General features: G+C 46.6%; 1 protein-coding gene across 1 annotated transcript; it reads right to left on the bottom strand.

Annotated features, from left to right (window-relative positions):
* Positions 1 to 41182: 41182 nt before the first annotated feature.
* LOC143767586 (uncharacterized) lies at positions 41183 to 55228 on the bottom strand. Its single transcript, XM_077255996.1, has 5 exons — positions 54916 to 55228; positions 45509 to 45558; positions 43894 to 43996; positions 41911 to 42016; positions 41183 to 41392 (listed from the first exon to the last, which is right to left on the bottom strand). Exons 1-5 carry the CDS (start codon positions 55226 to 55228, stop codon positions 41284 to 41286), a joined length of 681 nt encoding a protein of 226 aa, XP_077112111.1. The 3' UTR covers positions 41183 to 41283.
* Between the last annotated feature and the right edge of the window lie 16861 nt (positions 55229 to 72089).

The following is a 72089-nucleotide window of genomic DNA, read 5'->3' as shown; positions in this document are numbered from 1 at the left end:
TGCATCTGTGCAAGGTGGCTCATAAACGTATTCTCCTCGCACATGTGGAACTGAAAACACGTCTAAAATGTGTCCTCTGTGTGACCATTTAACCGTCCCGGTGGTGTGACTTTCCTTTGTAATGACACGCTGCAACCCCCTTGGTAGCGCTGCCCGTCTTCTGGCATCATTGTTTGGCTGCCTGCGCCTCTGCGGCCGCCCTGACCCACACAACGCCCCTCGTTGTCTTATTTATTGGGACTGCGAGGGTGTGATTGATGGGCATGATCAGTGCATCAGTTCGCCTGTCCCTCATCTCCTTCCGCCTTCTGCGGACTGTGCGGCTTCATGGCCGTGGCATGCGATAAGGGATCAGATGACGCCGCACAGTCTGAAGCGGGTGTAAGGACCCGAGTGTGAGAGGCGAACATATGTGCTGCGCCAGGCCCTGAATCCCAGCCCCGCAGTGTTTTAACAATGTTAAGACACTGCGGGGCTGGGGTTCATGGTCATCGCGAACCGCACCGGCCGACATTAAATGATGCCAGAACATGGGCAGCGCTAACAGCGCTAGGCCAGGGGATAACACGACAGCGCAGACTCCTGTACAGCAAATAACAACGCTCAGGAGGCTGCACCCAGCACCAAGGTGGGATTCTTGACATCTGTGCTGCGTCTCATTACAAAGGGAACTCGCGCCTCCAACACAGTTTGACTGTATAAAGGGCTAAATGTTATACGTGTTTCATTCAGCGTGTGCAAGGAGCGAAATTAAAAGAGCAACCTTTGACTTGTGCAGCACTACTGCTGCATAAGCTGTGGCTCTTCTACTTTGTAACCCCTGAGGGGGGGTTAAAGGTTACCTTTGAAATTGGTTCAATTAGGCTTCGGCCTACACTCTGCTCCCCCTGCAGAGCCCTGGGCTCCAACACCGCCAGTTGGGGCCCGGTACTGCTAGCTGCACAGAGAAAAACACCAGCCAATGTGTCAGTGGGGTTCAGCACCGCCAGCTGTTCCCCTGCTGTGCAGCCGGCATCGTGTCCTGCAAAAGCCACGCAGACACTTGCTCTTGTACCTTCTGCTCCCCATCCTGGTTCCAGTACCGTCAGCTGGTTCCGGGCAGAGCCTTTGGCTTAGGTGCCTCCCTCTGGGTATCCGAGTTCCACCAACGTCAGGTGGTCCTTGGTAGTGCTTTCAGGCACGGGTACCTCCTGCTTAGTAACCGGGTTCCAGTAACGTCAGCTGGTCCTCGGTAGTTCCATTGGCTCTTGGACCTTCGGCTACCCATCCGGGTTCCAGCACCGTCAGCTGGTTCTCGGCAGTGTCTTTTGCTCTTGTACCTTCTGCTCCCCATCCTGGTTCCAGTACCGTCAGCTGGTTCCGGGCAGAGCCTTTGGCTTAGGTGCCTCCCTCTGGGTATCCGAGTTCCACCAACGTCAGGTGGTCCTTGGTAGTGCTTTCAGGCACGGGTACCTCCTGCTTAGTAACCGGGTTCCAGTAACGTCAGCTGGTCCTCGGTAGTTCCATTGGCTCTTGGACCTTCGGGTAGCCATCCGAGTTCCAGTTCCATCAGCTGGTTCTCGGCATTTTCTCAGCCTTCTTGTACCTTCTGCTACATTTCCAAGTTCAAGAGACTAAACACGATGACCCGGAAGACCACCCCTAAGATGACGACGACACCAGAGACGACAACCACCGTGATGACGACGACCCTGGAGACGATGACCCTGAAGACCACCGTGATGACGACGACCCCGGAGACGACGACCCTGAAGACCACCCCGATGACGACGACCCCGGAGACGACGACCCTGGAGACGACGACGACCTGGAAGACCGAGAAGCAGAAGAACAAGAGGCTGCAGAACAAAGAGCAGAAGAACATTAAGCATAACACTAAATATCAGAGCAAAAAATATTATCTAAATTATAAGCAGAAGAAGACTAAGCAGTGTATGGGGGTGAGTCCGTTCCTCCTCGTGGTGCCCCTGGATAAAGCCTGATGCTGCAGGCCAAACTGAACGCGGACAAATGTAACTCTTTTGTGACAGGCAGAACGGAAGGTGTAATCTTCAAACTTTTATAGATTACAACTACGGGAATGCCTGTCACAAATAAGAATATGATGAAGAAGTAGAATATGATGAAGATAATAGTAAAATAAAAAGAATATGAACAATGTAACCCAAAAAATAATAGGTAGAAGATGAAGTAGAAGATGAATAAGGTGAAGAAGTTGATGTCAAAGAAGCTGATGATGAGGATAATGAAGAAGAAAGCGTGGGAGAAGTAAAAAAGAAGGTGAAGGGCGTTGAAGTAGTGAAACATCAATATCTGACATAAAAAAAAAAAAAAATAACATAGTCAAATTCTTTCTAACGCCGAACGTCATAAAAAAAAAAAAAAAAAATCCTGCTATTCTATTACATTGGGCTAAACCTCTGTGCCTTTAATGTCTCCGCCACGTCCCCCAATACATCCTACATTATTCTTAGTTGTTTTCCTTCATGTAGAATGAACCTACAACTTTATAAAGGGTTTATTTTAATTCCGATATTTTCGTCCCATTGACTTGCATTGGGATCGGGTATCGGTATCGGATTGGATCCGATATTTTGACGGTATCGGCCGATACTTTCCGATACCGATACTTTCCGATATCGGAAAGTATCGCTCAACACTAGTTATTGTCTTGTTACAACAGGTGGCTAAAACTGCTGGTTCCAGTGAGTAGCGTGTCCTGCAAAAAGAAATCAGAGCCCTGGTGCAGAGACAACAGGTAGAATTGTCTGGTGGAGAAATTGGCCGCGTCACAGTGAGTGATCAGATCCCCATTGCAATACCCCCGAGGAGTGAAATGTTAATATAGTGTCGGGCAGCAATAGGCCTCAGATGTAAAGACTATCAGGCCCTGGTAGAACCTGTCTATTCAGATAGTAGGCTGTTGTGAATTAAACTTTTTGGCTCCCTCTTGTGGTCACTAGCGACATGACACTTTGATTTTCTTTCCCCAGCTTGGTACCCACCTGGTTCGTTAGTCCAGGGGTGTTGCTATTTAAACTCCCTGGATTCTCAGTCTGGTGCCTGGCATCGTTGTAATCAGTTCCTTTCTGTTTGCTCCTGTCTGCTGGTCCTGGTTCTTTGCAAAATAAGCTAAGTCCTGCTTCCTTATTTTTTGGTTATTTGCATTGCTCTTATTTTTGTCCAGCTTGTACTAAATGTGATTCCTGATATTGCTGGAAGCTCTAGGGGGCTGATATTCCCCCCCCCCCCGTGCCGTTAGACGGTTCGGGGGTTCTTGAATATTCAGCGTGGAAATTTTGATAGTGTTTTTGCTGACCGTATAAGTCATCTTCCTATATTCTGCTATTAGTCAGTGGGCCTCTCTTTGCTAAAACCTAGTTCATTCTTACGTTTGTCCTTTCTTCTTACCTCACCGTTATTATTTGTTGGGGGCTTGTATCCAACTTTTGGGGTCTTTTCTCTGGAGGCAAGAAAGGTCTATTGTTTCCCTTCTAGGGTTAGTTAGTTCTCCGGCTGGCGCGAGACGTCTAGAACCAACGTAGGTACGTTCCCCGGCTACTGCTATTTGTTGTGCTAGGATCAGGTATACGGTTAGCCTAGTTACCACTGCCCTATGAGCTGGTTTTTTGTGTGTGCAGACTTGGTAATAACCTCTGAGACCCTCTGCCATTGGGGTCATAACAGTATGCCAGGCAAAAAGTAATACTTAATGCATTGCAGAAGTGGGATTATAAGAAAGGAAATTCAGAGTTTTTTTTTTTTTTTTTCTTTCTTCCTCCCCTTTATCTCTGAGTGGCTTGAGCTTGCTGCAGACATGAATGTCCAGACTTTGATTACTAGTGTGGATCAGCTTGCTGCTCGTGTGCAGGGCATTCAAGATTTTGTTACTTGTAGTCCTATGTCAGAACCTAAAATACCTATTCCTGAACTGTTCTCTGGAGACCGATTTAAGTTTAGGAATTTCAGGAATAATTGTAAATTGTTTCTATCTCTGAGACCTCGTTCGTTTGGAGACTCAGCTCAGCAAGTAAAAATTGTTATCTCTCTCTTGCGGGGCGACCCTCAGGATTGGGCCTTCTCGTTAGCGCCAGGAGATCCGGCATTGGCAAATATTGATTTGTTTTTTCTGGCGCTCGGGTTGCTTTACGAGGAGCCCAATCTTGAAATTCAGGCAGAAAAAGCTTTGCTGGCTATCTCTCAGGGCCAGGATGAAGCTGAAGTGTATTGCCAAAAATTTCGGAAATGGTCCGTGCTTACTCAGGTGAATGAGTGTGCTCTGGCCGCAAATTTCAGAAATGGCCTTTCTGAAGCCATTAAGAATGTGATGGTGGGTTTCTCCATTCCTACAAGTCTGAATGATTCCATGGCGCTGGCTATTCAAATTGACCGGCGTTTGCGGGAGCGCAAAGCCGCTAATCCTCTGGTGGTGTTGTCTGAACAAACACCTGATTTAATGCAATGTGGTAGAATTCAGACTAGAAATGAACGGAAAAATCATAGACGTCAGAATGGGTTGTGTTTTTACTGTGGTGATCCTACACATGTTATATCAGCATGCTCTAAACGCTTAACAAAGGTGGTTAGTCCTGTCGCCATTGGTAATTTGCAACCTAAATTTATTTTGTCTGTGACTTTAATTTGCTCATTGTCTTCCTACCCTGTTATGGCGTTTGTGGATTCAGGTGCTGCCCTGAGTCTTATGGATTTTTCATTTGCCAAACGCTGTGGTTTTGTTCTTGAGCCGTTGGTAAATCCTATCCCTCTTAGAGGTATTGATGCTACGCCATTGGCGGAAAATAAGCCGCAGTTTTGGACACAGGTAACCATGTGCATGACTCCTGAACATCGGGAGGTGATTCGTTTTCTGGTTCTGCATAAAATGCATGATTTGATCGTTTTGGGTCTGCCATGGTTACAGACCCATAATCCAGTTTTGGATTGGAAGGCAATGTCTGTGTCAAGTTGGGGCTGTCAGGGAATTCATGGCGATTCCCCGCCGGTGTCTATTGCTTCCTCTACTCCTTCGGAAGTTCCTGAGTATTTGTCTGATTATCAGGATGTATTCAGCGAGTCCAGGTCCAGTGCTCTTCCTCCTCATAGGGACTGTGACTGCGCTATAGATTTGATTCCGGGTAGTAAATTTCCTAAGGGAAGATTATTTAATCTGTCTGTACCTGAGCATACCGCAATGCGTTCGTATATCAAGGAGTCTCTGGAGAAGGGGCATATTCGTCCATCCTCTTCCCCTCTTGGTGCGGGATTCTTTTTTGTGGCCAAGAAGGACGGATCTTTGAGACCTTGTATAGACTATCGGCTTCTGAATAAAATCACTGTTAAATTTCAGTATCCTTTGCCTTTGTTGTCGGACTTGTTTGCCCGGATTAAGGGTGCCAAGTGGTTCACCAAGATAGATCTTCGTGGTGCGTACAACCTTGTGCGCATTAAGCAGGGAGATGAATGGAAAACTGCATTTAATACGCCCGAAGGTCATTTTGAGTACTTGGTGATGCCTTTTGGGCTCTCTAATGCCCCTTCAGTGTTTCAGTCCTTTATGCATGATATTTTCCGGAAGTACCTGGATAAATTTATGATCGTTTATCTGGATGATATTCTGTTTTTTTCTGATGATTGGGACTCCCATGTAAAGCAGGTCAGGATGGTGTTTCAGGTTTTGCGTGAGAATGCTTTGTTTGTCAAGGGCTCAAAGTGTCTCTTTGGAGTGCAGAAGGTTCCCTTTTTGGGTTTTATTTTCTCCCCTTCTGCGGTGGAGATGGACCCAGTCAAGGTCCGAGCTATTCATGATTGGACTCAACCCACGTCAGTTAAGAGTCTTCAGAAGTTCTTGGGTTTTGCTAACTTCTACCGTCGTTTTATCGCTAACTTTTCTAGCATTGTTAAACCTTTGACGGATATGACCAAGAAAGGTTCTGATGTTGCTAACTGGGCTCCTGCAGCCGTGGAAGCTTTCCAAGAGCTGAAGCGCCGGTTTACTTCGGCGCCTGTTTTGTGTCAGCCTGATGTCTCACTTCCCTTCCAGGTTGAAGTGGATGCTTCTGAGATCGGTGCAGGGGCCGTTTTGTCGCAGAGAGACCCTGGTTGCTCTATAATGAGACCATGTGCTTTTTTTTCTAGGAAGTTTTCGCCTGCTGAGCGGAACTATGATGTTGGCAATCGGGAGTTGTTGGCCATGAAGTGGGCATTTGAGGAGTGGCGTCATTGGCTCGAGGGTGCTAAGCATCGTGTGGTGGTCTTGACTGATCACAAAAATCTGATGTATCTCGAGTCTGCTAAACGCCTGAATCCTAGACAGGCCCGTTGGTCATTGTTTTTCTCCCGTTTTGACTTTGTGGTCTCGTACCTACCGGGTTCAAAGAATGTGAAGGCTGATGCTCTTTCTAGGAGCTTTGTGCCTGACTCTCCTGGAGTCTCAGAGCCAGCTGGTATTCTTAAAGAGGGAGTTATCTTGTCGGCCATTTCTCCGGATTTGCGACGTGTGTTGCAGAGATTTCAGGCTGGTAGACCTGACTCTTGTCCACCTGACAGACTGTTTGTTCCTGATAAATGGACCAGCAGAGTCATTTCCGAGGTTCATTCCTCGGTGTTGGCAGGGCATCCGGGGATTTTTGGCACCAGAGATTTGGTGGCTAGGTCCTTTTGGTGGCCTTCCTTGTCACGGGATGTGCGGTCGTTTGTGCAGTCCTGTGGGATTTGTGCTCGAGCTAAGCCTTGCTGTTCTCGTGCCAGCGGGTTGCTCTTGCCCTTGCCTGTCCCGAAGAGGCCTTGGACGCACATTTCCATGGATTTCATTTCAGATCTTCCTGTGTCTCAGGGCATTTCTGTCATCTGGGTGGTATGTGATCGTTTTTCCAAGATGGTCCATTTGGTGTCCTTGCCTAAGCTGCCTTCCTCTTCCGATCTGGTTCCTTTATTCTTTCAGAATGTGGTTCGTTTGCACGGCATTCCTGAGAATATCGTGTCTGACAGAGGATCCCAGTTTGTTTCCAGGTTCTGGCGATCCTTTTGTGCTAAGATGGGCATTGATTTGTCGTTTTCATCTGCCTTTCATCCTCAGACTAATGGCCAAACTGAGCGAACAAATCAGACTCTAGAGGCTTATTTGAGGTGTTTTGTTTCTGCAGATCAGGATGATTGGGTGACCTTCTTGCCATTGGCTGAGTTTGCCCTTAATAATCGGGCTAGTTCCGCTACTTTGGTTTCGCCATTTTTCTGCAACTCTGGTTTTCATCCTCGTTTTTCCTCGGGACATGTTGAGCCCTCTGACTGTCCTGGGGTAGATTCTGTGGTGGATAGGTTGCAGCGGATTTGGAATCATGTGGTGGACAACTTAAAGTTGTCACAGGAGAAGGCTCAGCGTTTTGCCAACCGCCGCCGCGGTGTGGGTCCCCGACTTCGCGTTGGGGATTTGGTGTGGCTGTCTTCTCGGTTTGTTCCTATGAAGGTCTCCTCTCCTAAATTTAAGCCTCGCTTCATCGGTCCTTATAAGATTTTGGAAATCCTTAATCCAGTGTCCTTTCGCTTGGATCTTCCGGTGTCGTTTGCCATTCACAACGTGTTCCATAGGTCTTTGTTGCGGCGGTACGTTGTGCCGGTGGTTCCTTCTGTTGAGCCTCCTGCTCCGGTGTTGGTTGAGGGCGAGTTGGAGTACGTGGTGGAGAAGATCTTGGATTCTCGTCTCTCCAGACGGAGGCTTCAGTATCTGGTCAAGTGGAAGGGCTATGGTCAGGAGGATAATTCCTGGGTGGTCGCCTCTGATGTTCATGCGGCCGATTTGGTTCGTGCCTTTCACGCTGCTCATCCTGATCGCCCTGGTGGTCTTGGTGAGGGTTCGGTGACCCCTCCTTAAGGGGGGGGTACTGTTGTGAATTAAACTTTTTGGCTCCCTCTTGTGGTCACTAGCGACATGACACTTTGATTTTCTTTCCCCAGCTTGGTACCCACCTGGTTCGTTAGTCCAGGGGTGTTGCTATTTAAACTCCCTGGATTCTCAGTCTGGTGCCTGGCATCGTTGTAATCAGTTCCTTTCTGTTTGCTCCTGTCTGCTGGTCCTGGTTCTTTGCAAAATAAGCTAAGTCCTGCTTCCTTATTTTTTGGTTATTTGCATTGCTCTTATTTTTGTCCAGCTTGTACTAAATGTGATTCCTGATATTGCTGGAAGCTCTAGGGGGCTGATATTCCCCCCCCCCCCCCCCCGTGCCGTTAGACGGTTCGGGGGTTCTTGAATATTCAGCGTGGAAATTTTGATAGTGTTTTTGCTGACCGTATAAGTCATCTTCCTATATTCTGCTATTAGTCAGTGGGCCTCTCTTTGCTAAAACCTAGTTCATTCTTACGTTTGTCCTTTCTTCTTACCTCACCGTTATTATTTGTTGGGGGCTTGTATCCAACTTTTGGGGTCTTTTCTCTGGAGGCAAGAAAGGTCTATTGTTTCCCTTCTAGGGTTAGTTAGTTCTCCGGCTGGCGCGAGACGTCTAGAACCAACGTAGGTACGTTCCCCGGCTACTGCTATTTGTTGTGCTAGGATCAGGTATACGGTTAGCCTAGTTACCACTGCCCTATGAGCTGGTTTTTTGTGTGTGCAGACTTGGTAATAACCTCTGAGACCCTCTGCCATTGGGGTCATAACAGTAGGCCCACAATCCTGACAGCCAGAGGGGTGGTTGATATCCGCAAGGGGAAGGTACCAGTATGTGTTCTTAACTGTGGAGAGAAAGAGGTCCACTTACCCAGATATGCCACACTTGCCAAACTGTTTACTGTTGATAATAATGTAATACAGGCGACAGAACCCTTGGTCCCGTCAGACCAGGCGGAGGACAATGGCTCTGCAGGACAGTTGGAGGATTGGTGCCAGAAGTTACACATGGGCACAGATTCTTGTTGTGAATTCTGCTTTTGGGCTCCCTCCGTTGGTTGTAGGTGGTAATGCAGTTGCCCCTGAGTTGCAGTCCTGGTCAGGTGTATCTGCTGATTGCAGTTCTGACTGGGGTATTTAGGCGTGCAGGATTCATTAGTCCTTGCCAGTTGTCAATTGTTGTTCAGACCGAGCGAACTAATCAGACTTTGGAGACTTATTTGAGATGCTTTGTGTCTGCCGATCAGGATGATTGGGTGGCCTTTTTGCCACTGGCCGAGTTTGCCCTTAATAATCAGGCTAGTTCGGCTACTTTGGTGTCGCCTTTTTTTGTAATTTTGGTTTTCATCCTCGTTTTTCTTCTGGGCAGGTTGAGCCTTCTAACTGTCCTGGTGTGGATTCTGCGGTTGACAGGTTGCAGCAGATTTGGGCTCATGTGGTGGACAATTTGGTGTTGTCTCAGGAGGAGGCTCAACGTTTTGCTAACCGTCGTCGGTGTGTTGGTTCCCGGCTTCGGGTTGGGGATTTGGTTTGGGTCTCTTCCCCTAAGTTTAAGCCTCGGTTTATTGGTCCTAAAGGATTTCTGAGATTATTAATCCGGTGTCTTTTCGATTGGCGCTTCCGGCCTCTTTTGCTATCCATAATGTCTTCCATAGATCTTTATTGCGGAAATATGTGGTGCCCGTTGTTCCCTCTGTTGATCCTCCGGCCCCTGTTTTGGTTGATGGGGAGTTGGAGTATGTGGTTGAGAAGATTTTGGATTCTCGTTTTTCGAGGCGGAGGCTTCAGTACCTTGTCAAATGGAAGGGTTATGGCCAGGAGGATAATTCTTGGGTTTTTGCTTCTGATGTCCATGCTGCTGATTTGGTTCATGCTTTTCATCTGGCTCGTCCTGATCGGCCTGGGGGCTCTGGTGAGGGTTCGGTGACCCCTCCTCAAGGGGGGGGTACTGTTGTGAATTCTGCTTTTGGGCTCCCTCCGGTGGTTGTAGGTGGTAATGCAGTTGCCCCTGAGTTGCAGTCCTGGTCAGGTGTATCTGCTGATTGCCGTTCTGACTGGGGTATTTAGGCGTGCAGGATTCATTAGTCCTTGCCAGTTGTCAATTGTTATTGGGAGGTGTAGGACCTCTGCCTGGTTCCTCCTGCCTTTCTGCCAAATCAGCAAAGATAAGTGTCTGTTTTTTTTTTCCCCTGTGGCACACATGTTGTGTGCTTCATAATTCAGTGCTATTCTTTGTGTTTTCTTGTCCAGCTTAGATTGTGTCAGTATTTTCTCAGTCTTGCTGGATTCTCTGGAGTGGCAGATATACATTTCATGTCTTTAGTTAGATTGTGGAACTTTTTGTATTATCTGCTGTGGATATTTTTGGAAGGGTTTTAATACTGACCGCCTAGTAATCTGTCCTATCCTTTCCTATTTAGCTAGAGTGGCCTCTTTTGCTAAATCCTGTTTTCTACCTGCGTGTGTCTATTCTTCTCCTACTCACAGTCATTATTCGTGGGGGGCTGCCTATTCTTTGGGGGTCTGCTCTGAGGCAAGGTAGCATTCCTAATTCCATCTATAGGGGTATTTAGTCCTCCGGCTGTGTCGAGGTGTCTAGGGTATGTTAGGCACACCCCACGGCTACTTCTAGTTGCGGTGTTAGTTCAGGATTTGCGGTCAGTACAGGTTCCACCGAGAAAGTTTCATGCGGCTCCAAGGTCACCAGATCATAACAGATTCTACCCCATCATACCAGAAACATGGGGCTTAACAGGTGGTCCATGAGTATGAAACACCCACTAGATTTTGGGCAGGTAAAAGCGGTTCAACATCATATCCCCACGGGAGGTCATCCGCCCATTAAGGAGAGGTACCGGCCCGTATCTCCTGCTCACTACCAGTGTGCCAAAAGTATGTTAAGAGAGATGAAGGAGGCTGGGGTAATCAGAGATAGTTGTAGCCCCTGGGCCGCTCCACTACTCCTCGTCAGGAAAAAGGATGGCACAATGAGAATGTGTGTTGATTACAGGCAGATAAACCGCATAACACACAAGGATGCATACCCGTTGCCCAGAATCGAAGAGTCATTGGCTGCTTTAAAATCTGCTAACTACTTTTCCACCTTGGATCTCACCAGTAGGTACTGGCAGGTTCCCGTGGCAGAGGCGGATAAGGAAAAGACATCCTTCACAACACCGATGGGTCTCTCTGAATTCAACTACATGCCGTTCGGACTGTACAACTCACCAGAAACATTTCAGAGGATGATGGAGCGCTGTCTCGGGCACAAGAATTTCGAAACCGTCTTGTTGTACCTGGACAATGTCATCGTCTTCTCCAAGACTTATGAGGACCACCTGAAGCACCTGGCTGAGGTGTTTGAAGCTTTGTCCAACTTTGGCCTGAAGGTAAAACCCTCTAAGTGTCACCTGTTGAAATCCAAAGTGCTACCCTGGGCCATGTGATAAGTGCTGAAGGAGTGGCACCAGACCCTGATAAGGTCACTGTGATCAGGAACTGGCCGAAGCTCAGCAACATCCATGAAGTCCGGCAGTTCCTAGGGTTGGTAGGCTCCTACAGAAGATTTATTAAAGACTTCACTAAGATAGCCGCATCACTACAAGACCTGTTAGTGAGCCAATCTAAGAAAACCAAGGGTAAGAATACCCCGTTTGACTGGAACAACAGGCTGGGGTGATCCTTAACTCTGTTGAAGTTGGCTTTCATGGGAGATGAGGTACTGGCCTACCCTGAATATGACCAAACGATTGTGCTGTACACAGATGCCAGCAACGTGGGACTGGGACCCGTGTTGTCCCAGGTACAGAAAGGCAAAGAAAGAGTAATTGCCTACACCAGCAGGAAACTTAGTCTCACGAAAGGAACCTCGAGAACTACAGTTCCTTTAAGCAGGAGTTCCTCGCTATCATCTGGGTGGTAACAGAGAGGTTCAAGCACTACCTGGCCTCAGCAAGATTCACAGATTTCATGGACAACAATCCGCTGACACACCTGGAGACGGCAAAACTAGGTGCCTTGGAGCAGCGATGGATGGCCCGGTTGTCCAACTATGAATTCACCATCAAGTACCGGGCAGGGCACAAAAGTGCCAGTGCCGACGCATTGTCCAGAATGCCCAACTTACCAGAGATGGGAGAAGAAACGGAAACACTCGAAGAGAGAGAGTTACCAGCTTTCCATCGCCCTGGGGTGACTCAGTATTCCCATTATGTGAGGAACAGGCGTAATGACAAGCAAGAAGCTACCTCATCATGTATGGGCGGAGACGCAGGATAGTGACCCAGCAGTCCATCTGGTAAAAGAGCTGCTGACGCAAGCCGATTCACAACCTGGTTCTGATGCTCCACAAGAGACTCAACAGCTGTGGAAAGAGAAAGGTAAATTGTTTATGTATGATGGTAAGCTATGTCGGAGGAATATTGACCCACGCACTCACAAGCTGGTCTGGCAGGTGGTGGTCCCAAGACAAGATGCACCAATATTTCTGGAAGCGTACCACGATGGAGCCGGACACTTCGGATGGAAGAAGTTAGAGATCCTACATCGTGGAAGGTTCCACTGGATTGGCATGAGAAAAGCCATTGAAAAGTGGTGCCGAGAGTGTGGCCCATGCAACCTGCGCCAAAAAGACCGTGACAGCCAAAGGCTCCCCTACAGCCCATAGTCACCAAACAGCCACTTGAACTGGTGGCCTTAGACCACGTGAAGCTAGCTCCAAGCTGGTCAGGCTATGTCTATGCTCTGACCATTGTGGACCATTACTCCAGATTCCTGGTATTCGTGCCTGTCAAGGACCAGACAGCGAAGTCTGCAGCCAAAGGATTCCAGCAACACTTTTGCCGACCACACGGATACCCAAAGAAGGTACTTACCAACCGAGGCCCAGCCTTTGAAGCAGAAGTGTTTCAATAGTTCTGCAACCTGTACGGATGTAAGAAGATCAGAACAACGCCGTATCATACACAAACCAACGGTATGTGTGAAAAGATGAACCAAGTGGTAATCGACCTGTTAAAGACCCTGCCTTTGCACGAAAGAAACTCATGGCCAGAGAAGTTGCCAGACTTATAATACAAAAAAAACCTTAATTGTATCATAACGATAATGTGATAACCAGGGTCGGTGTCACCACCTGGAGCAAGTGCCGGGGCCCTGAGCAAATGGAGGGGCCCACTCGCCATCGGGGACACCTGCACGCCATGAGGCCTGTGAGCCAGAGGAGCCTGGTGCCAGCACCCATGAGTTGGCCCCCAGCTTGCTCAGGTTCCTCCACAGCTCCGGTGTCTTCCGCGTTTTCTGACACGGTGACGACTTAAGGCAGAGGGCGCGACAATGTCACTACTGTGCACCCTCTGCTCTGAGCTGTCACAGTGCAGAGGGATGGAAGACAGTGACGCTGAAGAGTCCGGACCTGCAGCCAACAAGGAGAGGTATTCAATTATTTTTTTTGTATAGAGCATTATATGGGGCCCATTCTGTATGGAGCATAATATGGGGCTCATTATACTGTATGGGGGAAAATATCAGGCCTATTATTCTGTATGGAGGATTATATGGGGCCCATTCTGTTTGGAGCATTATATGGGGCCCATTATTCTTTATGGAGCAATATAAGGGCCCATTATTCCGTATAGAGCAATATATGTGGTCCATCCTGTAAGGAGCAATATATGGGTCCCATTCTGTATGGAGCATTATATTGGGCCCATTCTGTATGGAGCATTATATTGGGCTCATTGTTCTGTATGGAGCATTATATGGGGCCCATTATACTCTATGGAGCATTATATGAGGCCCATTATACTGTATTGAGCATTGTATGGGGTCCCTTATTCTTTATGGAGCATTGTATGCTGACCATTATTCTGTATGGACATTATATGATATAAGGCCCACTATTCTGTATGGACCATTATATAAGTCACATTATTCTGTATGAATCAATATATGGGGCCCACTTTTCTGTATGAAGCAATATATGAGGTTCATTATACTGTATGCAGTTTATAACGCAGAGCTGTGAAAATAAATAATAAATAATAAATATTTTTTAGCCCCCAGTTTTGTATGTTCCCAAGGGTAACAGGAGAAATTAGACCCCAAAAGTTGTTGTCCAATTTGTCCTGAGTACGCTGATACCCCATATGTGGGGGGAACCACCTTTTGGGCGCATGGCAGAGATCAGAAGGGAAGGAGTGCCGTTTGGAATGCAGACTTAGATGGATTGGTCTGCAGGTGTCATTTTGCATTTGCAGAGCTCCTGATGTACCAAAACAGTAGAAACCCCCCACAAGTGACCCCGTATTGGAAACTAGACCCCCCAAGGAACTTATATAGATGTGTTGTGAGGACTTTGAACCCCCAAGTGTTTCACTACAGTTTATAACGCAGATCCGTGAAAATAAAAAATCATTTTTTTCCCACAAAAATCATTTTTAGCCCCCAAATTTTTATTTTCCAAAGGGTAACAAGAGCAAGTGGACCCCAAAAGTTGTTGTCCAATTTTTCCTGAGTACACTGATACCCCATATGTTGGGGTAAATTCCTGTTTGGGGGCATGGGAGAGCTCGAAAGGGAAGGAGCACTGTTTTACTTTTTCAACGCAGAATTGGCTGGAATTGAGATCGGACGCCATGTCGCGTTTGGAGTGCCCCTGATGTGCCTAAACAGTGGAAACCCCCCAATTCTAACTGAAACCCTAACCCAAACACACTTCTAAACCTAATCCCAACCCTAACCATAACCCTAACCACACACCTAACCTGAACACACCCCTAATCCTAATCCCAACCACACCCCTAACCCCAACACATCCCTAGCCCTAATCTCAACCCTAACCACACCCCTAACTCCAACACACCCCTCACCCTAATCCCAACCATAACTCTAACCACACCTATAACCCTGACACACCCCTAACCCTAATCCCAACTGTAAATGTAATCCAAACCCTAACTTTAACCCCAACCCTAACCCTAACTTTAGCCCCAACCTTAACCCTAATGGGAAAATGGAAATAAATAATTTTTTTTTATTTTATTATTTTCCCCTAACTAAGGCTGGTTTCACACTTGCGTTTTGATCTGCAGCGTTTTAGCGCTAAAAAACGCATGCGTTTTTTTCTATACTTAACATTAAAAAACGCATGCGTTTTTTATCGTGCGTTTTGACGCGTTTTCTGCAACGCATGCGTTTTTTGACGCATGCGTTTAGTTGCAGAAATGCAACCTGTAGTAATTTTTAGCGGCGTTTTTTTGCCGCAAAAAACACATGCGTTTATTCGCGGCAAAAAATGTATTGCTGTCTATGTAAACGCATGCATTTTTAAGTACATGCGTTTGCTTGCGTTAAAAACGCATGCGTTTTTATAGAAAAACACAAGAAAACACAAGAAAAAACAAGAAAACCCTAACCCTAACCCTAACCCTAACCCTAAACACAAGAAAAAACAAGAAAACCCTAACCCTAAGGTTAGGATTCCTAGTAACCCTAGGGATCCTAACCCTAACCCTAAACACAAGAAAAAACAAGAAAACCCTAACCCTAACCCTAGGGTTACTAGGGATCCTAACCCTAACCCTAAAGTTAGGATCCCTAGTAACCCTAGGGATCCTAACCCTAACCCTAACCCTAGGAATCCTAACCCTAACCCTTAGGGTTAGGGTTAGGATCCTAACCCTTAGGGTTAGGGTTAGGGTTAGGATCCCTAGGGTTAGGGTTAGGGTTAGAGTTAGGGTTACGGTTAGGGTTAGAGTTAGGGTTAGGGTTAGGGTTAGAGTTAGGGTTAGGGTTAGGGTTAGGATCCCTAGGGTTAGGGTTAGAGTTAGCGTTAGGGTTAGGTTCCCTATGGTTACTAGGGATCCTAACCATAACCCTAACCCTAGGGATCCTAACCCTAACCCTTAGGGTTAGGGTTAGGATCCTAACCCTTAGGGTTAGGGTTAGGGTTAGGATCCCTAGGGTTAGGGTTAGGGTTAGAGTTAGGGTTAGGGTTAGAGTTAGGGTTAGGGTTAGGATCCCTAGGGTTAGGGTTAGGGTTAGGATCCATAGGGTTACTAGGGATCCTAACCATAACCCTAACCCTAACCCTAGGGATCCTAACCCTAACCCTTAGGGTTAGGGTTAGGATCCTAACCCTTAGGGTTAGGGTTAGGGTTAAAATCCCTAGGGTTAGGGTTAGAGTTAGGGTTAGGGTTAGGGATAGAGTTAGGGTTAAGGTTAGGGTTAGAGTTAGGGTTAGGGTTAGGGTTAGGATCCCTAGGGTTAGGGTTAGGGTTAGGATCCCTAGGGTTACTAGGGATCCTAACCATAACCCTAACCCTAGGGATCCTAACCCTAACCCTAACCCTAGCTATTTCAGTTTATAGTGGGTTTCCTAGTTGATTTTGATGATTGCAGCTGTCACACACTTCTCAGCATGCGTTTAAAAAACGCAAACGCCGGAAAAAACGCATGTAAATGCGGCAAAACGCCGCGTTTTTTTTCTGCATGCAACAACGCATGCGTCTAAAAAACACGGCGTTTTGCCGCGTTTACATGCGTTTTTTCACCACATGCGTTTTTTTTAAAAACGCTGCAGATCAAAACGCAAGTGTGAAACCAGCCTAAGGGGGTGATGAAGGGGGGGGTTAATTTACTATTTATGGCGGGGGTTTTTAGCGGATTTTTATGATTGGCAGCTGTCACACACTAAAAGACGCTTTTTATTGCAAAAAATAGTTTTTGCATCTCCACATTTTGAGAGCTATAACTTTTCCATATTTTGGTCCACAGAGTCATGTGAGGTCTTGTTTTTTGCGGAACGAGTTGATATTTTTATTGGTACCATTTTTGGGCACGTGACATTTTTCATCGCTTTTTATTCTGATTTTTGTGAGGCAGAATGACCAAAAACCAGATATTCATGAATTTCTTTTGGGGGAGGGGCGTTTATACCATTCCACGTTTGGTAAAATTGATAAAGCAGTTTTATTCTATGGGTCAGTACGATTACAGCGATACCTCATTTATATCATTTTTTATGTTTTGGCGTTTTTATACAATAAAAGCTATTTTATATAAAAAATAATTATTTTTGCATCGCTTTATTCTGAGGACTATAACTTTTTTATTTTTTCGCTTATGATGCTGAATAGTGGCTGGGTTTTTTTGGCACAAGATGACGTTTTCAGCGGTACCATGTTTATTTATATCCGTCTTTTTGATCGCGTGTTATTCCACTTTTTGTTCGGTGGTATGATAATAAAGCGTTGTTTTTTGCCTCTTTTTTTTTCTTTTTTTTTACGTTGTTCACTGAAGCGGTTAACTAGTGGGACAGTTTTATAGGTGGGGTCGTTAAAGGACGCGGCGATACTAAATATGTGTACTTTTATTTATTTATTTTTTTTATTTAGATAAAGAAATGTATTTATTGGAAAATATATATTTTTTTCTTTATTTAGAATTTTTTTTTTTTTACACATGTAAATATTTTTTTTTTTACTTTTTTACTTTGTCCCAGGGTGGGACATGGTTGTATAGTGTCAGATCGCTGATCTGACACTTTACAAAGCACTGTGTCAGATCAGCGATCTGACAGGCAGCGCTGCAGGCTTGCCAGCGCCTGAGAGCAGGCAAGAGGCATATGCTGAATGCCTCTTGCTTTAAATGATTTGGGGTTACATTTATAGAACATCTTATAATGCTGAGATATTGCTTTTAGATTATTCAAATCAGTTGCAGTTTCAGCTGCCAATATATCGCGTACATGTGTGATTTCTGAACTGCCGCGATGTTAGGCCAATATAAGCTTTTGGGTAGCCACATACAGCAGAATAAATTGCTTGCGTAGTTGTACAGATAATATGTTATCTAATATAATACATTTTTGTGCCATTCACTATATCAAAGGAGGATGCCGGTTGGATGTTTTTACAGGCAATGCAATTGCCACAGGGAAAACATCCCTGGGGGGGTCCACGTGAGTTAAATGGGTTTCTGATAATTGGAACATAGTGGCTGTGCACCAGGATGTCACCCAGGTTTCTACTTCTACGAAATGTCATGAGTAGTGTTGAGCGATACCTTCCGATATCGGAAAGTATCGGTATCGGAAAGTATCGGCCGATACCGTCAAAGTATCGGATCTAATCCGATACCGATACCCGATCCCAATGCAAGTCAATGGGACGAAAATATCCGAATTAAAATAAACCCTTTCTTTCCTTGTAGGTTCATTCTACATGAAGGAAAACAACTAAGAATAATGTAGGATGTATTGGGGAGGTGGCGGAGACATTAAAGGCACAGAGGTTTAGCCCAAACAAATAGAATAGCAGGTTTTTTTGGTTTTTTTTATGACAGTCGGCGTTAGAAAGATTTTGACTATTTTTTTTCTTTATTTTGTCAGATATTGATGTTTCACTACTTCCACGTCCTTCACCTTCTTTTTTACTTCTCCCACACTTTCTTCTTCATTATCCTCATCATCAGCTTCTTTGACATCAACTATCTTCACCTTATTCATCTTCTTCTACCTCTAATTTTTTTTTTTTACATTGTTCATATTCTATTTATTTAACTATTATCTTTTTCATATTCAACTTCTTCATCATATTCTTATTTGTGACAGGCATTCCCGTAGTTGTTATCTATAAAAGTTTGAAGATTACACCTTCCGTTCTGCCTGTCACAAAAGAGTTACATTTGTCCGCGTTCAGTTTGGCCTGCAGCATCAGGCTTTATCCAGGGGCACCACGAGGAGGAACGGACTCACCCCCATACACTGCTTAGTCTTCTTCTGCTTATAATTTAGATAATATCTTTTGCTCTGATATTTAGTCTTATGCTTAATGTTCTTCTGCTCTTTGTTCTGCAGCCTCTTGTTCTTCTGCTTCTCGGTCTCCCATGTCGTCGTCGTCTCCAGGGTCGTCGTCTCCGGGGTCGTCGTCATCGGGGTCGTCGTCATCGGGGTCGTCTTCAGGGTCATCGTCTCCAGGGTCGTCGTCATCTCGGTGGTTGTCGTCTCTGGTGTCGTCATCATCTTAGGGGTGGTCTTCCGGGTCATCGTCTTTAGGGTCTTGAACTTGGAAATGTAGCAGAAGGTACAAGAAGGCTGAGAAAATGCCGAGAAACAGCTGATGGATCTGGAACTCGGATGGCTACCCGAAGGTCCAAGAGCCAATGGAACTACCGTGGACCAGCTGACGTTACTGGAACCCGGTTACTAAGCAGGAGGTACCCGTGCCTGAAAGCACTACCAAGGACCACCTGACGTTGGTGGAACTCGGATACCCAGAGGGAGGCACCTAAGCCAAAGGCTCTGCCCGGAACCAGCTGATGGTACTGGAACCAGGATGGGGAGCAGAAGGTATAAGAGCAAAAGACACTGCCGAGAACCAGCTGACGGTACTGGAACCCGGATGGGTAGCCGAAGGTCCAAGAGCCAATGGAACTACCGAGGACCAGCTGACGTTACTGGAACCCGGTTACTAAGCAGGAGGTACCCGTGCCTGAAAGCACTACCAAGGACCACCTGACGTTGGTGGAACTCGGATACCCAGAGGGAGGCACCTAAGCCAAAGGCTCTGCCCGGAACCAGCTGATGGTACTGGAACCAGGATGGGGAGCAGAAGGTACAAGAGCAAAAGACACTGCCGAGAACCAGCTGACGGTACTGGAACCCGGATGGGTAGCCGAAGGTCCAAGAGCCAATGGAACTACCGAGGACCAGCTGACGTTACTGGAACCCGGTTACTAAGCAGGAGGTATCCGTGCCTGAAAGCACTACCAAGGACCACCTGACGTTGGTGGAACTCGGATACCCAGAGGGAGGCACCTAAGCCAAAGGCTCTGCCCGGAACCAGCTGACGGTACTGGAACCAGGATGGGGACCTATTCAAGCTTGTCTTCCTAGAGCCCCAACTGGCGGTGTTAGAGCCCAGGGTCAGCAGAAGGAGGAGCAGGGGGAGGGGAGTGTAGGCCGAAGCCTGCACTGGCGGCAGCCTTGGGTCTGTTGTGCCTGCGTGGCGGTCGCAGGACACGTTGCCGGCTACACAGCAGGGGAACAGCTGGCGGTGCTGAACCCCACTGACACATTGGCGAGGTGTTTGGCTTTGTGCAGCCAGCACTTCCGGACAGCAACTAGCATTGTTGGAGCCCGGGCTCTGCCGGTGGAGCAGAGTGTAGGCCGAAGCCTAATTGAACTGATTTCAAAGGTAACCTTTAACCCCCCCTCAGGGGTTACAAACTAGAAGAGCCACAGCTTATGCAGCAGTAGTGCCGCACAAGTCAAAGGTTGCTCTTTTAATTTTTCTCCTTGCACACGCTGAATGAAACACGTATAACATTTAGCCCTTTATACAGTCAAACTGTGTTGGAGGCGCGAGTTCCCTTCGTAATGAGACGCAGCACAGATGTCAAGAATCCCACCTTGGTGCTGGGTGCAGCCTCCTGAGCGTTGTTATTTGCTGTACAGGAGTCTGCGCTGTCGTGTTATCCCCTGGCCTAGCGCTGTTAGCGCTGCCCATCTTCTGACATCATGTAATGTCGGCCGGTGCGGTTCGCGATGACCATGAATCCCAACCCCGCAGTGTCTTAACATTGTTAAAACACTGCGGGTCTGGGATTCATGGCCTGGCGCAGCACATATGTTCGCCTCTCACACTCGGGTCCTTACACCCGCTTCAGACTGTGCGGCGTCAGCTGATCCCTTATCGCATGCCACGGCCATGAAGCCGCACAGTCTGAAGAAGGCGGAAGGAGATGAGTGACAACAGGCGAAGATATGCACTGCTCATGCCCATCAATCACACCCTCGCAGTCCCAATAAATAAGACACCGAGGGGCGTTGTGTGGGTCAGGGCGGCTGCAGAGGCGCAGGCAGCCAAACAATGATGCCAGAAGACGGGCAGCGCTACCAAGGGGGTTGCAGCGTGTCATTACAAAGGAAAGTCACACCACCGGGACGGTTAAATGGTCACACAGAGGACACATTTTAGACGTGTTTTCAGTTCCACATGTGCGAGGAGAATACGTTTATGAGCCACCTTGCACACATGCAGCATTACCGCTGTACGAGGTGGCTGTAAAACGTACAAACGCCTGGGGGAGGGGGGACAGGTTCCCTTCAATTTCAGTTCTTGTGTCTGCGTGGCTTTTGCAGGACACGTTGCCGGCTACACAGCAGGGGAACAGCTGGCGGTGCTGGACCCCACTGACACATTGGCTGGTGTTTTTCTCTGTGCAGCTAGCAGTACCGGGCCCCAACTGGCGGTGTTAGAGCCCAGGGTCAGCAGGAGGAGGAGCAGGAGGAGGAGCAGGGGGAGGGGAGTGTAGGCCGAAGCCTGCACTGGCGGCAGCTTTGGGTCTGTTGTGCCTGCGTGGCGGTCGCAGGACACGTTGCCGGCTACACAGCAGGGGAACAGCTGGCGGTGCTGAACCCCACTAACACTTTGGCTGGTGTTTTTCTCTGTGCAGCTAGCAGTACCGGGCCCCAACTGGCGGTGTTGGAGCCCGGGCTCTGCAGGGGGAGCAGAGTGTAGGCCGAAGCCTAATTGAACCAATTTTAAAGTAAACCTTTAACCCCCCCTCAGGGGTTACAAACTAGAAGAGCCACAGCTTATGCAGCAGTAGTGCCGCACAAGTCAAAGGTTGCTCTTTTAATTTTTCTCCTTGCACACGCTGAATGAAACACGTATAACATTTAGCCCTTTATACAGTCAAACTGTGTTGGAGGCGCGAGTTCCCTTCGTAATGAGACGCAGCACAGATGTCAAGAATCCCACCTTGGTGCTGGGTGCAGCCTCCTGAGCGTTGTTATTTGCTGTACAGGAGTCTGCGCTGTCGTGTTATCCCCTGGCCTAGCGCTGTTAGCGCTGCCCATCTTCTGACATCATGTAATGTCAGCCGGTGCGGTTCGCGATGACCATGAATCCCAGCCCCGCAGTGTCTTAACATTGTTAAAACACTGCGGGTCTGGGATTCATGGCCTGGCGCAGCACATATGTTCGCCTCTCACACTCGGGTCCTTACACCTGCTTCAGACTGTGCGGCGTCAGCTGATCCCTTATCGCATGTCACGGCCATGAAGCCGCACAGTCTGAAGAAGGCGGAAGGAGATGAGTGACAACAGGCGAAGATATGCACTGCTCATGCCCATCAATCACACCCTCGCAGTCCCAATAAATAAGACACCGAGGGGCGTTGTGTGGGTCAGGGCGGCCGCAGAGGCGCAGGCAGCCAAACAATGATGCCAGAAGACCGGCAGCGCTACCAAGGGGGTTGCAGCGTGTCATTACAAAGGAAAGTCACACCACCGGGACGGTTAAATGGTCACACAGAGGACACATTTTAGACGTGTTTTCAGTTCCACATGTGCGAGGAGAATACGTTTCCGAGCCACCTTGCACACATGCAGTATTACTGCTGTACAAGGTGGCTGTAAAACATAGAAACACCTGGGGGAGGGGGGACAGGTTCCCTTCAATTTCAGTTCTTGTGTCTGCGTGGCTTTTGCAGGACACGATGCCGGCTACACAGCAGGGGAACAGCTGGCGGTGCTGGACCCCACTGACACATTGGCTGGTGTTTTTCTCTGTGCAGCTAGCAGTACCGGGCCCCAACTGGCGGTGTTAGAGCCCAGGGTCAGCAGGAGGAGGAGATGGAGCAGAGTGTAGGCCGAAGCCTGCACTGGCGGCAGCTTTGGGTCTGTTGTGCCTGCGTGGCTGTTGCAGGACACGTTGCCGGCTGCACAGCAGGGGAACAGCTGGCGGTGCTGAACCCCACTGACACATTGGCTGGTGTTTTTCTCTGTGCAGCTAGCAGTACCGGGCCCCAACTGGCGGTGTTGGAGCCCGGGCTCTGCAGGGGGAGCAGAGTGTAGGCCGAAGCCTAAGGCCATGTTCACATGCTGCGGGTTCCTCTGCGGGTTAATCCCGCAGCGGAATTGAAAATCTGCAGGGCAAAACCGCTGTGGTTATCCCTGCAGATTTATCGCGGTTTGTTCCGCGGTTTCCACTGCGGGATTACTGCTGTACTATTGATGCTGCATATGCAGCAATATGCAGCATCAATAGTAATGTAAAAAATAATAAAAATTGTCCTTATACTCACCCTCTGACGTCGCGATCTCCCCGGCGCTGCAAGCGGCTGTGCCGACAAGGACCTTCGTGACGTCACGGTCATGTGACCGCGGCGTCATCACGGTCATGTGACCGCGACGTCACCACAGGTCCTGTTCGGCACAGCAACTGAGACCGGACGGCCGCGGGCAGCGCTGAGAGGTGAGTATAGCCTCATTTTTTATTTTAATTCTTTTTTTTACACTATTTTATGGTTCCCAGGGCCTGGAGGAGAGTCTCCTCTCCTCCACCCCGGGTACCACCCGCACATTATCCGCTTACTTCCCGCAACGTGGGCACAGCCCCATGCGGGAAGTAAGCGGTTCAATGCATTTCTATGGGTGCAGAATCGCAGCGATTCTGCACAAAGAAGTGACATGCTGCGGGTTGTAAACCGCTGCGTTTCTGCGCGGTTTTTCCCGCAGCATGTGCACTGCGGTTTGCGGTTTCCATAGGGTTTACATGTTAATGTAAACGCTATGGAAACTGCTGCGGACCCGCAGCATCAAAATCGCGGCGGTTCCGCGGTAAAAACCGCAGCGTGTGAACATGGCCTAATTGAACCAATTTCAAAGGTAACCTTTAACCCCCCCTCAGGTGTTGCAAAGTAGAAGAGCCTCAGCTTATGCAGCAGTAATGCTGCACAAGTCAAAGGTTGCTCTATTAATTTTGCTCCTTGCACACGCTGAAAGGAACACGTATAACATTTAGGCCCTTACACAGTCAAACTGATTTTGAGGCGTGAGTTCCCTTCGTAAAGAGACGCAGTACAGCTGGCAAAAATGCCACCTTGGTGCTTGGCGCGGCCTCCTGAGCATCTTTATTTGCTGCACAGGAGTCTGCGCTGTCGTGTTATCCCTTGGCCTTGCGCTGTTAGCGCTGCCCATCCTCTGACATCATGTAATGTCGGCCGTTGCGGTTTGCGATGACCATGAATCCCAGCCCCGCAGTGTCTTAACATTGTTAAAACACTGCGGGTCTGGGATTCATGGCCTGGCGCAGCACATATGTTCGCCTCTCACACTCGGGTCCTTACACCCGCTTCAGACTGTGCGGCGTCAGCTGATCCCTTATCACATGCCACGGCCATGAAGCCGCACAGTCTGAAGAAAGCGGAAGGAGATGAGTGACAACAGGCGAAGATATGCACTGCTCATGCCCATCAATCACACCCTCGCAGTCCCAATAAATAAGACACCGAGGGGCGTTGTGTGGGTCAGGGCGGCCGCAGAGGCGCAGGCAGCCAAACAATGATGCCAGAAGACGGGCAGCGCTACCAAGGGGGTTGCAGCGTGTCATTACAAAGGAAAGTCACACCACCGGGACGGTTAAATGGTCACACAGAGGACACATTTTAGACGTGTTTTCAGTTCCACATGTGCGAGGAGAATACGTTTCCGAGCCACCTTGCACACATGCAGTATTACTGCTGTACAAGGTGGCTGTAAAACATAGAAACACCTGGGGGAGGGGGGACAGGTTCCCTTCAATTTCAGTTCTTGTGTCTGCGTGGCTTTTGCAGGACACGATGCCGGCTACACAGCAGGGGAACAGCTGGCGGTGCTGGACCCCACTGACACATTGGCTGGTGTTTTTCTCTGTGCAGCTAGCAGTACCGGGCCCCAACTGGCGGTGTTAGAGCCCAGGGTCAGCAAGAGGAGGAGATGGAGCAGAGTGTAGGCCGAAGCCTGCACTGGCGGCAGCTTTGGGTCTGTTGTGCCTGCGTGGCTGTTGCAGGACACGTTGCCGGCTGCACAGCAGGGGAACAGCTGGCGGTGCTGAACCCCACTGACACATTGGCTGGTGTTTTTCTCTGTGCAGCTAGCAGTACCGGGCCCCAACTGGCGGTGTTGGAGCCCGGGCTCTGCAGGGGGAGCAGAGTGTAGGCCGAAGCCTAATTGAACCAATTTCAAAGGTAACCTTTAACCCCCCCTCAGGTGTTACAAAGTAGAAGAGCCTCAGCTTATGCAGCAGTAATGCTGCACAAGTCAAAGGTTGCTCTATTAATTTTGCTCCTTGCACACGCTGAAAGGAACACGTATAACATTTAGGCCCTTACACAGTCAAACTGATTTTGAGGCGTGAGTTCCCTTCGTAAAGAGACGCAGTACAGCTGGCAAAAATGCCACCTTGGTGCTTGGCGCGGCCTCCTGAGCATCTTTATTTGCTGCACAGGAGTCTGCGCTGTCGTGTTATCCCTTGGCCTTGCGCTGTTAGCGCTGCCCATCCTCTGACATCATGTAATGTCGGCCATTGCGGTTTGCGATGACCATGAATCCCAGCCCCGCAGTGTCTTAACATTGTTAAAACACTGCGGGGCTGGGATTCATGGCCTGGTGCAGTACATATGTTCGCCTCTCGCTTGGGTTCTTACACCTGCTTCAGACTATGCGGCGTCAGCTGATCCCTTATCGCATGCCACGGCCATGAAGCCGCACAGTCCGAAGAAGGCGGAAGGAGATGAGGGACAGGCGAAGAAATGCACCGATCAAGCCCATCAATCACACCCTCGCAGTCCCAATAAATAAGACACCGAGGGGCGTTGTGTGGGGCAAGGCGGCGGCAGAGGCGCAGCCAGCCAAACAATGAGGCCAGAAGACGGGCAGCGCTACCAAGGAGCTTGTTGCGTGTCAATACAAAGGAAAATCACACCTGAGGGACGTTTTAATGGTCTCAGAGGACTCATTTTAGACGTGTTCAGTTCCCCATGGGCAAGGAGAATAAGTTTCCGAGCCACCTTGCACACATGCAGTATTACTGCTGTACAAGGTGGCTGTAAAACATAGAAACACCTGGGGGAGGGGGGACAGGTTCCCTTCAATTTCAGTTCTTGTGTCTGCGTGGCTTTTGCAGGACACGATGCCGGCTACACAGCAGGGGAACAGCTGGCGGTGCTGGACCCCACTGACACATTGGCTGGTGTTTTTCTCTGTGCAGCTAGCAGTACCGGGCCCCAACTGGCGGTGTTAGAGCCCAGGGTCAGCAGGAGGAGGAGATGGAGCAGAGTGTAGGCCGAAGCCTGCACTGGCGGCAGCTTTGGGTCTGTTGTGCCTGCGTGGCGGTCGCAGGACACGTTGCCGGCTGCACAGCAGGGGAACAGCTGGCGGTGCTGAACCCCACTGACACATTGGCTGGTGTTTTTCTCTGTGCAGCTAGCAGTACCGGGCCCCAACTGGCGGTGTTGGAGCCCGGGCTCTGCAGGGGGAGCAGAGTGTAGGCCGAAGCCTAATTGAACCAATTTCAAAGGTAACCTTTAACCCCCCCTCAGGTGTTACAAAGTAGAAGAGCCACAGCTTATGCAGCAGTAATGCTGCACAAGTCAAAGGTTGCTCTATTAATTTTGCTCCTTGCACACGCTGAAAGGAACACGTATAACATTTAGGCCCTTACACAGTCAAACTGATTTTGAGGCGTGAGTTCCCTTCGTAAAGAGACGCAGTACAGCTGGCAAAAATGCCACCTTGGTGCTTGGCGCGGCCTCCTGAGCATCGTTATTTGTTGCACAGGAGTCTGCGCTGTCGTGTTATCCCTTGGCCTTGCGCTGTTAGCGCTGCCCATCCTCTGACATCATGTAATGTCGGCCGTTGCGGTTTGCGATGACCATGAATCCCAGCCCCGCAGTGTCTTAACATTGTTAAAACACTGCGGGGCTGGGATTCATGGCCTGGTGCAGTACATATGTTCGCCTCTCGCTTGGGTTCTTACACCCGCTTCAGACTATGCGGCGTCAGCTGATCCCTTATCGCATGCCACGGCCATGAAGCCGCACAGTCCGAAGAAGGCGGAAGGAGATGAGGGACAGGCGAAGAAATGCACCGTTCATGCCCATCAATCACACCCTTGCAGTCCAAATAAATAAGACACCGAGGGGCGTTGTGTGGGGCAAGGCGGCCGCAGAGGCGCAGGCAGCCAAACAATGATGCCAGAAGACGGGCAGCGCTACCAAGGAGCTTGTTGCGTGTCAATACAAAGGAAAATCACACCTGAGGGACGTTTTAATGGTCGCAGAGGACTCATTTTAGACGTGTTCAGTTCAACATGGGCAAGGAGAATAAGTTTCTGAGCCACCTTGCACACATGCAGCATTACGGTCGTACAAGGTGGCTGTAAAACATAGAAACACCTGGGGGAGGGGGGACAGGTTTCCTTCAATTCCAGTTCTTGTGTCTGCGTGGCTGTTGCAGGACACGTTGCTGGCTGCACAGCAGGGGAACAGCTGGCGGTGCTGAACCCCACTGACACATTGGCTGGTGTTTTTCTCTGTGCAGCTAGCACATCTGGGCCCCAACTGGCGGTGTTGGAGCCCAGGGTCAGCAGTAGGAGGAGAGGGAGCAGAGTGTAGGCCGAAGCCTGCACTGGAGCAAGTTGAAAGGGAAACTTTAACCCCCCCCCCCCCAGGCGTTTGTAGCTGAAAGAGCCATCGTGTACAGCACTAATGCTGGAAAAGGTAAACTTAGCTCTTTTAATTATGGTCCTTGCACATGCTGAACCTAACACTTATGAAAAGTGTCCCCTCCTACCGTGATACCGTCCGGTAGGTGGAACTTTCCTTTGTGATGTGACGCAGCACAGCCGTCATTCTTACCCCCTTGGCACCGTGCGCCGCCTCCTCAGCGTTGTTTGAATCAGTCCCGGAGCCTGCGCTGTTAGGTTAGCCCTTGGCCATGCACACATTTTGCGCTGCCCGTCTTCTGACATCATTTGGTGTCAGGCTGGCTGCGCCTGTGCGGCCGCGCTGGCCGAGATCCCGCCTCGTACTGTCTTCTGATTTAATCCCACTGGGGGCCTGAGATCCGTGGCCATGCGCAGTGCATATCCTCGCCTCTCACTCCCCTCCCTACGGCTTCTTCAGACTGTGCGGTGTCACGGCCGTGGCATGCTATTAGGGACCAGCTGATACCGCACAGTTTGAAGAAGCCGTAGGGAGATGAGTGAGAGGTGGAGGTTCAGATATGCACTGCGCATGTCCATGGATCTCAGGCCCCCAGTGGGATGAAATCAGAAGACAGTACGAGGCGGGATCTAGGCCAGCGCGGCCGCACAGGCGCAGCCAGCCTGACAACAAATGATGTCAGAAGACGGGCAGCGCAAAATGTGTGCATGGCCAAGGGCTAACCTAACAGCGCAGGCTCCGGGACTGATTCAAACAACGCTGAGGAGGCGGCGCACGGCGCCAAGGGGGTAAGAATGACGGCTGTGCTGCGTCACATAACAAAGGAAAGTTCCACATACCGGACGGTATCACGGTAGGAGGGGACACTTTTCATAAGTGTTAGGTTCAGCATGTGCAAGGAGCACCACGAAAAGAGGCACTTTTTCCCTTTGCATCATTACTGCTGCACAAGGTGGCTCCTTCAGTAACAAACGCCTGGGGGGGGGGACAGGTTCCCTTAAATTTAACTTGTTGTGCCTGCGTGGCGGTTGCAGTACACGTTGCCGTATACACAGCAGGGGAACAGCTGACGTTACTGAACCCCACTAACACATTGGCGAGGTGTTTGGCTCTGTGCGGACAGCACTTCTGGACGGCAACTAGCGGTGTTGGAGCCCAGGGACAGGTGGAGGAGGAGGAGGTTGGAGGAGGTTGGAGGAGGTAGGAGGGATTGCCACACACACAGCAGGGGAACAGCTGACGTTACTGAACCCCAATAACAGAGGAGGGACTGTTGACTGTGCGTACAGCACTTCTGGACGGCAACTGGCGGTGTTGGAGCCCAGGGACAGGTGGAGGAGGAGGAGGTTGGAGGAGGTAGGAGGAGGTAGGAGGGATTGCCACACACACAGCAGGGGAACAGCTGACGTTACTGAACCCCAATAACAGAGGAGGGACTGTCGGGACTGCGCGTACAGCACTACCAGGCAACAACTAGCGGTGTTGGAGCCCAGGGACAGGTGGAGGAGGAGGAGGTGGAGGAAGTAGGAGGGATTGCCACACACACAGCAGGGGAACAGCTGACGTTACTGAACCCCAATAACAGAGGAGGGACTGTCGGGACTGCGCGTACAGCACTACCAGGCAACAACTAGCGGTGTTGGAGCCCAGGGACAGGTGGAGGAGGAGGAGGTGGAGGAGGTAGGAGGGATTGCCACACACACAGCAGGGGAACAGCTGACGTTACTGAACCCCAATAACAGAGGAGGGACTGTCGGGACTGCGCGTACAGCACTACCAGGCAACAACTAGCGGTGTTGGAGCCCAGGGACAGGTGGAGGAGGAGGAGGTGGAGGAGGTAGGAGGGATTGCCACACACACAGCAGGGGAACAGCTGACGTTACTGAACCCCAATAACAGAGGAGGGACTGTCGGGACTGCGCGTACAGCACTACCAGGCAACAACTAGCGTTTTTGGAGCCCAGGGACAGGTGGAGGAGGAGGAGGTGGAGGAGGTAGGAGGGATTGCCACACACACAGCAGGGGAACAGCTGATGTTACTGAACCCCTATAACAGAGGAGGGACTGTCGGGACTGCGCGTACAGCACTACCAGGCAACAACTAGCGGTGTTGGAGCCCAGGGACAGGTGGAGGAGGAGGAGGTGGAGGAGGTAGGAGGGATTGCCACACACACAGCAGGGGAACAGCTGACGTTACTGAACCCCAATAACAGAGGAGGGACTGTCGGGACTGCGCGTACAGCACTACCAGGCAACAACTAGCGGTGTTGGAGCCCAGGGACAGGTGGAGGAGGAGGAGGTGGAGGAGGTAGGAGGGATTGCCACACACACAGCAGGGGAACAGCTGACGTTACTGAACCCCAATAACAGAGGAGGGACTGTCGGGACTGCGCGTACAGCACTACCAGGCAACAACTAGCGGTGTTGGAGCCCAGGGACAGGTGGAGGAGGAGGAGGTGGAGGAGGTAGGAGGGATTGCCACACACACAGCAGGGGAACAGCTGACGTTACTGAACCCCAATAACAGAGGAGGGACTGTCGGGACTGCGCGTACAGCACTACCAGGCAACAACTAGCGGTGTTGGAGCCCAGGGACAGGTGGAGGAGGAGGAGGTGGAGGAGGTAGGAGGGATTGCCACACACACAGCAGGGGAACAGCTGACGTTACTGAACCCCAATAACAGAGGAGGGACTGTCGGGACTGCGCGTACAGCACTACCAGGCAACAACTAGCGGTGTTGGAGCCCAGGGACAGGTGGAGGAGGAGGAGGTGGAGGAGGTAGGAGGGATTGCCACACACACAGCAGGGGAACAGCTGACGTTACTGAACCCCAATAACAGAGGAGGGACTGTCGGGACTGCGCGTACAGCACTACCAGGCAACAACTAGCGGTGTTGGAGCCCAGGGACAGGTGGAGGAGGAGGAGGTGGAGGAGGTAGGAGGGATTGCCACACACACAGCAGGGGAACAGCTGACGTTACTGAACCCCAATAACAGAGGAGGGACTGTCGGGACTGCGCGTACAGCACTACCAGGCAACAACTAGCGGTGTTGGAGCCCAGGGACAGGTGGAGGAGGTAGGAGGGATTGCCACACACACAGCAGGGGAACAGCTGACGTTACTGAACCCCAATAACAGAGGAGGGACTGTCGGGACTGCGCGTACAGCACTACCAGGCAACAACTAGCGGTGTTGGAGCCCAGGGACAGGTGGAGGAGGAGGAGGTGGAGGAGGTAGGAGGGATTGCCACACACACAGCAGGGGAACAGCTGACATTACTGAACCCCAATAACAGAGGAGGGACTGTCGGGACTGCGCGTACAGCACTACCAGGCAACAACTAGCGGTGTTGGAGCCCAGGGACAGGTGGAGGAGGAGGAGGTGGAGGAGGTAGGAGGGATTGCCACACACACAGCAGGGGAACAGCTGACGTTACTGAACCCCAATAACAGAGGAGGGACTGCGCGTACAGCACTACCAGGCAACAACTAGCGGTGTTGGAGCCCAGGGACAGGTGGAGGAGGAGGAGGTGGAGGAGGTAGGAGGGATTGCCACACACACAGCAGGGGAACAGCTGACGTTACTGAACCCCAATAACAGAGGAGGGACTGTCGGGACTGCGCGTACATCACTACCAGGCAACAACTAGCGGTGTTGGAGCCCAGGGACAGGTGGAGGAGGAGGAGGTGGAGGAGGTAGGAGGGATTGCCACACACACAGCAGGGGAACAGCTGACGTTACTGAACCCCAATAACAGAGGAGGGACTGTCGGGACTGCGCGTACAGCACTACCAGGCAACAACTAGCGGTGTTGGAGCCCAGGGACAGGTGGAGGAGGAGGAGGTGGAGGAGGTAGGAGGGATTGCCACACACACAGCAGGGGAACAGCTGACGTTACTGAACCCCAATAACAGAGGAGGGACTGTCGGGACTGCGCGTACAGCACTACCAGGCAACAACTAGCGGTGTTGGAGCCCAGGGACAGGTGGAGGAGGAGGAGGTGGAGGAGGTAGGAGGGATTGCCACACACACAGCAGGGGAACAGCTGACGTTACTGAACCCCAATAACAGAGGAGGGACTGTCGGGACTGCGCGTACAGCACTACCAGGCAACAACTAGCGGTGTTGGAGCCCAGGGACAGGTGGAGGAGGAGGAGGTGGAGGAGGTAAAAGGGATTGCCACACACACAGCAGGGGAACAGCTGACGTTACTGAACCCCAATAACAGAGGAGGGACTGTCGGGACTGCGCGTACAGCACTACCAGGCAACAACTAGCGGTGTTGGAGCCCAGGGACAGGTGGAGGAGGAGGAGGTGGAGGAGATAGGAGGGATTGCCACACACACAGCAGGGGAACAGCTGACGTTACTGAACCCCAATAACAGAGGAGGGACTGTTGACTGTGCGTACAGCACTACCAGGCAACAACTAGCGGTGTTGGAGCCCAGGGACAGGAGGAGAAGCAGAGGAACACAATGTAGGCCGAAGCCTGATTGGAGAAAGTCGAAAGGGAACCTTTAACCCCCCCCCAAGGCGTTTGTAGCTGAAAGAGCCAGCTTGTGCAGCAAAAAAGATGCAAAAGGAAAAGGTGGCTCTTTTCATGATGCTCCTTGCAAACACAGAACTAAACACTTATAAAATGTGTCCCCTGATACCGTGTGACCGTCCCGGAGGTGGGACTTTCCTTCGTAATATGACGCAGCACAGCCGTCATTCCTACCCCCTTGGCGCCGTGCCCCGGCTCCTCAGCGTTGTTTGATTCCGTCCCGGAGCCTGCGCTGTTATGTTATCCCTTGGCCAGGCACACTTAGCGCTGCCCATCTTCTGACATCATTTGGTGTCAGGCTGGCTGCGCCTGTGCGGCCGCGCTGGCCGAGAACCCGCCTCGCAGTGTCGTCTAATGTAATCCCACCGCGGGCCTGGGATCCGTGGCCATGCTCAGTGCATATCCTCGCCTCTCACTCCCCTCCCTACGGCTTCTTAAGACTGTGCGGTGTCACGGCCGTGGCATGCTATTAGGGACCAGCTGACACCGCACAGTCTGAAGAAGCCGTAGGGAGATGAGTGAGAGGTGGAGGTTCAGATATGCACTGCGCATGTCCATGGATCTCAGGCCCCCAGTGGGATGAAATCAGAAGACACTGCGAGGCGGGCTCTCGGCCAGCGCGGCCGCACAGGCGCAGCCATCCTGACACCAAATGATGTCAGAAGACGGGCAGCGCTAAGTGTGCCTGGCCAAGGGATAACATAACAGCGCAGGCTCCGGGACGGAATCAAACAATGCTGAGGAGCCGGGGCACGGCGCCAAGGGGGTAGGAATGACGGCTGTGCTGCGTCATATTACGAAGGAAAGTTCCACCTCCGGGACGGTTTTATGGTATCAGTGGACACATTTTATAAGTGTTAAGTTCTGCGTGTGCAAGGAGCTAAACAAAAATAGCTACCTTTTCCTTGTGCAGCATTACTGCTGTACAAGGTGGCTCTTTCAGTAACAAACGCCTTGGGGGGGGGGGACAGATTCCCTTACATTTCAGTTGTTGTGTCAGCGTGGCGGTCGCATGACACATTGCCGGCTACACAGCTGGGGATCAGCTGACGTTACTGAAACCCAATAACACTGGGTCGTATGTTTTGACTGTGCAGACGGCACTTCTGAGCCTCAACTGGCGGTGTTGGAGCCCAGGAATTTAAGCTCAGGTGGTAGAAAGATGAACACAACAGGAGACCTGGATACTGTAGACAGTCACCTAATTATTTAATCAGGAAGAGGAGTGGCAAATTCCTGCGAGATCCAGGCCTTGTTCATTTTCAGGAAAGTAAGCCGGTCAACGTTATCGGAGGATAGTCGCATGCGACGGTCAGTTAGTACACCACCTGCAGCACTAAAGACACGTTCCGATAATACACTGGCCGCAGGGCAAGACAGCACCTCCAATGCATACTGGCTTAGCTCTGGCCCTGTATCCAGCTTTGAGACCCAAAACTTGAAAGGGGAAGAGCCGTCTGGGAGTACAGCAAGAGGGCAAGACATGTAGTCTGTCACCATCTGACGGAACCGTTGCCTCCTGCTGACTGGAGCCGTCTGTGATGGTGTAGACTTTTGTGGCGGGCACAGAAAACTGTGCCACAGTTGGGCCATACTGGTCTTGCCTTGGGCAGAGGCACTGCTTCTGCTCCCTCTTTGTGCAGAGCCTCCACCACTGCCTGGACGCACTGAGCTGCTTTGGAATGCACTAGCAGCACTTCTATCACTTGGAATGGAGAAGATGATGGAATTCACCAGTGTGTCTTGGTACTCCCGCATTTTTCGCTCCCGGTTCAACGGTGTGATGAGGCTTTCTACGTTGTCCCGGTAGCGAGGATCGAGGAGGGTGAACACCCAATAATCAGACATGTTGAGAATGTGGGCGATGCGGCGGTCATTTCTCAGGCACTGCAGCATGTAATCCACCATGTGCTGCAGACTGCCAACTGCCCAAGAAACGCTGTCCCCTGCTGGAGGCGTGATCTCTGCCCGCTCGTCATCACCCCACCCTCGCTGTACACACTGACTACTGGACAATTGTGTAACTCCCTCCTCTGGACGGATGTCTTCCTCCTCCATTGACTCCTCCTCATCCTCCTCACAAACTGTCCCCTGCCTACGCGTTTGTGAGGAACCACGTGGCGCTGACTGTCCAGAAGATGATGGAAATGCTGAATCCTCATCCTCCACCTCTTCCACAACATCATCCCTTAGCGCTTGCAGTGATTTTTCAAGCAGGCAGATAAGGGGGACAGTCATGCTGACTAGTGCATCATCTGCACTCGCCATCCGCGTGGAATAATCAAAGGGACGCAAAACCTGGCAGACGTCATTCATAGTGGCCCACTCTGTGGTTGTGAAGTCTGTACGGCGCTGAGTGCGACTTCTTTGCGCCTGAAGCAGCTGGTACTCCATTACAGCTTGCTGCTGCTCACACAACCGCTCCAACATATGTAACGTGGAATTCCACCTGGTAGGTAGGTCACATATGATGCGATGTTCCGGCAGGCGGTGTCGGCGCTGCAGAGCCGCAATGCGCGCTTTTGCCGTGCTGGAACGCCGCAAGTGAGCACACTCTAGGCGGACCTTGTGCAGCAGTGCATCAAGATCCGGATAGTCCCTCAGAAAACTCTGCACGACCAAATTGAGCACATGTGCCAGACATGGGATGTGAGTGAGGTTGCCGGGGCCCAGAGCTGCCACCAGATTTCGGCCATTATCACACACTACCATGCCTGGCTGGAGATTCGCTGGCACAAACCACACATCGCTCTCCTGCTTGATGGCATTCCAGAGCTCCTGCGCTGTGTGGCTTCGATTCCCCAAATAAATTAATTTCAAGACGGCCTGTTGACGTTTGGCCACGGCTGTGCTCATGTCGGTCGTAACAGGTACACGTTCATCACGGGTCCATGTGGAGGTGGACTGTGACGGCTCCTGCAGCGATGATTCTGAGGAACTGGTGTAGGAGGAGGAGTCAATGCGTACAGAATGGATTCCTGCAATCCTTGGAGTGGGCAGGACACGTCCTGCGCCACTCGCACGGTCTGTACCCGGCTCAACGACATTAACCCAATGGGCAGTGAGGGAAAGGTATCGCCCCTGTCCATGTTGACTGGTCCACGCATCGGTGGTGAGGTGGACCTTGCTACTGACGGCGTTCAGTAGCGCGTGTTTTATGTGTCCCTCCACATGCTTGTGCAGGGCAGGGACGGCTTGCCTGCTGAAGTAAAAGCGGCTGGGCACATTGTACTGGGGGACTGCCAATGACATCAAGTCACGGAAGCTGTCAGTCTCCACCAGCCTGAATGACAGCATTTCCAGTGACAGAAGTTTGGCAATGCCTGCAGTCAGAGCCTGTGCTCGTGGGTGGTTTGACGAGAAAGGCCGCCTTTTCTCCCATGCCTGTACTACCGATGGCTGTAGACTGGGCTGGGAGTGTGTGGATGACTGGGAAAGTGGTGCTGCGGGTGGAATTACAGCGGGTCTCTGGACAACAGGGCCAGAGGTTCTTCCACGGCGATCCTGGGAGGAAGCCGAACCAGCTGCGTGTGAGCTGGAGGAAGAGGCAACACGAGCTGAAGAGGTGGTAGCTGCCGCTGTTGGTTGGCCTAGCTCTTCAGTGTGTTTTTCTAACAACGCCGCGTGCCTGTTGCGCACATGCTTCCACATGTTGGAGGTATTGAGGCTGCTGACATTTCGACCTCTTTTGACTTTCTGATGACACACCTTGCATTTGACATAGCAAATGTCATCTGCAACTGTGTCAAAAAAGGCCCAGGCACTGCAAGTCTTGGGAGCGCCCTTTTTGGCTTTTGGAAGAGACATGCTCCTAACGGGTGCCAAAGCGGAGGCTGCAGGATCCGCAGTCTTCCCCCTCCCTCTCCCTCTTTGGGCCGTACGGGGAATCTCTTCCTCAGAGCTGCTCCCACCACCTTCCTGTCCCTCACGCCAAGATGGGTCAAGGACCTCATCATCTACACTACCCTCTGCCCCCAACTGCTCCTCCTGGGTAGTCTCAGCAGCAGAGCACGCATCAGTAAGTGGCACCTGAGTGTCATCATCAGCGGATGCGGCCTGCGATGTGGTGACCGGAGCCACTGGCCCACCCGCCTCTTCAGACTCAGAGAGAAAAAGCTGTTGGGCATCACTGCACCCTGCCTCTTCTTCCATTTCTCCAATGCTGCTTGGCTGGCCCCCTGTTTCCGAGCCAAGAGATTCAGAGAACAGAAGTAGAGACGGCTCCTGTCCTGGGCTCTCTGTCTGCCTGGGCAATTTGGCAGGTGGTGAAGAGACAGATGGCTGCTCTCCAGTGCTCTGTGTCTGAGAGGATGTGGCACTAATTGAAGTTGATGCATTAGCTGCCATCCATCCGACAACGGCTTCAATTTGGTCTTCACGCAGCAGCGGTGTACGGCGCTCTGCGACAAAGCTGCGCATGAATGACTGTTCCCTTGTGAAAGTGGGTGCTGATGAGTCACCGGTGCCCGCAGCGGGCACAGAATCCCCACGTCCCCTCCCTGCTCCGCGCCCACGCCCACGTGCCTTACTCACTGCCTTCTTCATCTTGGGTGACTGATAAAGATAAGCAGAAAAGTACTAACGGCTTTCTGTGCTTATTCCTGAACAACTCCTCCTAACAGGTATAAGAAACACTAATTTTCTAAAGTGTGGACTAGACTTTAATATGAGCTAATGTGGCCTACACAAATGTAAAGTGGTGTCACTGGTGTGTTTGGTGAACTTTATTATTTATTTATTTTTTTTGGGCTGAACTGACAACAGAGAGAGCTGCAGTCACACGGAGACCGTGCAGACAGCCGTAAACGGCGCTGCAAGGCCCAAAAACCCTCCTCTACGTTATCCTATGTAGTGTTTTTCCACAAGTTAGCTGGAGACGGGTGGAAAGACACTAATAGGAATTTTTTGAAAAAATGTGCAGCAGCCTGCACTACTTAAAACAAAATGAAAATTGATTTTGCGGTATGACGCAGTGAAGAACCCTGAGCTGGAGACAACCAGGCTATGGCTGCTCACAGACTACAGGGCAAGCTGCAGTCACACGGAGACCGTGCAGACAGCCGTAAACGGCGCTGCAAGGCCCAAAAACCCTCCTCTACGTTATCCTATGTAGTGTTTTTCCACAAATTAGCTGGAGACGGGTGGAAAGACACTAATAGGATTTTTTGTTAAAACTTAGCAGCAGACTACACTACTTGGAAAAAAAAAAAAAAAAAGAACAGTATGAGGCAATGAACCACCCTCCCTGAACTGAATACAACCAGCTATGGATGGCCTATGTGGCTGCACTCAGACTAGAGAGTGGGCTGCACTCACACACACACACACACAGACCTTGCAGATCGCTGTGAAAACAGCGCTACAAGGCAAAAGCAAGGTGAATAGTAGGTGAACACAGCGGTTGCTAAATTAGCCTTTGGAAAGCACAAAGAAGCAAATCGCTATCTCTAAACTGGCCCTCAGTCAGCAAACAGCGTCCTGTCACTAACTGAATTCACAGCAGAGTGATCGCAAAATGGCGCCAGCGACTTTTAAACTGCATCATGACATCATTTCGGCAGCCAATCACAGCCATGCCAGTAGTTTCATGCCCTCCATGCTGAACAGGATGTGCCCACACTTGAAATCATTCTCATTGGCTGAATTTGTGCATTTTGAATCTGGGAACTTCCGATTCCGGTATCCGATACGCGGCAAGTATCGGATCTCGGTATCGGAATTCCGATACCGCTAAGTATCGGCCGATACCCGATACTTGCGGTATCGGAATGCTCAACACTAGTCATGAGCGGTTGTTGTGATAGATGTTTGGACAACGTGCACTCAGTATTTAAGATGTTCCAGTGCTGTTGAAGGCATTCCCTCATAGCGGACCATTAAATTTATAGGTGGAGAATAAGCGTATCTTATCCTGTGTTTTTTTATTTTTTATTGGCGGGTAATGTAGTAATTAGTGTTGAGCGATACCGTCCGATACTTGAAAGTATCGGTATCGGAAAGTATCGGCCGATACCGGCAAAGTATCGGATCCAATCCGATACCGATACCCGATACCAATACAAGTCAATGGGACTCAAGTATCGGACGGTATTCCTGATGGTTCCCAGGGTCTGAAGGAGAGGAAACTCTCCTTCAGACCCTGGGATCCATATAAATGTGTAAAATAAAGAACTAAAATAAAAAATATTGCTATACTCACCTGTCCGACGCAGCCTGGACCTCAGCGAGGGAACCGGCAGCGTTGTTTGTTTAAAATTCGCGCTTTTACTTGGTTACGTGAAGTCCCGGCTTGTGATTGGTCAGGGCGGCCATGTTGCCGGGACGCGGACCAATCACAGCAAGCCGTGACGAAATTACGTCACGGCTTGCTGTGATTGGTCCGCGTCCCGGCAACATGGCGCCGTGACCAATCATAAGCCGGGACGTCACTGGAGGCTGGACACGCGCGCTTTTTAAAATACGCGCATGTCCAGCCTCCCGTGACGTCACGGCTTGTGATTGGTTAATGGCGGCCATGTTGCCGGGACGCGGACCAATCACAGCAAGCCGTGACGTAATTTCGTCACGGCTTGCTGTGATTGGTCCGCGTCCCGGCAACATGGCCGCCCTGACCAATCACAAGCCGGGACTTCACGTAACCAAGTAAAAGCGCGAAATTTAAACAAACAACGCTGCTGGTTCCCTCGCTGAGGTCCAGGCTGCGTCGGACAGGTGAGTATAGCAATATTTTTTATTTTAATTCTCTCTTTTACACATTATTACATTAATGTTGTTGCGATACCCGATACCCGATACCACAAAAGTATCGGATCTCGGTATCGGAAATTCCGATACAGCAAGTATCGGCCGATACCCGATACTTGCAGTATCGGAATGCTCAACACTAGTAGTAATGCTTCTCAACTGCTTGTTCTAGATCTGTTGTAACCCTGTCTAATACATGTGTTACTATAACTCCTGATTTAGAATCTTTCTTTAAGATCAACCGCCTGTTTTTGAAATTTGTCTTCTAATTAGCAAATGCAAAGCATTCTTATATACTGGCCAGTTGGGATGGCCTTGAGGGTTGCATATGGGTGTCAGGAGCCCGCATGGAGGAGAGAGTTGACTGAGGTTGACTTCCGAAAGACATCAGTTTGTAGCTGTAGATGTTGGTAAATTTGAATTTGATGTCCAGGAAGTCGACCTCAGTATCACTGCATGTATAGGTCAACTTGATGTTAAATCTATTATTGTTAAAATCTCCCATAAAGTCCTGTAATTGATGTTGGGTCCACTGCTCTAAAAACATTCCCTACCCCCGAAAACCTCCCTCTCCCAGTACCCCAGAAAGAGGTTTGTGAAGAAGGGTGCACAGGCCATAACCCATGGCAGTGCTGCATCGCTGTAAATAAAAGATGTCTCGAAAAACAAAAAAGTTATGGGTAAGAATATAGTTAAGTAATTTGAGAACTAGATCACATATTTGGCCATCTCAGTTACTATCAGCCATCATGATGATGTTATATAAGGATTCTATGTCTGCTGTTACCAACAACATATTTTGTACCGATACCATACCATCAATTCGGGCCAGGACGTCCATAGTGTCAACCGACAGAGTCATGTGAGGGCTTGTTTTTTGCGGGACTTGGTGACAGTTTTTATTGGTACCATTTTCAGGCACATGACATTTTTTGATCGCTGACAATTGCAACCGATCGCTGCGGCGCTCAGCGTCAGGCCGCATGATTGGCAGGGAACACAGCTCCCACAGAGCAGTACATGTACTGCAAATTTCGCTAAGGGATTAATGTACAAGCACATATGAATAATAATATGCATTTCAGTTCAGTCACTTTTTCAGATTTGGAAACAGGAACACATGGGCTACTTGCACAGTGAACAAGTCTGTAGGAACGTGTTCACACACCACCAAAAAACTTGAAGACACAAAAGAGCATAGTAAAACCAAAAACACTCAGTTTCAAAAAATCACAGTAATTCGCAAGTGCTAGTAAAAAGATGTAAAGAACAGGGTATTTGGTTGATACGTTTTTTGCAAAAAATGTATACTAAGCTGCTCCACCAAACATCAAGGTATACCCATATTAGAGCAGTCCTAACTGATGTATGCAATCCCTATCTGATGTATTTAAAACCTGATCATCTGTATATTACCTGTGTGAACAGGGTTCAGAGAGGAAAAGTCCATGTGGACATGCAGAGTGGAACAGCTTTTGTGCAGAAAGCCCAAGAGGAGTGGTGGGTAAAGGCCCCGTCTCACATAGCGAGATCGCTAGCGAGATCGCTGCTGAGTCACAAGTTTTGTGACGCAACAGCGACCTCCATAGCGATCTCGCTATGTGTGACACGTACCAGCGATCAGGCCCCTGCTGTGAGATCGCTGGTCGTGTCGGAATGGCCTGGACCTTTTTTTGGTCGTTGAGACCCCGCTGACATCTCTGAATCGGTGTGTGTGACACCGATCCAGCGATGTCTTCACTGGTAACCAGGGTAAACATCGGGTTACTAAGCGCAGGGCCGCGCTTAGTAACCCGATGTTTACCCTGGTTACCAGCGTAAATGTAAAAAAAACCAAACAATACATACTCGCCTTCTGATGTCCGTCAGGTCCCTTGCCGTCTGCTTCCTGCTCTCACTGACTGCCGGCCGTACAGTGAGAAGTGAGAGCACAGCAGTGACGTCACCGCTGCGCTCTGCTCTCACTGTACGGCCGGATCTCAGTCAGAGCAGGAAGCAGACGGCAAGGGACACCGAAAGGCGAGTATGTACTGTTTGTTTTTTTTGGTAACCAGGGTAAACATCGGGTTACTAAGCGCGGCCCTGCGCTTAGTAACCCGATGTTTACCCTGGTTACCCGGGTGCTGCAGGGGGACTTCGGCATCGTTGAAGACAGTTTCAACGATGCCGAAGTCGTTCCCCTGATCGTTGGTCGCTGGAGAGAGCTGTCTGTGTGACAGCTCCCCAGCGACCACACAGCGACTTACCAACGATCACGGCCAGGTCGTATCGCTGGTCGTGATCGTTGGTAAATCGCTTAGTGAGACGGGGCCTTAACTCCCCAGTCTTGTAGACACAAGAGAACAATTATGGAAACTATTTCAGATTTGCCCAGAACTACACTTTCATATACCATCCATTTTCTGTGAAGTGCCACTTCTTCTGTCTTCTGATCCCAAACATTGCATGATATAGAAATAAGATCCAAAACCAATCCATACAATTAACAATTTTATTTATTTCTTATTTAAAGATAAAGTTTTCCGCAGATGTTTCTATAACTCTCTCTTCAATTTTTTGTTAAGGATTTTTTTATTTTAACTTTCGAAAAAAGTAATAATATTGAAATTGGGCAGGTTTTATTAGCATTCTTTTGAATGATCATCCTTGTAAACAATTTTCATAGTGCAGGTCTCTTTATCTTCCAAGACTTCACATTCGTCTCCTTCAATCTGCATTGGCAAACCAAGCCTGTGTGCAAACAGAATACATGATGTGTGTTAGAACAGATGTATAAACGTGTGATAACTGATGGTTAATCAGATTAGATGTTTTAAAAATGCACTACTTTTTCCCATACTCCACTCTCTCTGAGTTATCAGAACACAGCGTACATAATGTTCAATGGCATCATATTGGCTCAGTCAACTCATAAGCACTATTGTCTTGAATTGCTGGGGCACAAGGTTTGAATGTAACCAATCACAATGTCTACATGGAATTTGTATGTTCTCCATGTAGACATTGGGGTGGAAGGTTTCCTGTTCCTCCCCCACTTTGAAAAATTAGATTTTGTGCTCTAATGGGGAAAGGGTCTGATGTGTGTCATAACAATCTGTATACTACTATGCAATAGATTAGGCGCCATATAAGCAAAATGAAAAAGTACATGACATTGAATCCAGTAGACTCTACACTTGGTTTTTAATTTTTTAAAATGGGTCTGTGGACTACTGCTTTTATTCTTTCAAGTAAAATAATTAACTTACATAGTACAACAGCTCAACATCCCATTAGAACCACAACTGCATTGCAGACAATCCTTTGTTATCCATTTACTGGAAAATGGATGGACTTCACCCTGGAAAAAACAACCTGCAAGTAATTGATAGACATTTAATTTAAGAAAGAATGTTATTAACTTTTTTTAGGAGGATCAAAAAATATCAGCTATGTGATCTTAATTCAAATCATTTCAGGTTAGGTAGTCGTGTGATTTTACCTAACATAATCTGTAAGAGCATTCACAATGCTAGATGACATCTTATGATGTGGTGTTAACACTTTTCTTACCTATTTTAAACTACCACACTACACTTAAATTAATTTTAAACTACTTTGAACTGTTTTCACCACCCAGACAACAGCACAGATCAGTTCAGTGTGTAGGGGCCACTGCCGGATGCTGCAGATCAGCTCCTATTGAAGGGAACAGGAGCTAATCTGCAGTACAAATCAGCAGCCTCTATACAGTGTACATGGTTGTGCTGTTTTGCCCCGTACACTGGTTTTATTTGGCAGCTAACAGAGTAGATGACAGATGATCGGTGAGGGTTCCAGTTGTTGGATCTCCACTGAGCTCATATTGATAATTCTATCCTAAGTACAGGACATTGGCGTTTTATTTTTTTTAACTGTGTGCTGGAATTTTTTTGCCATTTTTCCAATAGACTTCTTTGCAGAGCCTGAAAAACATGCCAAGAGAAACACATATACTGTTACTTTGCAGCACTGTGGTTCTGAGTCCTAATCCTACCCTTGTTTGTGACGGTTTCCTTTGAGTTCTCCGACTCCTCCTACACTCCAAAGACATACTGATAGGGAATCTAGATTGTGAGCCCCAATAGGGACCGTGATGATGATGTCGGTAAAGCATTACAGAATATAATGGCGCTATATTATATTAGCAACGCAAAATAATAAATAGATGTACACAATATAATGAAAGATTAAAAAAAAACGCTACCTAAAATTCTTGAAAGACATCTGGGAAAAATGTTTGAAATTCATTGCAAAGGTGTCCAAATCAGTAGAGGCCATATTCAGACAGCAGTAGGAAATAATGGACTAGTCACTGCTCCAAATTATTGGCTCCATGTGCTCATTCACCTAGCAGATGGCGGCAGGAACTGACTTCCATTGCATATACTATTATGGTCCATAATAAAAAAAAAAATCCCAAGCAGCAATTTGTGCCCTCAGGGCAAAAGTGACCACCACCAAGATTGCACCCTTTATACCTCCACAATAGTACTACTTTGTGCCTCTGTGCTATAATAGTGTCAACCTTGAGCTCTCACATAGTGATAATTGCCCCTTTGTGCCCCCACACAGTACAAATGTTTCACAGTATTTTCATGCTTGCTTTGCAAATTAGATGAGTTTTATTTTATTTTGACTGGCACAAACAAAGTGCAGGAGGGCTCACATGGGGAGCCAATACTATGATATGGGGCATTGCTATTGTAGTGCTTGTGCTATGGGCGGACAAAAATAGTGGCATTACTTTTGTATAAAATAAAAAAGAGGGACATAACTGTTGTATGGGGCACCAAAGAGACATTACTTTTTGTTTAAGGGTAAAATGTGATCATTATTACTGTATGGTGGTACAAAGTAGTAATATTACTGCCTGGAAGCACTAAGGGGGCAATATTACTGTGATGGAATTAAAGGGACACTATCACAATGCAGAGGAAACATAACTATTACTGAGGATGCAGTATTATTGGGATCAGGGCCAGATGGAGAAGACAAAACAAGTAACTATAATCATAGGACAAGTCACCCTTGAGTCACTGGATTTATCAGTACAATCATCACTTATACGAGTGTTTGTGTAAAAATGGCATTTACCTTTAAGATATGTTACTTGTATAGTGGTATTTTTTGTAGCTGTTTGACTTTATTATTCAGAGGTATTTTACCTTATCAGTCAGATATGTTGTAGCTAAGCATATACTGTTACTTACCATTTACAGGTTTTCCTTGAAATTCAGGCAGTCCCATAAAACAAGCCGCATTGCAAACAGTCAGGCAAATCGCAGCAGCAAACACGATCACCAAAAGGTGTTTCTAAAGGGTACAAAGATAAATCTAATGAAAACTGTTCAATCCCTACAGTTAATAGGTGTGTACGGTTGATTAGTAGTAGTACAATAATGTAAAGTCTTCAGTCTCCAAACCGGTGATCTTGGTCTATTCCTAATGCCCCTTTGAGTTCAGCCCTATATGTCCACAATAGAAATATACAAGCAATGTAATCTCATGGATAATATTCTCCTATCTGACCTTTACTATCTCATGATCTCATCATCCATCTCTCATTTACCACATTTGTTTCCATCTACATCACTATTTCCAATATTCCTCAAATGTCATTGTTGTAATGAATGTTCACATCTCTCCATCCATTTCCCTGATTTCTTCCGAACCTTCCCATCCTATGATACTTACTACCCCTGAATAGGGTTGAGCGAAACGGATCGGTCATTTTCATAAGTCGCCGACTTTTGGCAAAGTCGGCGTCTCATGAAACCCGACCCGATCCCAGCGTGGGGTCGGCCATGCGGTACGCGATCTTGGCGCCAAAGTCGCGTTTTGAATGACGCCTTCCCCGCCATTTTTTCAGCCAATTAATTGTGGGCAGCGTGGTGACATAGGTTCCGGCCCGGTTTCTGCGGCGTCACAGAGCCATATTACCGTTTGGGCTGCAGTGATTTCCGGAGTCAAATACAATATATGCACGGAGGAGAGAGAGAGAGAGAGAGAGAGAGAGAGAGAGAGAGAGAGATGAATGCACATTGACTTGCATTGGGTTTCGTGTTCCGGGACCGGAACCCGACTTTACAGTAGAATCGGCCGATTTCACACGATCCGACTTTTGAGAAGGTCGGGTTTCACAAAACCCAACTCGATCCTAAAAAAGCAAAAGTCGCTCAACCCTACCCCTGAATATTAGATTGTCTTCCACAATTGAAATCTTTAGATGCAACCTGAAAACTCATGTCTTCAGGAAGCCTGCAGCCTGCAATATCCCTGCTGCCACCTGACTACCTGCGGAGCTGCTCCAATCCCTTACCCTACTGTCCACCGCCCCAATACCCTGTAGGTTGTAAGCTCGGGAAGACACAATTCAGTCTCCAGCATTTTGTAGCTTTTTTGTGCAACATGTGTACTGATGTTTTTAATGCCTTTATCAAAAACTCTGCAGCCAGATGATACTTCAAAGTCCATAGAAAATAATTAAAAAGGTTTATCATGAAATTTTGCTCTTTCACATTGTGGTGATTTGGGAATTTGTTGCATTTTTCCTAAAATGCAGCATTTTTTGCTATAGACTTCTCCATCGGGCTTGAGAAACACCAAAATGATACAAATGAAAAAAAAAATTCAACAGATTATATAAAAACGCTATAAATAAACAAAGCACTTGGGATGTATGGCATTTTTACAAGCAATAAAAATGGTACAGGAATATTGTGCTTGAAGGAATCATAAGGTAATCAAAGAACAAATCATGTCCAAAAAAAGGCGAAATATGTTTTACTCTTGAATGAATAAATAGAGCAGCTATGAGAGACTTACCATCTTCTGTAGTGGTGAGAAAGCTCCTGGTACTTTATCTGAGCTTTGCACTGGGGTATTTATACATATTTTTTAAAGTTCGTTAGAATTCTGTAACGTCACATTTTTTAATATGTGGGTGAAATCAAATATATACTTAAGCTGTTATATTTACTGTTCTGTTCTTGTGATCTGAAAACACCCACTCTATGCTAGCCTGGAATAGTTCATTTACAAACTGGTTCATAATACAGAGCAAACAGCATGTTAGGGTCCATAGTAGAACTGTAACACAGACCCTTCTTGATTCTCAAACAACACAGCATCCACATCCAATATATACTGTAAATGTAAAAAAATAATAATTGCATGTTATCCTAAAGCTTTTTCTGAAAATGTTAGGAAAGTTTGGAAAAAATAAAGGAGATATTTTAAAAAATAGTAAAAAACATTATACATTATGTACATTATAGAAATACATGTACCCAAAGAGAGGTGATGTACAAGACCCAAAGTAATGTATTTTATTAACAAGTACATAAAATCAAGAATCATAGGTATAAAATAAGGAAAGTCAAGCAGGGCAGAGTGAGCTCCAAGCAACCCGCACCATAATTGGTAATATTAACAACCACATACAAATTGATAAAGAGCAATGTGCAACAAAATAGATCAAAGTATTTTGTGGTATTAGCATATATTAAACACACGTGTAACAGCAGGCTCAGGATTAATTGAATAAAGAGATATCAAAAATACCAGTATGGTACATGCAAGGTCTGAGGCAGTGGATCCTTATATCTCCTCTCTCATCTCTGTCTATTGCCCTACATGTGCCCTCCCTTCTACAAATGACCTACGACTAACATCCCCCGTAATCCGAACCTCGCACCTCCGTCTCCAAGACTTCTCTCGTGCTGCGCCAGCTCTCTGGAATGCACTTCCCCAGACGATCAGACTGATACCCAGCCCCGACCTATTCAAGCGCGCTTTGAAAACCCATCTCTTCCAACAAGCCTACCACATCAACTACTCAGTAACCTAACTTTGCCCTGTTCCCTCCTTCCAAATATTATTCTGAATCTGTACCCTACTATTCATCTGTCTCCACACCCTCCATGCACACGATAACTGCACTTGATACTTGACTATTGCACTTAAACACACGGGCTGATGACTGGATCATGCAGCTTTATATGAAAATCCCTATTTATTATAATTGCCAGACCTCAAATAAGGAGCACTTTTCACCTATTGTGTCCCCCCCATTTCCTTGTAGATTGTAAGCTTGCGAGCAGGGACCTCACTCCTAATGTCACTGTTTAAATTGTCTTAACTTGTATTGAATTTATTGTCTGTACATGTCCTCGCTTAATTGTAAAGTGCTGCGGAATATGTTGGCGCTATATAAATAAAAATTATTAGTAGTAGTAATGCCAGCATATATTGAACACACGTGCAATGGCAGGCTCTGGATTAATGGAATAAATAAATTTCAAAAATGCCAGTGTTGTAACTGCAAGGTCTGCAGGAATATATCCTATGAGGGCTGAAGGTGGCTTGTGCTAAAGTGCGAGTGCATAGTATATCATAACCTATAGAATGCCAGAGTCCAAGATGGAAAGGCGGTTACACCGTGCTGTCAGTAATGGTAAGTGTAAGATCTGAAGGAATAAATCCTATGAGGACTGAACTGAAGGTAACTTGTGTTAAAATGCAAGTGCATAACTTATAAGCAAGTCCAAGTACATCATAACCTTTGGAATGGCAAAGGCCAAAGTAAAAACCTGTGATGTGGAGGTTGCTGGGAGAAGGAAACCCCGACACGTGTTTCGCTAATCACTTCTTCCTGGGTGGTAGAAATACATCCCAACCTAATCATATTAGGAGCCCTGACACTGTGACTATAAGGGTTGTTCACACGCTGCATTCTTGAAAATTTTTTCCGTAAAAAAGCAGCAGTTTTACAGTACCTGGAAAGTAAGACTGTGCTCCCACAATGAGCTTTTGGTTTGTTTCTGACACTGTATTTTTTGCTGCATCTAAGGCCTCTTTCACACATCCGTGTCTCTGGTACGTGTGGTGACAGTGTTCACATGTATCGGAGACAGTTACACACGTAGACCCTTTCAAATGAATGGGCCTGTGCACATATCAGTGTGTTTCGACGGACCGTGTGTCTGTGTGCCCCACACGTAGACATGTTAGTTTTTTACCATCAGCACGGACGGCAAAATGTCCTGCACACGGAGAACAGACATTGATGTCCTCCGTGTGACACACATCGGCACCGGGAAAGAAGCGCTACAGTAAATGCTGTAACCCGGCGGCAGGTGGTGAAGACGGCAATTGGCGCGAGCAGAGGAGAATGATGAAAGGTATATTCAAGTCTGAACAATAACTGCAGGTGGGGGCTTTGAGGACTCCTACTCCCATCATCCAACACCTGCTATGGCTAATAACAGTGACAGCAGGAGCGAATGATGGGGGTATTCCTCAGCCGCCAACTGCAATATAACTAAATTAATGAATGAAAAACCCTACGTGGGTTCCCCCCTATTTTCTTTAACCAACCAGGCAAAACTCATAGCTGGGGGCTGCAACCCTCAGCTGTCAGCTTCTGCAAGGTTGGTTATCAAGAATAGAGGGGTCCCCACGCTGTTTTTTAAAAATTATTTAAATAAATAATTTAAAAAAGTGCGTGGGGCCCCCCCCATTTTTGACAACCAGCCTTGCTAAAGCTCACAGCTGGGGCTGGTATTTTCAAGCTTGTAAGGGGCCATTGATATAGGCCCCCCAGCCTAAAAACAGCAGCCCACAGCTGCCCAGAAAAGACGCATCTATTAGATGCGCCAATTCTTGCACTTGCCCTGTAGCAGTGGCAAGTGGGGTTCATGTTTGTGGGGGTGATATCTCCTTTGTATTTTCAGGTGACATCAAGCCCACGACTTAGTAATGGAAAGGTGTCTATAAGGTGTCTAGTTATATGTTACATAAAGACACCACCAGAATAAAGACCTTTAATTTAAAAAATGACACAGACTCCTTTAATAATCTCAGTTAAACCATGCTTACTGCAACGCCTAATTCCACCAAAGCCCTCGGTCTCCTGTAATTAAAGTAAAATAAAACAACAACAATGTATCATACCTGTCCGTCGTTCTGTCCCACGCCGTAATATCCATGTCTGGGGGCTAAGTACTTTTCAACCTGAACGGTGCCAAGATGCGACCGTCCAGGCTGAAGCTGAGAACCACTGGTGAATGAGCTGCTGAGAGCGCAGCATCATTCCCCAGCGGTGACATCATCGAGGCTGAACTGCGGTGACCTCAGGACCGGGAAAATGCCAGTGATTATGTGACATACTTTTTTTCAAATACACACATTAGTGTATTCATTATGTAAACTAGGGGGCAGGTCAGTGAGGGATCAGTGACCTGTCAGCAGTCTGCATTATGAATAGCTAATCAGAGCTCCACATACACCGACCCCGCCTTAGGACATGAGCATATCATTAGCTAAAAACTGAAATTTAAGATTAAGAAACCACAACAAGATGGATTTCATAAACCCAGGTATCATTTTATTCAGTACTAGCTGAAGCTGAAGAGCCCGGCGTTGCCTGGGCATAGTAAATATCTGTGGTTAGTTATAGCACCTCACTTCTCTTATTTTCCTATCACGCCTCTCATTTTCCCCATCACATCTTTCATTTTCCCCCTCACATCTCTCATTTTCTCCCTCACACCTCTCATTTTCCCCTCACTCCTCTTATTTTCCTCCTCACTCCTCTCATTCCCCCCTAACACTTGTCATTTCGACCTTCACATCTGTCATTTTCCGATCACTCCACTATTTTCCCTCACTCCTCTCATTTTGCACTCACACCTTTTCATTTTCACCTCACACCTCTCATTTTCACCTCAGTATATACATTTTTGTCATCTCCCTTATATATAGTATACACCTGTATGTAATCTCCTGTATATAGTATATACCTGTATGTCATCTCCCCTGTATATAGTATATACCTGCTGTGTGTCATCTCCCCTGTATATAGTATATACCTGTATGTCATCTCCTCCTATATATAGTATATACCTGTATGTAATCTCCTCCTGTATATAGTATATACCTGTGTGTCATCTCACCTATATATAGTATATATCTGTGTGTCATCTCCTCCTGTATATAGTATATACCTGTAAGTCATCTCCTCCTATACATAGCATATACCTGTATGTCATCTCCTCCTGTATATACTATATACCTGTAGGTAATCTGCTCCTGTATATAGTATATACCTGTGTGTAATCTCCTCCTGTATATAGTATATACCTGTATGTCATCTCCTCCTGTATGTAGTATGTACCTGTATGTCATCTCCTCCTCTATATAGTATATACCTGTGTGTCATCTCTCCTGTATATAGTATATATCTGTGTGTCATCTCCTCCTGTATATAGTATATACCTGTGTGTCATCTCCCCTGTAAATAGTATATACCTGTGTGTCATCTCCTCCTGTATATAGTATATATCTGTATGTCATCTCCTGTATTAGACCTCGTTCACACGTTATTTGGTCAGTATTTTTACCTCAGTATTTGTAAGCTAAATTGGCAGCCTGATAAATCCCCAGCCAACAGTAAGCCCACCCCCTGGCAGTATATATTAGCTCACACATACACATAATAGACTGGTCATGTGACTGACAGCTGCCGGATTCCTATATGGTACATTTGTTGCTCTTGTAGTTTGTCTGCTTATTAATCAGACTTTTATTTTTGAAGGATAATACCAGACTTGTGTGTGTTTTAGGGCGAGTTTCGTGTGTCAAGTTGTGTGTGTTGAGTTGCGTGTGGCGACATGCATGTAGCGACTTTTGTGAGATGAGTTTTGTGTGGCGACATGCGTGTAGCAACTTTTTGTGTGTCGAGTTGCATGTGACAGGTTAGTGTAGCAAGTTGTGTGCAGCAAGTTTTGCGCATGGCGAGTTTTGCGCGTGGCGAGTTTTATGTGTGGTGCCTTTTGAGTATGTGCAAGTTTTGTGTGAGGCAACTTTTGCATGTGTTGCAACTTTTGCGCATGTGGCAATTTTTCCGCGTGTGCAAGTTTTGCGTGTGGCGAGTTTTCCATGAGGTGAGTTTTGCACGTGGGGCGAGTTTTGCATGTGGAGAGTTTTGCGCATGGCGAGTTTTGAGTGGCGACTTTTGTGTTTCGACTTTTATGTGGCGAGGTTGGTGTATGTGTGGTGAAATGTGCGCTGAGGGTGGTATATGTGTTTGAGCACGTGGTAGTGTGTGGCGCATTTTGTGTGTGTTTTCATATCCCCGTGGTGGTGTGGTGATTATCCCATGTCGGGGCCCCACCTTAGCAACTGTACAGTATATACTCTTTGGCGCCATCGCTCTCATTCTTTAAGTCCCCCTTGTTCACATCTGGCAGCTGTTAATTTGCCTCCAACACTTTTCCTTTCATTTTTTCCCCATTATGTAGATAGGGGCAAAATTGTTTGGTGAATTGGAAAGCGCGGGGTTAAAATTTCACCTCACAACATAGCTTTGACGCTCTCGGGGTCCAGACGTGTGACTGTGCAAAATTTTGTGCCTGTAGCTGCGACGCCTCCAACACTTTTCCTTTCACTTTTTCCCCATTATGTAGATAGGGGCAAAATTGTTTGGTGAATTGGAAAGCGTGGGGTTAAAATTTCACCTCACAACATAGCTTTGACGCTCTCGGGGTCCAGACGTGTGACTGTGCAAAATTTTGTGCCTGTAGCTGCGACGGTTCAGATGCCAATCCCGGACATACACACACACACACACACATTCAGCTTCATATATTAGATAACAGCGCCGACCTGACACTGTGTGTTGGTTACTGTGCACAATCCCGCTGACAGGTTCCCTTTAAGCTGGGATCCCACATCCCAAAGTTGACACCCACCCTCTGTTAGAAAGTCAGGTCCTTTAGTGCTTGTTTTATTAGTATTTCTTTGCAGTATTTTTTTTTTGCAGGCACACACATTTAGAAAAACAATCTAGAGCTTGGTATTGATTTTTGTAATAAAACTGATAGTGATAGATAGGTAATATGTAGACTAGAGAATGTAATATACCTGAAAAAAATAGAATGTTATGTATCCAAATAACTGTTGGATAATTGTAGAAAAATAAAAAAAATATTTTGAAGATATTTGAGATGATAAAAAAAATGAACAAAAATGTGTTAGCACTCCTAGGGGTATGTTCCCATGGTCGGTAAATGCTGCGTGTAGGACGCTGCGTACATCTGCAGAGGCCGGATGTTACAGCATGGTGGATGGGATTTCAAGAAATACCATGTTCACTCTGCGTGCTCTGACACCCGCTGCTTCCTTGCAGAGATGGACATGCGGCGCATCTTTCCAGATTTCACCCATCCAATGTATTGGATGCAGTGATTCCGCACGGTTCAATGAACACATGCGGAATCACCTGTATTCAATAGCCGGCAGCGCTTTGGACTCAGCGGACATGTGCTGCATCCAAATTGCTGCCGGATACTGACCGTGGGAATGTAGACTAAAAAGTGGCCTCCGATCTTCCTGCACAGAGCACTGGTTGGCATGGACAAATATTCAATTCTCTATACTCACAGCAAACAAACAGGCACCTCTCCCTCCCGCCACCTCTCACATTCAGCAGCACTTTACAGTTTTGGAGGGGACTTGTACAGACAATAAAGACATTATAGAAAAACATGTAACTCAGATACCAAAAAAAAATGAGAGTCTCACTCAAAAGCTACCATCTATGAGGAGATAAGGTAGATACAAAAGGTAAATGATAAAATGTGCTTATATTGTACGATATACCCATAATATGCTAAATAGGGTATGCTGCATTAACCGGTCACCAGCCAGTATGTGTACAGTACAGACTCAGGGGGCTTATTTATTTGTCCCTCATTGTTACACCCCACTCATGTCATTCAATGGTTCTCATGAACATACATATATACAAAAACTCAGCCTGACTACTTTACCTAGGGGATAGCACACAACTTATGGTGACCGTAGTGATCACTGACACTCCGGGAATGAACAAAGTCGCTTGCCTAAACACAGCCTTAGGACACTGTACTGCCCATCCGAGATGACCACAGCAATAAATCGTACATAGATCGCCCCAAATCTGTACTATGCAACCAGTTAGTAGACAAACAGATTACACTGGTCAACGCAATTTTTCTGGCAAAAGGTTTTAAAACATATTTTAAGTCAATTTAGGCTGCTGATTACGAATATGAACTCCGATTTTGGCTATCACATCAGGATTTCGAGAGATTTTCAATTTTTGATGAAAATTACTCCTATCTAATGTTTTATGATAAAAACACATGATTTTCGATACTACATTGTATATTTTTAATCAAGGAATAACAAAGATTACAAAGTCTATGTACAGCAAATCAAATATACTTACAGAATTAAACTACAAAATATAAAAACACATATATATGGCACACAGATGAATGACAAATGGCAGTTATTTGAACTTTCTTTTCTTGGCTGATCTGTGATGTACAGCTTCTGGGTTGTCTCTCATCAAGCTCCAGCCATAGTCAGCCATCGTATGTGAGTCCCACCGGCCTTGATAACGTTCTTCTATTGTTTTAATGTGTTCTTTGCTCACATCCCCAAGGTTCTCTAGAAAAAAGTCCAAATGGCTGTGTAAATAGTGAATATTGACACTCATTCTACATCCAAGATTTTGCAGACTCATTAGTAGCTCTTCCACAATCTCTTCATAGTTGTCTGCTTTCTTATTCCCTAGAAAATTCTGCACCACATTACAAAATGCATTACAAGCTCTTTCTTCTGTCTCATTCATTGATGTGATAATATTTGGGTCTCTCATAAGTGTTCTTATTTGAGGTCCATCAAATATTCCAGCCTTTTTCTTCTCTTCACTAAGACCAGGAAAAGTTGAACATATATAGTTAAAGCATTCTCCACTGTGATTGAGAGCTTTGACGAACTGCTTCATCAATCCAAGTTTTATGTGTAAAGGAGGAAAGACAATGTTCTTCCTATCCACTAGAAGATCATGGATGACATTCTTATCGCCAGATGCCAAACTCTGTCGCTGAGGCCATTCAGTTTTCACCCAATGCTCTGCTGTAGCTCTACTGTCCCAGTAGCACAGAAAACAAGGGTGTTATCATAACAAACGGGTATTATGCATGTTCAAAGAAAACAAAGATATTCTCACATTAATTGGAAGACTAAATGAAAACTAAATTTACCTTAGTGAACTGTATAAACCGGCACTTTTCATACACTACTTATATTTATCATGGAATTCTTGAAAATGGGCTATATACCTGTAGCGCAAAAACGTGATGTGATAAAGAAATTATAAGATCAGATTTGAATTCAGTGCCCTCAAATTAGTCTAAAACTGTTCTTAAAGTCCATGCCAGAATTTTTTTTTTTTGTAGACCAGTGTTATCTTATTACTATATTATTGAACTCTCATACAGAAATACTGTACATAAAATTACACAACTCACTAGTTATGACAGTTCTTGAATCATGTTTTACAGCCTTAATTAGAAATCCAGAGAAATCAGACAGTGAAACAAAGCGTAAGAATGAAAAGCTTCTTACTGAGCTGCAGCTGGAAGTTTCACATTCTAAGTGGAGCGCCCCGCCAGGGCTGTGGGGTACTCAGTACCGGGTCCTGCGGTTCACGGGGGGGATGTCACGGTGGCTGACCCAGTCGGTGGCCCTGGGACGTCCGAAATAAAGGGAAAGGTCTTTAAAGGGGAAAAGTCTATGTTCGTGACGCCACTTGTGGTATTCGGTCAGGGTGACCAACTCTGCTTTAAGGGGTCCGCTGGGGTGATGTTATGACAGCTAGATGGTATACCTTCCCACAGGTGAAGTGTATCCCCAGGGCTTCCCAGTATGTAGATGGTGAATGGTGAATGGCGCAGTGAAGAACGAGGACACAAGGTTGCAGTTTCTTTACCTTTCCTGAAGACTTCAGCATCCACAGTCCAGGGCACCAGACCACAGGGCAGGCAGAGTCCGTCAGGTTCAGAGGCCAGTCCAGAGTCCCGTTGTCCAGGTGGAAATCAATAGTCTTCCCTTGTGCTGTAGTGGTGGTGCCTATGGGTGCTGGGAGCGGGCATGGCAGCGTCTCGTCATCGGTGGTAATAGTCGCTGGAGCAGGACCTTCATCTGGGGCAGGAGCTGTCGCTGGAGCGAGGTCAGTGACTGGGGGAAGAGCAGTCGCTGGAGCGGGTTCGGTCACCGGGCAGGGTCGCTTTCTGTACCCGCGTCTGATGTGGTTCCACCGATGCCGGTCTGCTCCGCTGATGAGGATGCTGGAGTCAGCTGCTGCATGGACCGTGACTGCTCCAGTGCATTCTTCTTGCACAGGGCCGACTTCCATTTCTTCACTGCGGTCAGCTCTGTGTCCAGGAGCTGGCGGCTCAGCTCCTCCATCTGCGGTTCCAGGAAGTCCAGATCCTCCAGCAGCAGTGAGTTTGGGTCCTCCTCCGGTGGCTTGGGATGGTCCCGGGTCGCTTTGCCATTGTTCAGGTACCCACTGGTCACCATCTCTTCTTCCAGATCTGCGGTCACACATGCACGCTGTTCCTCCATTTCTTGGGGGTGGGGCTTCTTCTCCACTTTGTTCCTGCCATTGCAGATCAGGAGGCGGACCTCTTTGGCAGATGTGCAGGTCATCATTGTGTAATAGCATTCATAGGGGTTGTTCAGCACTGTTTGTGCCGCTTTGGTAGTCTCCTCCCATAATGGCATGCCCTTCTTCTCTGGCGCTCCTCGTGGCGCTGTAATGGCGGTGGTTTTGGCGGCAATTTTGGCAGTCTTTTGCAATACACAGTCTCTGAGCACAAAAACAGTTAGGCACAGTCCTTTAGGAGCACATGACTCAATTTTCAAGGTCAGTCCATCCTGTTCATGATGCCAAGTTGGAGCGCCCCGCCAGGGCTGTGGGGTACTCGGTACCGGGTCCTGCGGTTCACGGGGGGATGTCACGGTGGCTGACACGGTCCATGGCCCTGAGACATCCGTAATAAAGGGAAAGGTCTTTAAAGGGGAAAAGTCTATGTTCGTGACGCCACCTGTGGTATTCGGTCAGGGTGACCAATGCTGCTTTAAGGGGTCCGCTGGGGTGATGTTATGGCAGCTAGATGGTATACCTTCCCACAGGTGAAGTGTATCCCCAGGGCTTCCGAGTATGTAGATGGTGAATGGCGCAGTGAAGAACGAGGACACGAGGTTGCAGTTTCTTTACCTTCTACAGTCCAGGGCACCAGATCACTGGGCAGGCAGAGTCCGGCCGGTTCAGAGGCAAGTCCAGAGTCCCCTTGTCCAGGTGGAAATCAATAGCCTTCCCTTGCGCTTTAGTGGTGTAGTCCCTTACTGCATAAGCTTCAACTAAGGTCCTCACAGATGTAGTGTCTCTCTCTCTGTCCCCCATATAGGATAGGACAAAACCCGTATGACTGGTGACTTGAGCCTGTTTATAGGGTCTCTTAGATAACCCGGCTCTGTGGGGTGTCACCGTGCCTCCTGGGTGTAGGTGCGGACAGGTAACGTGCAATTAGCTGTCCTGCCGGTCTCTGAAGTAAGGCGTAGAGGTCCTTACTATCTCGGTGTTCCGGCTACCGGTGTTCTGCGCCTCAGAAGGAGGCAGCCTGTTCGGGGCTTGTCCCCTTCTGGTATCCTCTCCTTTGTTTTGCCTTCTTTCACTCTCGCTACAATACAGTTCTGCCTTCAAAATGTCCCTTTCTGGGAGCTGCAGCTCTGTGGGCATGCACAGTTCCGTGGACCCTCTGTCCTCCTCAGACTGATGTCTGGAACTAACTAACTTTCCCTACAGACTACCAGTGATATATATATATATATATATATAGGGAGTCACCTAGTAAATAGGATCAGAAGCTCCCCTTGTTGGCCTGGAGTATGAAATGTGTTGCATGTTTCTGATACCTGGATGCAGTTATCCTTCTTTGCCTCTGAACGTAACATCACTCTCCCCGGGAGGAAAGCAATACCACTGTGTAGACCAGAACCCTGGAGTGCCACATAAGGACACCCCCATACGGCTTCTGAATAGGCTGGATGGCCACAGCCTCATGTTGGGTTCGGACAGACTCAATCTGAGGAACAAAATCGGACGTACACAAAGCTCAGAGAAAATTAATGGGCCGAGTGGAATCCAATGTTTTGTCTGCACGAGTTCTTAGAAAAAGAATTAGTCTAGGGCTAGGTAGTGAATTTTATAATAAAATGGGCTATGACAGAGAGATGATATGTGCTCTTTAACTAGAGCATGTAATAGATCTAAAAATCTAGAACATGTTATATATCCAAATAACTGATTGATAGCAGTCGGAAAAAAATAAAGATTTATTTTGAAGATGTCAATTTTGTTTGCACAAAAAAGGCCATTATTTTTATTAAAAAATGAACTGTATTTCTAAAACAATGGTCAAAGTACATCTGCATTTGTAGCATATAAAAAAGATGCAAAAATCACTTTAATACCCTTAAAAAGTTTAGGTATGACAGGTGATAAATTACAATATATAAGACGTAAAATAGTGTTTTGGGTGGTTGGCACAAAATGTGCATGCTACCCACTCTGAGGGCACCATGACCTTGGTTAAGGCCGCAAGTGTCTGGGTGTGCGGAGATTCTGTGTGCAGCATAGTCAGAGCCATAAAACAATCACCAAAGCAGCGAGAATGGAAAATCAAAGCCACAAGGAGTCATAATTATTTATTATTATTTATTATGCGTTGCTTATATAGCGCTATCTTATTCCACAGTGCTTTACATACATTATCATCACTGTCCCCGATGGGCTCACAGTCTAAATTCCCTATCAGAATCTTGGTGTGATTGTGCAGAATATCAACAGTGACAAATGGATAATAAAGGATCCCAGGAGTAGACAAGTAGCAATGTCTAGTCGAATCTCTGGAATAAATAGACATCACCAGAAAAGGCCTCCATCCGAGAGCAGCATAATGTACGGGCAGAGACGATAATTCCAGCAATGTGTCACTGACTGTTATGCTTGCTGTCATTTTGATAAAATCACTGTTTTCTCTGCTGCAGATCTATCAATTCTCTGAATGTTGAGCACTCTATAACCCGCCCAAAGCACTGATTGGCAAATTTCTACCCTCATGTCCCTGCCATACGCTGCTTACAAGCATTAAGCAGCTTCTGGCACCGGAGCAGGACACTGCGACTGTGAGGGAGTGGAGGAAGGTAAGAGTTAAGGTTTGGTTTTTTTAATCTTTTCTGATGGGCCATGTATACCATGAACGGGTTGGGACCAATCACACCAGCAAGGGGATGAGGCAATCAATGATACCAGGAACTGGATGGGGCCAATCAATCATACCAGGAACTGGATGGGGCCAATCAGTCATACCAGCAAGGGGTTGGGGCCAATCAAACATACCATGAACTGGATGGGGCCAATCAATCATAACCGCAATGGGATGGGGCCAATCAATCATACCCGGAAAGGGATGGGGCCAATCAATTCAACCAGGAACTGGATGGGGCCAATCAATCATACCAGGAACTGGATGGGGCCAATCAATCATACCACGAACGGGATGGGGCCAATCAATCATACCAGGAACTCGATGGGGCCAATCAATCATACCAGGAACTGGATGAGGCCAATCAATCATACCAGGAACTGGATGGGGCCAATCAATCATACCACGAACGGGATGGGGCCAATCAATCATACCAGGAATGGAATGGGGCCAATCAATCATACCAGGAACTGGATGGGGCCATGTATACCAGGAACGGGATGGGGCCAATCAATCATACCAGGAAATTGATGGGACCAATCAATCATACCAGGAACTGGATGGGGCCAATCAATCATACCAAGAACTGGATGGGGTCAATCAATCATACCAGGAACTGGTGGCGCCGCTAAATCATACCAGGAACGGGATAGGGCCAATCAATCATACCAGGAACTGATGGGGCCAATCAATCATACCAGAAACTGGATGGGGCCAATCAATCATACCTGGAACTGGTGGCGCCACTAAATCATACCAGGAACGGGATAGGGCCAATCAATCAAACCAGGAAAGGGATGGGGCCAATCAATCATACCGGGACTGGGATGTGGGATGTCACTTACTGTTCTGCTTGCTGTCATTTTGATAAAATCACTGTTTTCTCTGCTGCAGATCTATCAGTTCTCTGAATGTTGAGCACTCTAAACCCGCCCAAAGCACTGATTGGCAGCTTTCTACCCTCATGTCCCTGCCATGAGCTGCTTACAAGCATTAAGCAGCTTCTGGCACCGGAGCAGGACACTGCGACTGTGAGGGAGTGGAGGAAGGTAAGAGTAAAGGTTTGTTTTTTCATCTTTTCTGATGGGGCCATGTATACCAGGAACGCGTTGGGACCAATCATACCAGCAAGGGGATGAGGCAATCAATGATACCAGGAACTGGATGGGGCCAATCAATCATACCAGGAACTGGATGGGGCCAATCAGTCATACCAGCAAGGGGATGGGGCCAATTAATCATACCAGGAACTGGATGGGGCCATTCAATCATAACCAGAATGGGATGGGGCCAATCAATCATACCAGGAACGGGATGGGGCCAATCAATTCAACCAGGAACTGGATGGGGCCAATCAATCATACCAGGAAGGAATGGGGCCAATCAATCATATCAGGAACTGGATGCGGCCAATCAATCATACCTTGAACTGGATGGAGCCAATCAATCATACAAGGAACTGGATGGGGCCAATCAATCATACCAGGAACTGGATGGGGCCAATCAATCATACCACAAACGGGATGGGGCCAATCAATCATACCAGGAACAGAAATGGGGCCAATCAATCATACCAGGAACGGGATAGGGCCAATCAATCAAACCAGGAAAGGGATGGGGCCAATCAATCATACCAGGACTGGGATGGGGCCAATCATACCAGAATAAGGACGGGGCCATGCATACCAGGATAGGGATGAGGGGACCATATTTACCAGGATAGCTGATCTTTCCTAATTTTCTCCTCTAAAACCTAGGCGCGTCTTATGGTACACTGCGTCTTATAGTCCGAAAAATACGGTATGTTTCAAAAATTGTGCTGATGTAAAGTATACGTGCGGGAAATGTTATTTAATAACTATTTTGTGTGGTGTGACTCTCTGATTTAAGGGCATAAAAATTATGAAAATTGTGACATTTTCAAATTTTTTGCCAAATTTACAATTTTTTCATAAATAAACGCAAGTCATATAAAAAAATTTTTGCCACTACCATGAAGTACAATATGTCACGAAAAAACATTCTCATAATAAGTGGGATCCTTCGAAGCATTCCAAAGTTATTACCACATAACCTGACACTGGTCAGATTTCAAAATTTAGGCCTGGTCATTAATCTACATCCTAAACGGGTTAAAGCATGACATACCAAATCAAAGTCAAGACTTACACTGTCAAAAACGAGATAAGAACAAATGTAAAAAAATGCACTCAGAAAACACAATGGGAAAACTTAATAATTAACCTAATTTACCCAATAGGTGCAGAATTGCTTCAGAAAAACTGCAATATCAAAAACTCACCAAGTACTCATCATGGGAACTTAGCCTAAATGTTTAACATGTAACTTGGCTGCAGACCGAAAAAAAAATATTCTGTACATGGAATGGAAGTGTTCCTACAACATGTGCATGAATTTCTAAAAGCCTTACTCAAATCTTTGTATCAGTTGTAAATCAATTACTGTATGTTCCTTACTTGTTTTGGCTAATATCAAATACAAGTCAAAAGCACATCGTGTGATCCCGAGGATAATATAGTAAGATAATACTCGTCACCATCCTGACGTGTTCTGTGCAGCTGAGTGCTGACCCTTTCCACTGAATGTTATTTAAACTCTTGGGCAAATATTGGGCAATTTCTTTTTCCAATGTAAAACAATGTTTTTTTCCCTTCCTCAAATCCAGAACAGAGTACGGTATTTATTTCAAGTTCAGTTAATGTGAAATATATCAATTTAATATACTTCAAATGCAGAATCATTAGGTTTCAATTTTATGTGTTGATTTTCTAGCTTTCCACTTTTTAGTTTTTGTTATGCTGAAGTCTGCTGTAAGGTAGATATAAGGAAGGGCTATGTACCGTATTTTGTGGGTTATAAGACGCACTGAACCATAAGACGCACCTCAAATTTGGGGTAGGAAAATAGGAAAAAAAATGTTTTAAATAAAATGGTGGTGCGTTTTATAGTCTGATTTTATGGTAGCTTGCGGTGGAGCAGGTTCACAGGAAACAGGGTCACTGCTGCGGGAGGTCGGCAGCAGCAGAAATGAGCGATTCTGCAGGACCCATGCTGGGAGGAAGGGGTGTCCTGGCAGTGCAAGGCTGCGGGCACTGGGCTTTCGGTGAGCGGAGTCCCCTTTCCATTGATATCCCTGTGGTGGGTCTCAAGAAAATAGCCACCAGAGGCGGAACTTGCGCTGATTGAGATGTCGGGAACCAAGACACCCCCTCCTTCCAGCACAGGGTTCTCAGCTTCGCCCCACTCCTGACACCACCAGCCTCCTACAGCAGGGACCCTATCTCCTGTGACCCTGCTCCACTGCAGCTGCCCCCCATTACAAGACATCCCCCCCATTTTCCTCCCAAATTTGGGGTAAAAAAGTGTGTCTTAAAATCCAAAAAATAGGGAAAACAGCATTTCTTACTTCATCCTTTTTTTAAAGGGGGATGCATTTAGTTTAAAACAAAATTAAAAAAGAGGGAAAAGATGAGACATTTAGCTGTGCATGTTGCTTTTGCACACCTGTTTTACTAGTGTTAATTTGACCACTGTACACGCCACACTTACAGGTGCTTCTCACAAAATTAGGTCACTATTATACTATTTCTACTGTCGTGAAATTGATGCCACTTTTGTGTTGTCTGCTAGTAATTTTTGGCAGTGTGGACAGGTGCCAAGTCCTGCTGGAGAATTACATTTCCATCTCCATAAAGCTTGTCGGTAGAGGGAAGCATGAAGTGCTCTAAAATTTCCTGGTAGATGGCTGCGCTGACTTTGGTCTTGAAAAAACACAATGGACCTACACCAGCAGATGACATGGCTCCCCAAACCCATCACTGATTGTGGAAACGTCACACTAGACCTCAAGCAGCTTGGATTGTGGCCTCTCCACTCTTCCTCCAGACTCTGGGACCTTGATTTCCAAATGAAATGCAAAATTTTCTTTCATCTGAAAACAACTCCTTGGACCAGTGAGTAACAGTCCAGTTTTTTTTCTCCTTGGCCCAGGTAAGACGCTTCGGCTTTGTCTATTGGTCATGAGTGGCTTGACACAAGGAATGCGACACTTGTAGCCCTTGTCCTGGATATGTCTCTTTGTGGTGTCCCTTGAAGCAATGGCTCCAGCAGCAGTCCACTCCTTGTGAATCTACTCCAAATTTTTGAGTGGCCTTTTCCTAACAATCCTTTCAAAGCTGCGGTTATCCCGGTTGCTTGTCCACCTTTTTCTATCACACTTTTTCCTTCCACTCAACTTTCCATTAATATGCCTGGATACAGTACTCTGTGAACAGCCAGTTTCTTTAGCAATGACCTTTTGTAGCTTACCCTCCTTATGGAGTGTCATTTCTTCCCCATGATTGTGGAGCCCACTAACCAACTAAGGGGCCATTTTGAACTCTTAGGAAGCCTTTGCAGGTGTTTTTTGCTAATTATTCTAATTTACTAAGATAATGACTTTTGGATTTTCATTGGCTGTAAGCGATAATCATCAACATTAACAGAAATAAACACTTGAAATAGATCACTCTGTTTGTAATGACTCTATATAATATATGAGTTTCACTTTTTGTATTGAAGAACTGAAATAAATTACCTTTTTGATGATATTCTAATTTAGTGAGAAGCACCTGTATATTGCAGTCTGCTGCCCCATTTTACTTTCTGTTCATGTACCTTCCTAGCATTTCTTGTTCTTATAGTAAAGGTGCAATAATTGGGGTTGAAATATTGGCAAAAGTTAGTTACAGTTTATACAAAATGTATGGTAAAAGAAAAATGTCAATGGGCGGGATAATGTAACAGATAAAAAACATACTAATGGCAAATAATTTCAGGTGACATCAAGCCCACAGCTTAGTAATGGTGCCAAGATGTGACCCTCCCGGCTGAAAAGCAATGGTGAATGAGCTGCAGAAAGCTCAGCATCATTCACCAGCAGTGACATCATCACGGCTGGGCTGAACTGAGGTGACCTCTGGACCACAGGAAAAAGTTGGTAATGATGTCACCGCTGGTGAATGATGCTGCGCTCTCTGCAGCTAATTCACCAGTGGTTTTCAGCCGGGATGGTCACATTTTTAGTTAGCCCCCAGACTTGGATTACAACATGGGACACAACGATGGACATGCATGATAAATTGTTGATTTATTATTTTAGTTTTATTACAGGAGATCAAGGGCGTCGGGAATTAGGTGTTGTAGTAAGTATGGTTTAATTTCGAACATTAAAGGAGTCTGTATAATTTTTTCAAATAAAGGACTTTATTCTGGCCGTGTCTTTATTTAACATTACAACTATAGGATTAGTACTAGATAGATGTCTTATAGACGCCTCTCCATTACTAAGCCGTGGGCTTGATGTCATGTATGAGGCTGTGTAAGGACTTTTTTTTTCCTCTAAGCTGATGTTTTTCTGATACCTTTTTGGGGTAGATACGATGTTTTGATAATCTCTTATTTTGCAATAATATATTGGGAGGCAATAAAACTCATAATTCTGGAATTTTTCTTTTTTTTTCTTTTTATGCTGCTTACCATTCAGATTAATTTGCTTTATATTTTGATAGATTGGACTTTTACAAGCGCATCGATACCAAATGTATAGTTTTAATGTTTGTTATATTTTTAATGAGGCAAAATTAGGGAGATTTGAACTTTTATGTATTTTTTTTAGATTTTTAAAACATGTTTTTTTACTGTATATAATAGTCCCCATAGGCGACTTGAAGCTGCAATGTTCTGATTGCCTGTGCTATACATAACAGTATATGAGCCCTGCTATGTATAGTGAAAATCCCAACCTCCTATGAACACTAGTTATAGGTTGGCTTTAACAGGAGACTTATCATGACAAGCACAAGAGGTCTTCAGCAGACCTCCGGCTGTTATGGCAATCCATCGGTGCTCTGCGATCAGGTTATGGGCGAGCCGATGGACACGCCCCCTGCTGGCATGTGTTACATGCCGCTGTCAGAGTTTCACAGCAGGATTTAACAGGTTAACAGCTGTGGGAAGAGCTCCACTTAAATCAGCCATCATCTGCTGAGAAAGATGTGGACTCGGCGTGTGAGCCCACACCAAAGTCAGGCACACGACATATAGCGTAAGTTTACGTGACATGTTGTGAAGTTGTTGAAAACAGAGTCGTAATGACCGCGGTTGTGGCAGAGCCCAGTGGATCAGGGGCCTGAGGGATGAGGGGCCAGCAAACAATTCAACTGGATGTGCGCCCGTGGAGTCACATACAGTTGAAGTGTATTGCGGAGCGTCCATCGCAGGCCGAAGTCAGCAAAATAGGACGCGAGAGGCGCAGGAGCGAAGGAATCAGTGGCCATAAACTATGGATGACTATGAGGGTGCGTTATACTTTATGGATGATTATGGGAGTGCATTATACTGCTATGGGTGACTTTGTGGGTGCATTATACTTTATGGATGACTATGGGCTGTGCAATATACTACATGGATCATTATGGGCTGTGCAGTATATTATATGGAGAACTATGCGATGCATTATACTATATGGAGGACTATGGTGGTGCATTATACTTCTTCTATGGAGCCCCATGACTTTGATTTATGCCTCTGGTGGATATAATGTTTTATTTTCTTCTATACAGCACAGTAGCATAGCTACCGGGGGGCAGAGGGTGCGGGCGCCCCGGGCCCGGTGCTCAGAGGAGGCCCACACGGAGCTATGCTATGGTAACTGTATTGGTGCGCGCAGCGCTCCGATACAGTTACCTTCTGCGGCAGAGCAGGGAAAATTGATCTCCCTGCTCTGCCCCCGGCTGCTAAGGGGCACCTGACCAGGTGGAGGGGGGGCCGGGGGCCAGCAGTGGGCTCCCCGCCTACCATCGCAGGGTCAGCTGTACTGGCATTTAGCCGATACAGCTGACTGCAATGATGAGGGAAGGAGCGCTACGCACAACTTTTCTTGTTGCTCTTTCTACTCTGGATAGAGCCTGTTTGTGCTCTTTTCTGAAGGGAGTAGTACACACCATTGTAGGAAATCTTCAGTTTCTTGGCAATTTCTCGCAAGGAATAGCCTTTTTTTCTAAGAACAAGAATAGACTGTCGAGTTTCACATAAAACTTATTTTTTTCTGGCCATTTTGCGAGATTAATGGAGCCAACAAATATAATGCTTCAGATTCTCAACTAGCTCAAAGGAAGGTTAGATTTATAGGTGCTCTAATCAGCCAAACTGTTTTCAGCTGTGCTAACATACTTGCACAAGGGTTTTCAAGGGTATTCTAACCATCCATTAGCCTTCTCACACAGTTAACAAGCACAAAGTACCATAAGAACACTGAAGTGATGGTTGTTGGAAATGGTCCTCAATACACCTATGAAGATATTGCATTACAAACCTGACATTTGCAGCTAGAATAGTCATTTACCACATTGACAATGTATAGAGTGTATTTCTGAATCATTTAATGTTAGCTTCATTGGAAAAAACAGCTTTTCTTTCAAAAATAAGGAAATTTCTAAGTGACCCTAAACTTTTGAACGGCAGTGTAGGTGCACTCTGCAGGTTTTTGTTTGTCGCCTTCAACTATTACTAAGGTGAGTGAACTTTCAGTTCCCTATGAGTATTTTTTTTATTTTCCAGAGAAAAAGTATTTGTCCTAGCCAACAGGACTTCCATCACCATTCTTTGCTAGGGGTTATGATCTTTTTACCTTTGTTTAAATTATCTATTAGTTCTTTACACTGTAACTAAGTTATTTTTATATATAGTTATGCTTGTAAGTGTTATATAGGAACAGATAATAGTAAGAGTATAGTATCAGATTTTACTCAAACTAAGCACAAACATTAAAGGAAATCTGCCATCATGATATTACCGACATCCCAAAGTGACTCATTGAGGCTGTCAAACAAGCAGGAACAGACAATACTGGGCAGGAAATAGAGCTAGAGTGACAGTGGCTTGAGATCTACCAAAGTTCTTCAGCCTCATTTGCATATCAATTCAAACATTGATTTCTCAGTAATGATGGAATTAACCAGCTATTTAAAGATTTTGCTGGGCATGTTTTTAAAAGAACTTCATGAGCATGTAAACAGTTGGAGGTGTGAATTTATGACATAAGGTACAAAGACTTCACCATTACAGTCTATCAGCACAAACACTTGGCGCTTAGTGTTTTGGCCCAGATGCTTGACGATTATAAAATAACAGACAACAGCTCAACTGTTAACAGGTCCTAGGTTCAATGAGCATATTTTGGTCCCAGTGCTATCCATGAAAAATGGACAGCACGCAAACAGCACTCAAACCAATGTTAATTAATGGCACAGTGCAGATGAGAAATTTTTTTGAAAGACTGAATTTACAGAAGAGAAAAATCGCAGTATGCACTATTGTCTTCCGTGTCACGGAAGTGGCTCTCCCATTCAAGTCTATAACTGTGCAGAAAAAATTGTATTCAATATGGGGCCACCATATAGCTTCCAATTTTTACGGCTCCATTGCAATTCTGTGAGATAGAAAACTGTATTAAGTGTTAAAATTTTTTAATGTGAACTTGATGTTACCCAAAATGTATTCTGCAGTTACGGAGTTATTTTGCAGGCTAATAGCATCTTAAAGCTTTATACCAAGAGGAATGCGAGACCATGCTATTTGATAAAAATAAATATTTTATTGTAACAATTCATAAAAAGGTTTAAACATACAAACATATAGACAAAAAGTGGGCAAGCTTAGAGATGAGACAGTGACAATAGAAACAGAATAAACGGAGAAAGGGGTGTTATATATGTAAAATAAACCAGCAGTAAATGCCAGCAAAGTGATCAATAAAAAATATATACAATAACCAGTTATATTGCACATATATCATAAAGTAATCAGTACAGCGTTATATGGATTGCAAATGTGTATTAATGTAAATAATAGAGCTAAATCACATGTAATTGCCCATCCATCTTAATCCCCGCACTGGAAGCTAAAAGTAAAAATATGCATAGTACCACCCATGACATGTAGTTGTATAAATCGAAAGTTTAAATAAAGGATGGCAATAACATATAGGCATATGTCAAATACAGCGTCCATTACCCATTTGTATCGGTGGAGCAGAACTCTGGCTCTCTATCCCCAAAGCACGTTTCGCTTTCCGGTAGCTTCCTCAGGGGGCATGGCTTCACATTTTAGTTGCTCCGCTATACAATATATGTCCGGTTCCTCCGATCCCCAGAGCCTGAAAGGTCCTGTAAGCGTGCTCCACCCGTCAGTCTGGCGTGATCATGTGGGGTGGCCAGCGCCTGGTCACAACCACGCAGCCGTACCAGATGAAAGAGATAGAAGGACACACACGCATGCATCACGAAAATGACACATGTAAATAGATGCATGTGAATAAAGTGCGATAGTACAAGATTTGGATAGTACATGGGACAAAAACATACTTAGTGTAATGTGCTCAAAGAGGAAATAGCAGTTCCAAATATACATTGCATGTTAAAGCACATTTGTGTATATCTTTCACACCACCAATGTAATACGTTTATGCATAACTAAATATAAATATTGTACATTATAGCACTGAGGGTTATGATATACACATTGGCAAACAGTTAAGTAAGATGTTCTACAGTCCCTTGGATGTTTGGGAGTTTCCTCCAAAAGCAGAGCGCACTTTATCCAGGCATGCAATTCGAAGATATATGGCAATGAGGTGAGTATCCAAAGGCTAGAATAATACCAGAAGTTAGACTGTGTCACTAGAGAAAGAATAAACATGAAGTTAATTATTAAAAAAGAGAAACAAGATTAAAAGCCATTAAAATATTAGATAAGGTAGAGGTAGAGACTAATGGGGCCATACAAGAATAGGTGGAATTTGCTATTCGATCATATTATAGAAGGGAGGCAAAACCTGGAGGAGACTAGTGATGAGCGAATATACTCGTTACTCAAGATTTCTCGAGCACGCTCGGGGGGGCCTCCAAGTATCTTTTAGTGCGTGGAGATTTAGTTTTTCTTGCCACAGCTGAATGATTTACATCTGTTAGCCAGCATAAGTATATGCAGGGGTTGCCTGGTTGCTAGGGAATCCCCACATGTAATCAAGCTGGCTAACAGATGTAAATCATTCAGATGAGGCAAGAAAAACTAAATCTCCGAGCACTAAAAAATACTCGGAGGACCCCCAAGCATGCTAGAGAAATCTTGAGTAACGAGTATATTCGCTCATCACTACTGGAGACTCATTTATGCCACGGGGTGTCATTGTCCTCTTGCACTCTTTTTGTGCAAGGAGACGTTTTATACCCCCTCCTCTGACCCCGCACTGAATATGCTGAATGCCTCTTACTTTAAATGATTTGGTGTTACATTTATGGAACATCTTATAATGTCGAGGTAGTTGCTGTTTCAGTTGCCAATGTATCGCATACATGCTCTCTTGTGCGATTTCTCAACTGCCACATACAGCATAATAATTTACCTCACCACAAAAACCCCCTCAAATAGCCAGAGCACAAAAAACTGACAACAATCAGTAGATACACATAAAGGATCCAGTATACTGTGCTAGTATTAAAAGTAACAATTTTTATTAAATAGACCTGAACACAGTTCATATAAAATGCACAAGTAGCAAACAATCACAAATCAATACATGTAGTCATGGTAGTCACTACTTAGTACAGATGGGGAAATGACCCAACACATGCCTGACCTACTATCCACGTTGTGCAGTATACATTATCTATTAACTGATACTCCCAGGGTATCCTAATAAGGTGTCAGTAATACTGCCATGGGATTAAATCAAGGTGTACAAAGGTAATAAGCACTTACATGAGAGGTGGTCTGCTATGTGTGGCTCTTCCCCAAGCGCCCCAACGCGCGTTTCGTCCCTTCGTCAGGAGGCTACATGTATTGATTTGTGATTGTTTGTTACTTGTGCATTTTATAATAAATTACCTGTATATAATGGGTTTTTGTGCCATCCACTGCATCTAAGGAGGATGCCCGTTGGATGTTTTTACAGGCAATGCAATTGCCACAGGAGAAACATCCCTGGGGGGTTCATGTGAGTGTGAGCAGGTTGCGGGATGTAGTAATGGACAGGAGGCAGAGCAAGGGTTAAAGTTAACTTTACTGTAACAGGGGTATACTCCACGCAGGGAAAAGGGAAAAGTATAGGCAGGTGATATTACCACAATCGGTGTGCTGGGGGAAGTAATGAGGGCAAAAGATATAACAGCTGTTCATTAAGAGTAAACTTATCATTCCGACGGCTTCCTGCGTTCAGAATCTTTGATATACACGGTGGTCACAACACGGTCTGCACGTGGGGGGTCCGGTGTAGACCTGCAGGCGTTGACGATCTGGTTCCTGGTGGTGAAGAAGAGTCCTCGACGTCTTGCGTGGGGTCCTGAGTCGCCAAGAGAAGAGTAGTCTCCCACACTGTAGGTACTTGACAAAGCTCGGCAGTAGTATGTGGGTGAGTAAGGGTTAAGTTCTCTGTAAGTCACCCGGTATCTCTTGGGCGGCACGCACAAATTGTTCACTGACCCATGGCATTGAGTACCTTGAGCAGAAGGGGCCAACGGGCGAAATACAGTTCTCCGGTCACAGTCTTTGTAGGTGGCAGCAGGGTCCAAGTAGTGCGGACCTGCGCTGTCACGGTGCTCAGAGGACGGAGCACCAAACTTCTGCTGCGTGCTGCGTGTTCCCACCAAGTCTGTACCTTTTTGCGCTCTCTGCCCTTTTTATCCTAACTACGCCCCTAGCTTTTGAGTGCAAAGGTCGGTCCGGGTCTCTAAGCTTTTCCCCGGATAACAAAGATGACAGTCCCGACAGTTCCTGCCCCGCCACGAAAAAGGTACCCCCGGTCAGGTCTCTCTTCTTACATGAGTTAAATGGGTTTCTGATAATTGAAACATAGTGGCTGTGTACCAGGATGTCACCCAGGTTTCTACTTCTCCGAGATGTCATGAGCGGTTGTTGTGACAGATGTTTGGAGAAAGTGGGCTCAGTCATTAAGATGTTCCAGTGCCGTCGAAGGCATTCCCTCAGAGGACCATTCACTATTATAGGTGGAAATAAAGCATATCTTATCCTGTGTATTTTTTTATTTTTTATTGGTGGGTTATATAGTAATGCTTCTTGACTGCTTGTTCTAGCTCTGTTGTAATCCTGTCTACATATATTACTTTAGCCCCTCATTTAGAATCTTTCTTTAAGATCAACCGCCTGTTTTTAAAATTTGTCCTCTAATAAGCAAATGCAAAGCATTCTTAAATACTGGCCAGCTGGGATGGCCTTGATGGTTGCATATGGGTGTCAGGAGCCCGCATGGAGGAGGGAGTTGACTTCCGAAAGACATCAGTTTGTAGCTGTAGATGTTGGTAAATTTGAATTTTGATGTCCAGGAAGTGGACCTCAGTATCACTGCGTGTATAGGTCAACTTGATGTTAAATCTATTACAGTTCAAATCTCCTATAAAGTCATGCAATTGATGTTTGGTCCCCTGCCACACAATGAACACATCATCTATGTAACGTAGCCAGAACGGCAAATGGTCGGCGGCCTGGGCACCCTCCCCCCCAAAAAAAACTCCCTCTCCCAGTACCTCCGAAAGAGGTTAGCGTAGGAGGGAGCACAGGCCATAACCCATGGCAGTGCCGCATCGCTGTAAATAAAAGATGTCTCGAAAAACAAAAAAGCTATGAGTAAGAATATAGTTAAGTAAATCGAGGACTAGATCACATATTTGGCCATCCCAGTTGCAACCAGCCAGAAAGAACTGACATGCCTCCAATCCATCATGATGATGGATGCAAGTATATAAGGATTCTATGTCTGCTGTTACCAACAACATATTTTTCTCCAATACCATACCATCAATTCGGGCCAGCACGTTTATAGTGTCAGCCGACAGAGTCATGTGATGGCTTGTTTTTTGTGGGACGAGCTGACAAGTTTTTGTTGGCACCATTTTCGGGCACATGACATTTTTTGATCACTTTCTATTCTGATTTTTGGGAGGCAGAATGAACAGAAACCAGCAATTCAGGAATTGCTTTTTGTTTTTTATTTTTTATAATGTTCCTCATGTGGTAAAATTGGTAAGGTAGCTTTATTCTACAGGTCAGTACGATTACAGAGATACCCAATTTATATATTTTTTTACGTTTTGGGCCTTTTACACAATAAAAACTATTTTATAGAAAAAATATTTTTGCATTGCTCTATTTTGAGAGCTATAACTTTTTTACTTTTCTGCTGATGAAGCTGTATGGCAACTTGTTTTTTGCAGGACAAGATGATGTTTTCAGTGGTACCATTTTTATTTATATTTGCCTTTTTGATCGTGTTTTATTGCACTTTTTGTTCGACGGTATGATGATAAAGCATTGCTTTTGGCCTCGGTTTTTTTTTTCACGGTGTTCACTGATGGGGTAACTCGTGGGACAGTTTTAAAGAGCAATAAAAATGGAAACGGGAAATAGGAAAGGTCAGCTCATCAAAATGCTTTGCACCTTGTTCATGAATATCATCTGAGTGGAGCAGTCCCAGTCTCAGACTCATTCGATGAAGGAAGAAAATGAAGGAAAGTTCTCCGGCGTTGAAGAAAAAAAATTGTCCCAATAAAGGGATAAAGACAGCTTTTTATTTAAACCATTTAAAATCATAAATAACCAGTATGGGTAACTGTACAGATGATAGACATATAAAAAATATATGGTTTATTATACAGTTACCCATACTGGTTGTTTACGATTTTAAATGGTTTAAATAAAAAGCTGTCTTTATCCCTTTATTGGGACAATTTTTTTCTGCATCGCCGGAGAACTTTCCTTCAGTTTTATAGAGTGGGTCGTCACAGACACGGCGATGCCAAATATGTGTACTTTTATTGTCTATTCTTTTATTTACATAAATTAATGTATTTATTGGAAAAATGCTTGTTTTGTTCTTTTTGTCTTTGGGGATTTTTAAAAAAAATATATATTTTTTTTTCCTTTTTTTTTCTTTTTTTTAGATTGTCCCAGGATGGGACATTACTAAATATCATCAGATAGCTGATCTGATGTTCTGCAATGCATCTGCACTGAAGGGCATTAGACCAGCATCTGACAGGCAGGTAGGAGGCATCTCAGGTCTTGCTCTGAGCAGGCACAGACACACCACCTTTCCTGAAGGACTCTGCGGCCATCTTGCAGCCAGGGGTCTCCATGGAAACCATCAGGACAACGTGATTGCATTG

This window comes from Ranitomeya variabilis, chromosome 4, assembly GCF_051348905.1.
Source record: "Ranitomeya variabilis isolate aRanVar5 chromosome 4, aRanVar5.hap1, whole genome shotgun sequence".
In the NCBI taxonomy this organism is placed as follows: Eukaryota; Metazoa; Chordata; class Amphibia; order Anura; family Dendrobatidae; genus Ranitomeya; species Ranitomeya variabilis.
This window is presented reverse-complemented; position numbering and strand designations above follow the sequence as displayed.

Coding starts and splice junctions, on each gene's coding strand:
- LOC143767586 (XM_077255996.1), bottom strand. CDS start 55,228: ATGACCTGCACATCTGCCAAAGAGGTCCGCCTCCTGATCTGCAATGGC. Junction 42,017..43,893: donor TCAAGGAAAACCTGTAAATG/GTAAGTAACAGT, acceptor AATTACTTGCAG/GTTGTTTTTTCCAGGGTGAA. Junction 41,393..41,910: donor ATGTTGAGCTGTTGTACTAT/GTAAGTTAATTA, acceptor GTTTGCACACAG/GCTTGGTTTGCCAATGCAGA.